At 40.8% G+C, this 70,592-nt stretch overlaps 5 protein-coding genes and 1 pseudogene across 6 annotated transcripts; all 6 read right to left on the minus strand.

Moving 5' to 3' along the window:
- Nucleotides 1-275: 275 nt before the first annotated feature.
- Nucleotides 276-30,701, minus strand: LOC311494702 (tumor necrosis factor receptor superfamily member 14-like). The gene is made up of 9 exons (XM_084553890.1): nt 30,310-30,701; nt 29,451-29,550; nt 29,042-29,167; nt 28,631-28,786; nt 27,900-27,987; nt 1,489-1,661; nt 1,324-1,355; nt 1,162-1,215; nt 276-1,051 (listed from the first exon to the last, which is right to left on the minus strand). The coding sequence occupies exons 1-9, from the start codon at nt 30,349-30,351 to the stop codon at nt 1,028-1,030; spliced, it is 795 nt and encodes a 264-aa protein (XP_084410016.1). The 5' UTR covers nt 30,352-30,701; the 3' UTR covers nt 276-1,027.
- Nucleotides 1,766-5,639, minus strand: LOC311494965 (tumor necrosis factor receptor superfamily member 14-like; the record flags this gene model as incomplete). Its single annotated transcript, XM_084554246.1, is given in 6 exon segments — nt 1,766-1,857; nt 2,867-3,022; nt 3,278-3,409; nt 3,615-3,708; nt 5,515-5,579; nt 5,582-5,639. Coding segments are annotated over 6 exon segments (597 nt in total).
- LOC311494966 (tumor necrosis factor receptor superfamily member 14-like) lies at nt 12,487-22,098 on the minus strand (annotated as a pseudogene). The gene is made up of 7 exons: nt 22,044-22,098; nt 21,762-21,775; nt 20,096-20,150; nt 19,288-19,423; nt 16,232-16,325; nt 12,943-13,068; nt 12,487-12,662 (listed from the first exon to the last, which is right to left on the minus strand). The product of its transcript is annotated as a tumor necrosis factor receptor superfamily member 14-like (transcript).
- A 2,361-nt stretch (nt 30,702-33,062) lies between the features above and the next one.
- LOC311493749 (L-rhamnose-binding lectin SML-like) lies at nt 33,063-36,160 on the minus strand (the record flags this gene model as incomplete). Its single annotated transcript, XM_084552528.1, has 8 exons — nt 33,063-33,079; nt 33,207-33,310; nt 34,351-34,483; nt 34,706-34,812; nt 35,140-35,275; nt 35,839-35,889; nt 35,976-36,008; nt 36,136-36,160. The coding sequence occupies 8 exons, from the start codon at nt 36,158-36,160 to the stop codon at nt 33,063-33,065; spliced, it is 606 nt and encodes a 201-aa protein (XP_084408654.1).
- Nucleotides 36,161-37,276: 1,116 nt separating this feature from the next.
- Nucleotides 37,277-48,139, minus strand: dnase1l1 (deoxyribonuclease I-like 1). Its single transcript, XM_084553093.1, has 9 exons — nt 48,055-48,139; nt 45,410-45,568; nt 42,819-42,907; nt 42,128-42,214; nt 41,913-42,025; nt 41,702-41,814; nt 41,451-41,608; nt 39,695-39,791; nt 37,277-39,446 (listed from the first exon to the last, which is right to left on the minus strand). The coding sequence occupies exons 2-9, from the start codon at nt 45,557-45,559 to the stop codon at nt 39,258-39,260; spliced, it is 996 nt and encodes a 331-aa protein (XP_084409219.1). The 5' UTR covers nt 45,560-45,568; nt 48,055-48,139; the 3' UTR covers nt 37,277-39,257.
- A 1,764-nt stretch (nt 48,140-49,903) lies between these two features.
- On the minus strand, nt 49,904-53,586 carry rpl10 (ribosomal protein L10). The gene is made up of 6 exons (XM_084553214.1): nt 53,488-53,586; nt 51,971-52,029; nt 51,400-51,507; nt 50,759-50,897; nt 50,453-50,615; nt 49,904-50,125 (listed from the first exon to the last, which is right to left on the minus strand). The coding sequence occupies exons 1-6, from the start codon at nt 53,508-53,510 to the stop codon at nt 49,970-49,972; spliced, it is 648 nt and encodes a 215-aa protein (XP_084409340.1). The 5' UTR covers nt 53,511-53,586; the 3' UTR covers nt 49,904-49,969.
- Between the last annotated feature and the right edge of the window lie 17,006 nt (nt 53,587-70,592).

The raw sequence follows: 70,592 nt of genomic DNA on the forward strand, positions 1-70,592 counted from the left end.
TCTTCTACTGGTTCAAGTGACTCAAGGGAACCAGATCAAACACACTAACCTGTATGCAGGTATGAACAATGGATTTTATTTTTATATTCTCCATACATACATTGAATATTTAGTAGTCATGGTAGCTCAAGTGTTTTCCTGACTGTACAGTTGTGACTGGCACCGACCTCAAGGTATTCTGTTACTGTGAAGTATCTTCAAATATTATTAAAAGTATTTATAACTAAGGTTTAAGTCTCTACACTGGTGTAAAATAACAGAGGCAGTGTCCTATATTGAATTAAATGCTTTATTGTCATTATACATCAGTACAACAAAATAGTATGCCACATCTAAAGAGTACAAAGATAAAAAAAAAAACAAAAAAAAAACAAACAAAGATATTTCATTTTCTGTAACGGCTTGTGGCAACGTGGGTGGCACACTGAAAACATGTCAACTCCACACAGAAAGGAACAGAACCTTCTTGCTGTGAGGCATCAGTGCTAACCACCACGCCACCATTTTGTTTTCTTCAAGTAAAATGAACTTCAAATGAACTTCAACTGAAGTTAGAAACAGTGCAACAACTTACATTTCTCCATGCTCAACTTTTTTGCTAAGGCACAGAAGCCCAACCAGGACAGTCTCAAACTTTGGCAAAATACAAAATAAAATGAAAAAATGAAATATCTATGATATTTTAGGAAATGTTTACTAATACTTTAAGGCTAACTAGCTTATTTTTAAACTGATATAACAAGCATATGTGGTATTTCCACATGCAAAGGCATCAATAGATTTAATTCATGTAATACAACAATCAGTCACCATTCATACATAACACAGTTTCCAAATAAAATAAACCGTCTCTATGTCACTGTCAGCAGGGTGTTCATGTGGACTGAGGCAGGGTGTTTCAAGACAGAAGTTGATCTACTGATCTGTCTTTTCTGTTCTCTGAAAAGATAATTTGACAGCATCCAAACGTATAATAACTGGATTCTGGAGGAAACGTACTCCACAGTGAATGGTTTCATCTGAGAGTTTAGACTGGTTGCACAGCTTCACCCTGAGGAGAGAAACACATTCACTTAAAGCAGAAACATTTGTAGAGACATCACACAGCCAGACGATCCTCAGTTAATAAACATTTCATTGAAGAACACACGGCTGTCTTACCTCCTCTGACAATGGCATCGATTCTTGGACTGGTTCTTGTGTACCTTGGACATTCTTTTGGGAAGAAAAAAACAACAAAAAAAAAGACTTTAATTCCTTAGATAAACCCAGTGCTGTGATCTGTAACAGTGCATATAACCAAATAGTGAGAAATAAACATACCTCTCTGGAGTTGTCTGCATTTTTGTTTCTGACTATAATTGAACAAAACCAGTGAAAAACATAATTACCAGCACTGTCATGACTCAGCAGAAAACATTATCATCCATCAAAGATGTGACAAAACATAGAAAAGAAGAACATTTTCCTGATATAAATGAAACCTACCTGCTGAATAGATTTTCTCTCTGTAGACGTAGCACAGTGCTGCTACTATTAGAATGACTAATAAAACCACCACACCAGTGATGATCCCTACAACATTTGAAGTTTGTCCTCCACATACAGAATCAGTTGACGTAGTTCCTGGTGTTATCAGCTGAAGGTTTATTGATTCACATCTGGAACAATAAAGGTACATTTTATAGAGAAATGTACAGATACAACAAATTCATGGTTATTATAAAAAAATAAATGTGTCTCCATGTGTGATGTGAAGATTTACTTACTGTGTGTGTTGGAGACAAGATGTTAATGTTCCATCTGAAAATGTTCCATCACTGCAGTCAGAGCACACAGTGTCTGAGGAGGCTGAGCCTGCACAGACACAAGTTATATGGAAGTTGAAACTAGTTCAGTCTAAAGTATGAAGAGATGAATTAATGAGTAAGTAATGTGTTGGAATGTGGTTTATTAATCTATGAAGAATCAGACTAAGGTAGAAACATGGTCTAGATGAGTGTTTTGATGTCATGTATAATTACGTTAAAATGACAAATTGTCTTGTAATGTTTACAACTTAAGAACAATGTTTTACAATCAAAGACAGGAAATCTTCAGATATCAAGACACCATTAGAGTGCAGGCTTTACATCATTGGATGAGACACACCAATGAGAAAGCACCTGAAATTACACCATTAATCATTGGAACAGTGAAGTAATGTTTTATTTATTTATTTATTTATTTTTAAGTACATAGAGCCTCGTTCATAACATGAGTCTGTAGTCTCAGACCATTAGTCATTTGAGTATCATTCATTGGGAAAAGGAAACAGGATGAAAAGATATTCCTCCAATTTCAGGTGTGAGTTCCAGGTGGATAAACACCCACAGACGTTCCTATTTAAACTCCAATATGACAGGACAACTGAGCAACGTCCACATGATGGCTTGTTAAATTTGTCTTAAATCTGTCACAGGATTAATATGACAAAGTAGTTTTGGAACCTAAAAAACACTGGAGTGCTACTCATTTACTGCACCACATCAGTAAAGGTGGATAGAAACATCTTTATTAGACTTTTGGTGCTTATTTACTTGTATCTAGTGGTCAGAAATCAACACGTGGAGCAAACTGTCAAAAAGATCAGTTTCCTTTGTTCTCATTTAAAACTACTACTTTACTGCAGCCAGCCACCAGGGGGAGCTCTAGTTGCTTTGGCTTCACTTCAGAGGAGCAGCTCTATGATAAAGACATTTATTAGACTTTTAGCTCTTTACTCCCATCTAGTGGTCAAAAATCATCATGTGCAGCTTAAATGAGCAAACTGTCACAAAGATCAGTTTCCTTAAACTCTGTTCTCATTTAAAACTAGAAAACCAACCTTTCTCCTTGATGTATTGTCCTGGATGACAGACCGTGTGTTTCTGTGCTGCTGCACATTGGTCCTTTATTGAGTCAATACAGAAGAATCCCTCAAGTGGTTCACAAACTGTATCTGATGTTGATGTACATGACCTCTTTACCTTCAGAACAGAACCTGTCAACACATATGGAAGTTACAAAACATGCAGAAACAAAACTCCTATTGTGTTTAATCTGTTTCTGATTTAAAGATACCTTCAGTGGTTAGAACAACTTTAGAAAATGTGACACAATAGTCTCTTCAGTTTATGAATTCATAGGAAACATCTGCATAAATTAACTTGTCTGATGTGGATTTGATTTAAAATTCACCAGTTGAAAAAGGAAAAACATTTCCACTGATAAATAAATAATATTAACAGAAATGTACCTGGATCACAGTTGGTGCATGGGAAGCAGTGCAAACGTCCAGTAGGTTTATCCATATAAGTTCCATTCAAGCAGGGCAGACATGACGTACTTATGGACTCTAAACTAGAGCAATCTCTTTTAACACTGGTTCCTGTTGAAAAAACAACCAGCAATTTCATTTCAAACAATCTTTTTGTTTTAATTCAACTGAAATATAATCTTCAGGGTAAGGAGCATGCTGCATGCTAAGTAAAGATTCATACACTGTTATCTGTTATACTGACGTTAGTATTACTATCATCAGATGAAGGCAAATAAAAAAAGGAGTATTAATAAACATTAATCTATTTTCTTACCAGGTAGACACGTCAGGCAGCATCTATTGTCTATCTGATACTCCTCTGGATTACATGTGAGGGTTTGACAGCACAAGACTTTCATCACAATTATCTGTGAAGAGAAGTTAAAAGAAACGACGTCATAAAAACGATCATCTCATGTTTCTTTGATCCGTCCATCTCTCCCCTCTGACTTTTCTTAACAATGAAACCTGTCTGGATCATAATAGGAAGCTTGCACAAGCAACCGATGAAGGCATTCTTTACGGGAGGACAGTCTCTTCTTAAAACACTGTAAATTTGTTAAAGTATATACATAAATATCTTGATTTTGAGGTTAAATCACTGACTTTTAAAAAATCAACTCCTAAAATTAAAGAGAAGGAACAAATATCCCGTCACTCATCTGACAACCAGTTCTACTATAATAATGAAAGTTTCTGTTACAGGTCATTTATCAAACACTGTAACATAAGAGTTGTTGGTATTTGTGTTATTTAACACTAATACAAGTTAAACTATAGAATAGATTGGTCTGTAAATGCAGAGAGGATTCATTCTGTACTGTTATGGTGGAGGAGTTTTCTATCTAAGACACAGTGTTACCGAATGTACAGACTAGAGATGCACCGATATATCGGCTGGTGACCGGAATCGGCCGATTTTCACGTGATCGGCCATGACCGGAGACCGGCCGGTCAGTCTGACATATGCCGATTTTTTGCCGGACAAATGCACTCGCATTTACATCGTGCAACATCAGCATCACACGCAGGCCAGTTGAAAGTCTTGCCTGGGCCCGGGACGAGATAATCTTAGACGATCTTCTCTCTTCTCTCAACGGTAGCCTGACTCTGTCCCTCCGCTCCGGGACAGCGGGCCCCTCCCGCATCACTCTCTCTGTCACCTGACTGCAGCCGGATCTCTCTCCTCTCTGTCTCATCCTCTCTGACGGAGCTACCAAACTCAACTGTTTCTGTCAAAGATAACGTGTTGTGTCGGGCTTTTATACAAGCTAATGGACGTTAGCATTAGAGCTAGCCTGTTAGCTTACGTTACAAGGCTGGTAAACGTTGGCTGCGCTGTTTCTAACCTACGTTCACTTTACTAGTCCCAGCTTCACCGTCACCACCTTTTTTTAAATATTTGTTAAGAAAATCTTTAAGGCCTCTATTTTCTTCTCTTTTTCTCTTTTCTTTCCTTTTCTGAGCACCGGACTAGTGCTGACCGGACATTTTGAGCGTAGCCTACTGAACTTCAAATCAAACGGCAACATCAAATTGTGATCAGTGGCCAAACCATTTTTGTGTTGGGGGTGGGGGGGGGGGGTTCTTGACCACTATTTCAAGGACAATTAGGAAGAAAACAAATAAAAAGCTTTTATGTAAATCAAATATTAAATTTTTTTTCCCCCACAAATAGGCCTATTTATTTTTTTTTTCCCCCACACCAGGAGTAATTTATATAGTTCTATTTTTATAGTGATAGCGATTATCTGTTCAAAAAACGTTCTATTAAAGAAAAGATAATATTAATATTCTATTAAAGAAGAGAAGATAAATCTTTGTGTGTGTTGTAAAGTGGTTAGAAAAAATGAAATCGGAATCGGCTAAAATCGGTATCGGCAGGTCAAACTCAATGAAAAATCGGAAATCGGAATCGGCCGGAAAAACTGTAATCGGTGCATCTCTAGTTCAGACTGGTTGAACTCTGCTCTACAGCATATCTCATCAGAGGGTAACTAGAGAACATACAGTTCACTTTGAGTTGTTGGATGCATGTGAGATGTAAACAGGACTTCAAGAACAACCCCACTGCTTCTATCCCACTAATAGAAAGAATCTCCCAGGATTAGGAGGATTAGAGGAGGAGCATTAGGATTTATTATCCTGTGATTTTCTGCAGTAAAGAATCTTACCAGAAAAACTGAAGTTCTCCAAGATGTTCTTCTTGAAGTCTTGTTATATAGCAGGTAAAACTTTTCTTGACCTGAAGACATCTCAGTGAGATTTGGGATGAGGTGAGTTTGAACATCAAAGACATCAGAACATCGTCTGTAAGAAAAATTAAAGGTTTACAAAAACTGCATTTTCCAGCAGGAATCCTGGTTATACATTGTAGTTACAGTTACATATATCAATAACAGTGTACATTCACTATACAGTTGAGTTTCAGTTTATAGATTTCACTAAAAGTTTGGACACACCTTCTCATTCAATGGTTCTTCTGTATTTTTATAATTTTCTAGATTGTAGATTAATACAGAAGACATCAAAACTATGAAGGAACACATGAGGAATTGTGTAGTGAACAAAGAAGACTTAAGAAAACCAGAATGTGTTTTATATCTTATATCACTGGCTTTGGCTTTGATGACAGTTTTGCAGACTCATGTTATTCTCTCAATCAGCTCCTCTTTTCTTTGTATTTTACCACCTTTCTAAAGCCCTTTGTACGTTGCCTGAAACTGAGTCATCTTCCTCTTCTGTAACCTACTTTCAAAAAGTAGAATGGGAGGAAGAGAGAGGTAGAGCTTTCAGCTATCAGGCTCTTCTCCTGTGGAACCAGTTCCCAGTTTGGGTTTGGGAGGCAGACACTCTCTCTATTTTTAAGGTCAGGCTTAAGACTTTCCTTTTTGATCAAGCTTATAGTTAGGGCTGGACTAAACCATCCCTTAGTTATGCTGCTATAGGCCTAGGCTGCTGGGGGACGATGCACCAAACACATGTCCTCCTTCTTTCTTCTCTCTCCTCTCTCGCATCCTCCACTTTCTTTTCTCTGGCACAGAGCTCTTGCCCTCTAATTTCCTATCTACTACTCGTCACGCAATTCTGTGCTATTACTATGTAGAATGTTTACTGTTCCCCCCCCCCCTCCCCCCTCTCCTTGTGAGTATCTCTGGCCTGGAGTTGTGCGTTTCCTGTGGAGCACTATACTACATCTGTTGTCGTGGTCTCATCAGTCTGCCCAGTCTTCATGGCCTCCTGCAGTTATCCACTCCTACCTGAATGAACAATTCTCAGACCTGCCTGTGATTCCTCTTACATTTTCAAACTTTCATGTAATATCATCAGTTTGTATCCTAAGATTCCACATGTATGCTTTGGTCAGATATGCGTATCTACTGTATGACAGATGTATGTTTATCTTGCTGTTCTCTTCTCTCTTTCTTCTGTCTGTACCCGACTGGCCTTAGGCAGATGGGTCCCTCCATATGAGCTGGGTTCTGCTCATTGACTGTAAAGTTGGGCATTTTAACATGGGGGTCTATGGGGATTTGCTCCCTTTTGGAGCCAGCCTCAAGCGGTCACTCGATGAACTGCAGTTTTTTGCACTTCCGCATTGGCTTCAATTTTCAGACCCGGAGGTTGCCGCCTTCTGCTCACGATTTGTATTGTTATTGAGGCTATATAAATAAATTTGAATTGAATTTAATTAACCGCTTGTCCAGTGATGGGACGCGGGGGGCGGTAAACTAAATAAAAAGAGCATTATGGATATGGCTTGTGCATTTTTATCGTGTATCTTTTTGATGATGTTCCTTTAGAGATTTGTGGTGGTTTTGTTACGGATAGATTCATTTTAAAATTACTTTTGTCTGAGTGCTGAACACGAGGTCTGAATAAAATGGAGGATTTAGTTTCTGACAGGTGTGTTACATCCTACAACTCTGTTCTTCACTCGTGTCGTAATTATTTGTTCGACAACTCCACCCTGGTATTATGAAGAGGGAGACGAGCCATAGTACTGGAGAACGGAGACGGTGTTTAGAGTAAACAGGTCATATATAGAAGTTGAATCCTATTAGATGAGTCATAATTATACAGATATCGACCCATGAGGAACTTACCGACGACGACCAACGTAGAAACCAAAATCCAACAAAAAACGTAGAAACCAACGAGTTAACGTTAAGAACAACATGAAAAAGAAGGGGTTACGTGATGCGTTGACTCCGCCAAAAGAAGAACAGTCAGTTTAAAGATTCTCTTCTTTTCTTCTTCGTCAGTGTCGAGCATTCAAAGCGGAAGTATCGCGACAAGATGTTTCGATACCTCGCTTCATCAGTTGAAAAATCACGTGACTCCCCAAATGAAGCTTCATTACGTCACACGCGTATTGGCCGTCATCGGCGACGTGTCACGGGATTGTCAAATTCACAATCAGTAGCGGTTTTAGGCACGGGCGAACCGGGCAGTCGCACGGGGCGGCATTTTTTCATGACACAAAGGGGGCGGCAAGAGCACTTGGAAAAAAATAAACAAATAAATCTGCGCCGCTACATAGTTTTCTATTATCTGTCATATCTGTGTGGGGATATTGTCGCCCCCTGCAGCTGCAGGCGCCCCTGCTTGCTGAGAAGGTGTGTGTGAGAAAGGGAAAGGGGGACGCGGGGGACAGTTCACCTCTGGGTCTCTCCCAAATTGAACGGACGGTAGGGGGGTCCACTGTATAAAAGGGCTAAAGTCAATCACACCTTGACTTTCTTCCATATAACGCACATTTCATTCATAATATTATAAATACAGGCCTATAATTCCTGCACATTTTTGTTTTTATGAATTGTGTGAAATGGTCAAATAAAAATAGGTAATACAAAACGATTATGTGGTCACCAAGGTGAATTGGTTTAGTCTTGACTTCTGATCTTGAGTGACAGCGCTGGGGGATGGAAATCTGTTGATTGTCGAGTGTCAAATAAACAGAGATGGACAGAAAAAGGTCAAAGCCATCAGGTAATTCAATGTAGAACCGCCACTGCTCACAATGCTTATAAATGGGCACAATCCCTCAGATGGTTGTGGGTTTTTGAGAGGAGCAGAGTTTTGCATATGTTACATAGTTTCATTCATTTAGAACGAGGGAGAGTGAAGCTTAAGGTAAGATTAGTATAACATTAGATTAACTTGCATACTCACATTGGCACATAGGCATTCACACACTATACACTGATTTACATACCTGTATACATACATACAAGAGGAACATACTAAAGCCTAACTCAGCTGAAATTATCTTGTTTTTAAATAAAAATCACGTGCAAGTTCAGAAATGCGCTGCAAAAAAACCTAAAAAGCGATGGACCTCGTTTGCTCAAACCCCGATCCTCGCGAGGAGTTAATGACTCCTTCTCGGCAGTGTTTGAGGTTTTGGTCCATTTTGATCATTTTAAATACAAATAATACCTGACTGCTTTGCTGCAACTCCTAACAGAACATCTCAGAACTTTATTCACTGAGTTAATTTTGAGGATTATTTATATGTAAAGTGTCTGTGCCCAACATAGCTAGCCTGGCAGCAGAAGTTAATTAGATAACTAGCCGGCTAATGAATTAACCTTAGGGTAGCCTTCCAGCATAGCTTCGGTGTGTTAGCGAGGCTAACGGGAGCGGGAGCTTGTCACGGTTATCAAACCGGCACCCAAGTTAAAACGTAATATTGAAGTTTTAGAATTTAGAGGGATGATACTTTTAAATACAGCGCATCTGTGTGAAGTTGGAAATTTTTATTCCACCACGTAAAGTAGGAAACGTTTATGTCATGTTGACGTTACTTTTTCCATATGATCAACGTTACTGTTGCACTGTGTAATAAGAGTTATATTAAGTATGATATACAGACAGTGTGGCAGACATGGAGGAGGCATCACAAGTGGGTATGCTGTGGGTATATTTGCTATCTACAGAGGACATTTAGGGCTTTTTAATGATACCAGATGTGAAGGGGTGAGGCTTTGGTACCTTTCTCTGTTTGCCCAGGGAGTTCACGTCCGCCATAGTGATCACCATCTACATCTCCCCATCAGCTGAGGCCGAAGTGGCTGCTGACGTCATCACCACCACCATCTCCCGTCTGCAGACGCAGCAGCCAAACGCCTTTATGGTGATAAATGGGGACTTCAGTCATGTCACCTTGGACAGAACCCTCACAGACTCCACCCAGTATGTGGATTGCCACACCCGTGACAACAAAACACTGGGACCAGCTGGGACCAGTTTGTCGTTTCCAATCCAGCTGTTGCACAACACTCTTCTACCTTCAATGTTTGTCATCTCAATGCATACAGTGCCACTCCCCCCGGCAGGTTAGGTCACAACCTTGTCCTGCTAACTCCTAAGTATGTCCCGCTTGTCCAACGGCAGCCTGTGTCCAAAAAGACTGTAAGGAGGTGGACACTAGAGGCTGAGGAGGCCCTTCAGGACTGCTTTGAGTGAACTGACTGGGAGACACTCTGCCAGCCTCATGGGGAAGACATCAGCAGCATGGCGGACTACATCACAGAATACATTAAATTCTGTGAGAATACCGTCATAACACCCCAGACGGCTCATTGTTATTCCAACAACAAGCCATCGATTACTAGCGACAAGAGGACTCTGCTGAACAACAAGAGGAGAGCCTTCAGGTCCGAAAACAAGGAGGAGCTAAGGAGGGTACAGCACCAACTGCGGGACAAGCTGAGAGAGGCCAAACTCCAGCAGAAGAACATGAGGGAGGTGTGGTCAGGAATGAAGGAAATAACGGGCTGTGGGGGGAGAAGCAGGCTTGGAGCGTGCGAACGAGCTTAACACCTTCTTCAACAGGTTTAGCTCCAAGACTTCTGTCTCCTCTACCCCTTTCCCCCACACCTCCCCACTGACGCCAACGCTCCCACATTTCATGCCCCCTGCTCCTCCCCCTGCGGTGAGACTCCAGGATCAGACCATGGGAGCTAAACTCACTACACCTCCTGCCTGGTTCCTGTGCCCAAGAAGTCGTCCCCATCTGGCTTCAGTGATTACCGTCCAGTTGCCCTTACGTCCCATGTGATGAAGGTGCTGGAGAGGTTGGTGTTGGCCCACCTAAAGCCACAGGTGAGATCTTCTTTAGACCCCCTACAGTTTGCCTACCAGCTGTGTCTGGGGGTGGATGACGCTGTCATCTATCTGCTGCACCGAGCTCACTCACACCTGGATGGTGGTGGAGGCTCAGTGAGAATCACATTCTTTGATTTCCCCAGTGCGTTCAACACCATCCAGCCTTTGTTGCTGGGTGAGAAGCTGCGGCCGATGGGTGTCTCCTGGATCACTGACTACCTGACAGACAGGCCACAGTTCGTGCGTCTGGGTCATGTCCTGTCTGATGTGGTGGTGAGTGGTGTGTGAGCCCCACAGGGCACTGTGCTTTCTCTGTTCCTATTCACCTTATACACCACTGACTTTCAGCACAACTCATGTCAGAAACAGAAATTTTCTGATGACTCTGCAGTTGTAGGGTGTATAAGCGGTGGACGGGATGATTATATTGATGCTAGCGTGTCAAATTGACCCGATCGGTAGCCGACGGGGCTGTCTCAGTTTAGCTTGGTCATGTGACCTGCCTGTTGCGCCAAGCTGTTGTGCTGTTTAATGATCCTACACTGCCTCCTACTGGTGATTTGCAGTATGACACGTCTGCCGTAATTTGTGTTATTCTGTTATTAATGCTACTGTATAGTAGGTTAATTATCATTACTATTGTTTATTATTGTTGTCCTCTGCAGACATCACAAACCACACACTCATGTACTACAGTGTCCTGTTCAGTTGGATAGAGGTCAATAAAGTCATCTAAAGGAGAGAAGCTGCTGCGTCTTCTCTGACCGGAGGATTAGGCCAGTATAGACACAGCCAGAGTATCACCACTGAAACTGTTCCGTCACAATGTTCCTGTTGAGAAGGACTTGGAAAGATGGCCGTATCTGCAGAAAGAAGTAAGGCTGCCACAGATCGACGCAATGAACGCTCCCTCTGCGATGGAGCCGTGGAAGATAATCCACAGCCAAGATGACGGGGCTTACGCGGTAAAGACCATCCTCGGTTGGGTAGTTAATGGCCCTCTCAAGAAAAGTGACGATCACCACAAGACAAGCGACTACAGTCAAAGGACTTCAGTCAACAGAATCTCAGTCAGCAGCTTGGACAGTATGCTGCTGAAACAATACAATCATGACTTTCCGGTGCAAGCCTGTGAAGAGAAGTCAGAAATGTCGTGGGAAGTCGTTCAGTTCATGAAGTCTGTGACTGAGACAATCAAGAAAATCAATGGGCACTACAGCATTGGGATGCCTCTCAGGAACAAAAATGTGGTAATGCCAAACAACAAATGTGTTGCTGAGCAACGAGCATCTAACCTGAAAAGGAAACTCCCAAGAACTCCAGCTTCCACGATGACTACAAGACCTTCATGTCAGACCTGCTGAACAAAGGCTACACATTGTAAGTTCCTGAAGACGAACCCAACCGCAACGACGGCAGAGTATGGTACATATCCCATCATGGCGTGACCCATCCACAAAAGGGAAAGCTGCGGGTTGTTTTTGATTGTGCCGTTTCGTTTCAAGGGAAGTCGCTGAACGAGGAACTGTTGCAGGGTCCAGACCTCACTAACGGTCTGGTTGGAGTCCTGACGAGGTTTTGACATGAACACATCGCACTCATCTCCGACATTGAAGCGATGTACCATCAAGTAAGAGTCCCTGATGAGGACTCAATAACTAACTCATACTAAACTTATCCCAAAAATTGACACTTGAACATGCATCAACATTATATGAACTACCTAAAATGACTGAAACCATCCTTGAAAAAAAAAAAAAAACTGACGTGTATTATAGTGTTTTAATTCGGCCCAAGTCCCGCCCACTAACACGGAGGATGTGGAGCTTATGACCTATACTGCAGCAACAGTATCAGTAGAACAGTACCAGGGGGAGCTCTACTTGCTTTGGCTTCAGTTTTGAGGAGCAGTTCCATGATAACACCTTTATTAGACATTTGATGCTCTTTACTCCCATCTAGTGGTCAGAAATCATCATGTGCAGCTTTAATGAGCAAACTGTCACAAAGATCAGTTTCCTTAAACTTTGTTCTCATTTAAAACTAGAAAACCAACCTTTTTCCTTGATGTATTGTCCTGGATGACAGACCGTGTGTTTCTGTGCTGCTTCACATTGGTCCTTTAAGTCAGTACAGAAGAATCCCTCAAGTGGTTCACAAACTGTATCTGATGTTGGTGTACATGACCTCTTTACCTTCAGACCAGAACCTATCAACACATATGGAAGTTACAAAACATACAGAAACAAAACTCCTATTGTGTTTAATCTGTTTCTGATTTAAAGATACCTTCAGTGGTTAGAACAACTTTAGAAAATGTGACACAATAGTCTTCATTCATAGTCAGTTTATGAATTCATACTAAACATCTGCGTAAATTAACTTGTCTGATGGAGATTTGATTTAAAATTCACCAGTTGATGTTATTGATGCAGAAAAAAATGAAAAACATTTCTACTGATAAATAAATAATATTAACAGAAATGTACCTGCATCACAGTTGGTGCATGGGAAGCACTGCATACGTCCATTAGCTTTATCCATATAAGTTCCATTCATGCAGGGCACACATGACGTACTTATGTATATTGTGCAATTTCTTTCATCTCTGTTTCCTGAAAGACAACAAGCTATTATATTTCACTGTTAAGCCTTCTCGAGGTGTCGTGGGCCTAACTTAAAGGAACCGTATGTAGGATTGTGGCCAAAACTGGCCAAAACTGGTACTGCAATCACTTTCAAAATACTGTAGAACGGTGTAATTGCAAATTACGCCATGTCGGCGTTCAATATCACCAATGGCTATCACAAGGTTGTTTTCAGTCCCATCAGAGAAGATTGAGAGTAACTAAATAACATTAGCAATGGTCATACAGGTCAACTTGCAGCATTTGTAGTCCACAATATACGCGAAGAACGAATGAGGAATCATTTTTACCGAGGTAACGTTAGGCTATTCAATACGTCTCAATTACGTTTCACATTGCCATAATCGACGTGCTAATGTTGTTTTCCTCGGCGTTTCAGCATAATGACAGAGAAACGGGCTCATAATGCATTGCTAATGTTAGCAATGACGACTCGCCGTTTTTATTTCCCAAACAATTCCTTACCTTTTCAATTCGATGACCCACCTCCTCTGTATGCGCTAACGTAACGTTACTTTGCACGAACATGCATAACTTTGTTCGACTGTCGTGAATATTTGAAATGTCCATTTACATTATGTACAAGTAAATTAGCCAAACATAGATGAATCTTACCTGTCCAGGAGAAAATTAGCAACGTTGGCGTCTGTTTTCAAATTCTTCTCCGTTTTCAGCCGTCTCTATCTTTCAAAGGCATCTCCTATACAAATCCTTGTTTTATTTCGGACTTTGTCACGACGTTTCGGAGGTCTTTTAGGTTTCGTAACGTTATACATGTTTTATCCGACACGTTCGTAGCTGCAGCTGCGGTAACTAGAGCAGAGCTGGCAACCCGGATGACGAAACTCTACTGACTTCGTGATTAGTAGATAGCTTGAGGGTGGCGCCTCAGGCCAAAACACAACATGACAACATCAACATCAGTTGAGGGCTGCAACTTTCACTTTTAAATGACAATATCCTGGCCGGACCACTGTTGTCAGTGATATAAGTATTTGAAATGAACATGATTTATTCATGTCTAGTGACATATCAGGGCCATTTTGTGATTAATTGAAATACATTTCTTACATACGGTTCCTTTAACGAAACATCGGTGAAGGAAGGTGCCCACTTGAACCCCAATGACATGCTGCATACTGCTGTTGTTTAGGCCAGGTTCCTGATGTCTACATATTGCTTGGTAGCTATGGTTAGCTGCTGAGCGGGCCTTACAAGCCAGCAGCGTTAGGTTAGCTTATATTTTACAAGGTTTGCATTATCCTCTGCTGCTCTGTGGGCCTACGAGCCAGCAGCATTTACTTAGTTTATTTATATTGTAGGTTAACCCTTATATTGTGTTAGGGTCAAATTTGACCCGTTTACCATTTAAAATGTGTAAAAAGTACAGTTTCCTTGTTTTGATTGGAACAAGACTTCATGATATTGTCAGGAACATCTATCTTAACACAACAAAATAGTTTTTCACCATTTTAGTAAATTCTAAAAGCCTCTAAAAAAAAAAGTGACATCTGTGGTGTTATGGGTCAAAAATGACCCGCCAAGAATACTGGTAGTTGCATGTATCCATGCATCATTTAAACAGTTTTGGGTTGTTGGATTACCAATCGGATACCGATCAAATTTGGCTCAATTTACACTCTCCCCACAACACACCACCCTACCAGACCCCCCACCACCCTTCCACACCCCCCACCATATCCCATCCCCTCCCCATTCCGCTACACCTCTCTCCCCTTGGGGCACCTCATCCCATGGCAACACAACTTTCCGAACATGTGATTTAAGCATCTTTGGGGACAAAGATGCTCAAAGTGAGGTCTTAAAATACAAAAATGATGACATTTCATCCCCCACTTCACAAATTGATGAAGACAGAAACCAAAGTGATATTGAGGAAGATGTGTCTGAGAATGAGGATGACTTTGAGTATGATCATGAAGAAGGGCCTACCAGATATGCTGTGTCACATGTTCAAGACATCAAGACAACATTTGAGCTCTTTATACCACCATATGTTGAGAACATCTTTCTTGAGATGACAAACATTGAAGGTAGAAGAGTGTTGTGCAACAGCTGGATTGGAAACGACAAACTGGTCCCAGCTGGTCCCAGTGTAAATGACAAACTTGCCATACATGTACAAACCAGGGCCTATATTTGCATTTGCAATTTTGAGCAAAATAAAGTTTGGTTTTGTGAAACAGACTTTTTTTTTTTACCTCTATCCTATAAATATGTACGGGTCAGTTTTTACCTGTAACACAACAGATGTCACTATGGTTAATAATATTAAGTATAAAAACTCCACATGTAATTTATTTTTGGTGCTATGTTCTAATATTAATCTATGATAGTCAGATGGAATATTTGTCCATTGTCTTCACTATAACAAAGTGAATTTAAATATTTTTTCAAATGAAAACGAGTGGTGTATTCTAAGATAAAAGCTCTATTTGGCCAAAAAATAACATTTAATACAATGATTACATGGATATGAATGCAAAACAAGTTAGATATGAGGTGAAAAACAAAACTGGTTGACAAACAATGTTCTTTGATGATTTTGGGCTGGATTAAGCCACGGGTCAATTTTGACCCGCTAACACCAAAGACGTGGGCAGCTTTCTACACAATATGAGGGTTAAGCTAGCCAGCAGTATTTGGTTAGCTTATTTTTCACAAGGTTTGAGTTAGCGTCTGCTGCTGAGCGGGCCATACAAGCCAGCAGCATTTACTTAGTTAATTTAGATTGTAGGTTATCACATAACTATAAGTTTATCAGGGTTTCTCAGTTGGACAGGGCCTCTAAATGTGTTTTGCCTGGGATTTTGGCACAAGGGATTGTTACATCTAATCCTGTGTATTAATGAATGCAAGCAATCTTTTTCTTTTTTTGATTGGATTAAAATGCAAAACTCATGGTAAGGAGCATGTTGTGAAGCAAAATTGTCATACACTGTTATGTCTTATACTGTCATTATTATTACTACCATCAGATGAAGGTAAATAAAAAAGAGTATAAATAAATATGAATGTATTGCTGTTGTTCAATTGCAGTTTTCACTTGTGATCATACATTAAACAGCAGGAAAGGATGAGGACACTTTAGTATTCAGTTGGATCTTACCAGGTGGACACTTTTGACAGCATTCATTCCTTATCTGATACTCTGCTGGATGACATGTGAGGGTTTGACAGCACAAGACTTTCATCACAATTATCTGTGAAGAGAAGTTAAAAGAAACAACGTCATAAAAACGATCATCTCTCATGTTTCTTTGATCCGTCCATCTCTCCCCTCTGACTTTTCTTAACAATGAAACCTGTCTGGATCATAATAGGAAGCTTACACAAGCAATCGATGGAGTCATTATTTAAAGGAAGACATTCTTTTATTAACACACTGCAAATTTATTAAAGTATATACATAAATATCTTTCTGCTGTTGGTTCTACTTCATAAACAATTTAAGTCACTGACTTCTAAAAAATCAACTCCTAAAATTAAAGAGTGGAACAAATATCCTGCCTCATCTGACAACCAGTTCTACTATAATAATGAAGGTTTCTGTTACAGGTCATTTATCAAACACTGTCACATAAGAGTTCTTGATATTTGTGTTATTCAACACTAATACAAGTTAAACTATAGAATAGACTGGTCTGTAAATGCAGAGAGGATTCATTTTGTACTGTTATGGTGGAGGAGTTTTCTATATAACTGTAGGGGAACCAGTGTCCTCTCAATTCTCCCCCTCTCTGGAATTTAAATTTACAAAGTTGTTTTGCAGAAGAACTCTTCTAACAGATCAACCTTTTACACCTTAGCCATAAATGTGCCATGTCCAGATGCTGGACAGACCCATGCTATCGGAACTCCCTAATGCTGAGGACGTCATCTGAGCCAAAAAGACAGATTTACACTTCTTGTGGAATTTCCCACTCTTGTTTCTGGACTAATTAGTCCTGAATCGAAAGAACATCAACACGATATCAGGAACTACAAAGAATGAATTAATTGACTTCGTATGGACAAAGTCTAGAAACCTTAATGTTATGTTCAATTATGTTTTAAACTTGTGATGTACTAATTTTCCTTTTTCAGAGACATACATGCAAACATGCTTATACACAGGTTTTGCCCCCTCTCCGAGAATGACAAAGAGAGTGAAACACTGATAAGCCTGTCGTAAATAACTTTCTTTCCCCAGAACCAGACCCTGATCTGCATTTCTCTTCTCTAAAAGAGCCTAAGTTTGATAATATGACTATTGAAAATGTAATAACCTGGTAAGTTATATATTATTGTTAAGGAAGTGCTTACGATCACAATGAGACGATTTTGATCCTTGTACGATAAAGCTAGCCCAAATTCACATAATTTGTCACAGTAAGGATGGATCAACATTGCCATCAAGTGGCTATCTTTAAAAGTATTTTCTCTCTTTTAATCGATTGTTGAAGTTAAAGAATGCAGAACCTTTGATATGTTCTTATACTAATAGTAGCTATTGAAATCATAACTGTTGAAATTGTTATTTTAGAAACCTCAACTTTTATTATTAGCAAAATGTCACTGTAAAGAGAACTTGAGTTTATTAATTTATTGATGCTTTTGAGTTATTTTGATGTGGTCATTCTGATACGTCATCTTGTCATGTTGTAATGTTGAGTGTTGTCGCATACGAAAAACACTGCTAAAGAGCCATGATGAGTGATGGAATGATTAAATTTAGTAATATAAAATAAATTAAGAAGATCAGGCAGTAAGACATCTCGAAACAAAGAACTAGGCGTGCTCTTCTCTTTCCGCGCGAAGATTATGGAAACCCGATCCAAACACGCCCTGAATAATTAACTCATAAAACCAGAGAGACGCTGCTCTTTCTCCGGACTTTTGCACTTTCCACTTTCCGTTCACGTTTCACTTTTATTTCACTCTTCTTCTTTACGTACTTAGTCACGTTTATACTTAGTAATTTTGTTTTAAGAACAACTTGAAAATTGACCATCCGGTCCTTTTCAAGCTCTGTTTGTTTCTTGTCGGATGTTTTTCCCGACGTACGATTTTTATAGTGACTTAAATATTTTTCTAGTTCTACGCATTTTTATACTCTACGAACCGAAGTACTAACCAATGTCGTTTATAAGTAAGCCAGCGTAGTCAGCTGGGATATCAGAGAAAGACCCACTCTCTTCGACGGATCAAGAAACCAAGAAGCTGTTGCCATAGCAACGACATCAAGAAGACGTGACGATCCGACTTCTTTCTTCAAACACAAAGACATTGCCAAGTGTCATCTGCCTTTGACTGAACACCTACAGCGCTCTCAAGCAAAGCTGGGTGTTGGAGTTGCAGATCAAGCAACAAGTCCTATCTACCGGTCCAAGAGAGACCTGCATCAGCTGTGCCGCTTCATCACCACGTCGTCACACCGACGCTCCGCCATCACCGACGCCAAGAAGACTCGACAAAAGTAGGCTTGAATCGTTCCTACCGCTTAAGACAAAGAGTTGGTGTCACTACTTTGAAACTCCCTACTAACATCTTTTAGAGAAGATTGATTAGATTAGAGATCAAATCTATTCCCTTTAGTTTAGGACTTAAAACATCTCCATCTCTCACCATCGCTCCAGAAATTAACTATTTCATACCTTATCATATTCGTTTATTTGATTACAATCCTATATTCTATTAGTCCCTCATTTATTCATAGTTGTCACTTTATTAAATAAATATTTGTTCACACTTAAGAAGTTGTTTGTGATGTTGTTTTACGGCAGAGAATGACTGGTACAAATTGTAGAAAAGGATTCACTCCTTCAGATATGCAAATTATTTAACTGAGACTGATAAATTGATTTAAACCGTGTTCTTCCTAGATAACAGGAGGTGGTGCCCTAACGAGACATTTAAAAGGTGTAGACTACCCTACATAACACACAGTGTTAGTGAATGTACAGACTGGTTGAACTCTGCTCTACAGCATATCTCATCAGAGGGTAACTAGAGAACATACAGTTCTCTTTGAGTTGTTGGATGCATGTGAGATGTAAACAGGACTTCAAGAACAACCCCACTGCTTCTATCCCACTAATAGAAAGAATCTCCCGGGATTAGGAGTATTAGAGGAGGAGCATTAGGATTTATTATCCTGTGATTTTCTGCAGTAAAGAATTTTACCAGAAAAGCTGAAGTTCTGCAAGATGTTCTTCTTGAAGTCTTGTTATATGGCAGGTACATTTTTTCTTGACCTGAAGACATCTCAGTGAGATTTGGGATGAGGTGAGTTTGAACATCCAAGACATCAAAACATCATCTGTAAGAAAAATTAAAGGTTTACAAAAACACATTTTCCAGCAGGAATCCTGGTTATACATTGTAGTTACAGTTATATATATCAATAACAGTGTACATTCACTACACAGTTGAGTTTCAGTTTATAGATTTCACTAAAAGTTTGGACACACCTTCTCATTCAGTGATTTTTCTGTATTTTTTATAATTTTATAGATTGTAGATTAATACAGAAGACATCAAAACTATGAAGGAACACATGAGCAATTGTGTAGTGAACAAAGAAGAATTAAGAAAACCAGAATGTGTTTTATATTGTATATCACTGGCTTTGGCTTTGATGACAGTTTTGCAGACTCATGTTATTCTCTCAATCAGCTCCTCTTTTCTTTGTGGTTTACCACTTCTCTAAAGCCCTTTGTACGTTGGCTGAAACTGAGTCATCTTCCTCTTCTGTAACCGCTGGAAAGTGAAGGGACGCGCGGGGGCGGGGGGGGGGTTGGATCTTTTGGATTATTCCTTTAGACATTTATTGTGATTTTGTTATGGATAGATTAAAAAATACTTTTGTCTGAGTGCTGAACACGAGGTCTGAACAAAATGGAGGATTTAGTTTCGTTTTCTGACAGTTTTCGTTTATATTTCAGTACCTTCATGTTACATCCGACAACTCTGTTCTTCACTCATGTCGTACTTCTTTGTTTGACAACTCCACCCTGGTATTGTGAAGAGGGAGACGAGCCATAGTACTGGAAAACAGAGAGACAGTGTTTAGAGTATAAACAGGTCATATATAGAAGTTGAATCCTATTAGATGGGTCATAATTATACAGATATCGACCAGTGAGGAACTTACCAACAACAGCCAACGTAGAAACCAAAATCCAACAAAAAACGTAGAAACCAACGAGTTAACAATAAGAACAACATGAAAAGAAAAGGAAGCGAAAGGAGGGGTTACGTGATACGTTGACTCCGCCAAAAGAAGAACAGTCAGTTTAAAGATTCTCTTCTTCTTCCTGAATTGACCTTTGGCTAAGCCCCGCCCTAGAATGTAGATTGACCAGTCACAGCCAAGAGAGCTCCCACAGGGGTCCGACACTTTTTCCACAGCGCTCCATTGACTTTAACGCAGGCGTCTCATATTTTCGGTCTCGGCAGGCTATACTGTCGGTATATATCCAGCATCCAGGGTATGGATAAGCCCAATGATGTGCGCGCAAAACCCTGCGGAGCTAACCAAAACATCACCGTTACAGCTTAAGTTGCATAGTTGTTGATACGCTAACACACGCTGAAGAAATACAACGTTATACGTGCGTAACGTTAGTCCGTTTGCTTCGTAATAACGATTATAGAAGTGAATAGAGACGTACCCAGCTTTGCATGAACAGTGTTGCTCCTTGATATTGATACCAGAGCCTTATAGATAACCAGAAAACCACAGCCCAGAAGAGAATGTCGGACGTAGCAACAGTAACTAAGGGGGGCGGGGCTTAGCCAAAGGTCAATTATGCTTCGTCAGTTAGAGGACTAACCATTAAAACTCAGACTGGACTTCACTCCACTCAGTGAATTGTCGAAGGAGGAGTTTAGGCTAGTTTAACTATGCACAAATCACTCGACAACTTGACCCTGTCAGTAGGTTTACTTTAGATTCACGCAGAGAACTGGTACAGAGTCAGCGATGGGGCTTCTCATCAGCCTCGTTAGGCTCGGTCTGGTAGAGGAAGCCCGGAACATAGCACGCGCGGAAGTTTTATGCTAACTCCACCCAAAGACAATGTGAGGAGCGCGGCCTTTCGTGTATCAGTAGCTTTCCACCCTGGCTCTAAATGGTTTCTACAAGGTGAAACATTAAAGTGTGGTGCATCCTATCTAAGTGAGCTAGGCTTTTTATTCAGTTTGGTTGTTTTTGTTTCGAATGATAAACCCAATCACAAACATACTAACCTGTAGGCAGGTATGAACAATAGATTTTATTTTTATATTCTCCAATGGTGACTGAAACCATAACTGGAGCTTATGACGTTTACTGCAGTTAGCCACCAGTTCATTTTCGAGGAGCAGTTCTATAATAAAGACCTTTTTATTACATCTTGGGTGCTCTTTACTCCCATCTAGTGGTCAGAAATCACCATGTGCAGCTTTAATGAGCAAACTGTCACAAAGATCAGTTTCCTTAAACTTTGTTCTCATTTAAAACTAGAAAACCAACCTTTCTCCTTGATGTATTGTCCTGGATGACAGACCGTGTGTTTCTGTGCTGCTTCACATTGGTCCTTTGTTAAGTCAATACAGAAGAATCCCTCAAGTGGTTCACAAACTGTGTCTGATGTTGGTGTACATGACCTCTTTACCTTCAGACCAGAACCTATCAACACATATGGAAGTTACAAAACATGCAGAAACAAAACTCCTATTCTGTTTAATGTTTTTCTGATTTAAAGATACCTTCAGTGGTTAGAACAACTTTAGAAAATGTGACACAATAGTCTCTTCAGTTTATGAATTCATAGGAAACATCTGCATAAATTAACTGGTCTGATGTGGATTTGATTTAAAATTCACCAGTTGATGTTATTGATGCAGAAATTTTTTTCATTTCTACTGATAAATAAATAATATTAACAGAAATGTACCTGCATCACAGTTGGTGCATGGGAAGCACTGCTTAAGTCCATTAGGTTTATCCATATAAGTTCCATTCATGCAGGGCAGACATGACGTAGCTCTGAACTCTGTGCAATCTATTTTAACTCTGTTTCCTGTTGAGAAGACAACCAGTGATTATATTTCAAGAAATCTTTTTTTAATTCAATTAAAATACAATCCGTTGCATGCTAAGTATAGTGTCATACACTGTTACCTCTTATACTGTCATTATTATTACTACCATCAGATGAAGGTAGATAAAACAAAGAGTATAAATAAATATTAATCTATTGCTGTTGTTCAATAGTAGTTTTCACTTGTGATCATACATTAAAAAGCAGGAAAGGACAAGGACCTTTTAGTATTCAGTTGGATCTTACCAGGTGTACACATGGGGCAGCATTTATTCTCTATCTGATACTCATGTGAAGGTTTGACAGCACAAGACTTTCATCACAATTATCTGTGAAGAGAAGTTAAAAAACCAACATAATTAAAACAATAAAAACAATCATCTCCCATGTTTCTTTGATCCGTCCATCTCTCTCCTCTGACTTTTCTAAACCTGTCTGGATCATAGTAGGAGGCTTGTACAATCGATGAGAAAAGTCATTCTTTATGGGAGGACAGTCTCTTCTTAACACACTGTAAATTTGTTAACGTATATACAGAAATATCTTGATTTTGCTGTTGGTTCCACTTCATGAACAGCTTAAATCACTGACTTTAAAATAATCAGGAACTCCTAAAATTAAAGAGTGGAACAAACATCTTGCCACTCACCAGTTCTACTATATATTATATGGCACTTTTCATACTTAAAAGCAATACAAAGTACCTCACAGCGGCTAAAAACAGCAAGGACAAAACCCCAACCCTCCCACCCCCGTAAAAACACAGAGAGTAACCGAGACACAGAGACATACAGACACACCCACACACACGCACGCACCCACACCCACACACAAGCTCACGCTCACTGTACACGCTAGAAAAGAGACATGGCCGGGCACCTAGACCTGGAGCAAGGAAAAAGCCACCTTTGGGGGCCGACCACACCGAGAGGGCCTCCAGCCCACCACTACAGGGAGCGCCGCCATAGAGACAGTCCTGACCCGGGCAGACAGGAGGCCCCACACCAAGGTGCAGAGCCCTCCAGCCACCTGGGCCAGAGCCGCCCACAGGACAGCACCCCCGTCAGTAGACCAGCAGCAACTCCCAGTGTGGTAGGCCCCGATGAGGAGACACTGGAGCTACTACTAACTGAGGGACTAAAACTGTAAAATAGGATAAAAATGAACAAAATAAATAAAATGCTTTTCAGCTCATAAAATTAAAACATGTAGTTAAAGCATATAATTAAAGTAGTATAGAATAGAGATTAAATATGATAAAAAGTGTGATTAAAAGGAATAAAGGAAATCAATGAAATCAGTTAAAAGCCTGATTGAAAAGCTGGGTCTTGAGCCTCTTTTTAAAAACATCAACAGTCTCTGCGGTCCTGAGGTTCTCCGGCAGGCTGTTCCACAATCGGGGGCCATATGTTACGGTTTGAGGTTTTTTGTCTTATATTCTTGGTTTGTGGCCATGTTCAGTTTTTCCCTTTTCTTTTTCTCCAGCAGTGCAGGTGGTGGCTCGGAGGCGTGGCTGACCCACTTTCTCCTTAGGATCTGCAGAGCACACCTGAGTTCCATCTCACAATCACCACCCCATAAAAGCCGGTTCACCCTCGACACCACTGTCGGATGATTCCATTTTCAACTGCTTCAGTTCCTTGCTGTCTGCCAACCTCCGGTCGCCGCCTGCCGTGCTTTGTTACATTAAGCGACTATTTTGAGTTTGTAGTTTTTGCCTTGTGTTGAAGAACTGGAAAATAAACATTTGTTAAACCTTGCCAACTGATATCTCTGCATTTTGGGTCCACCCTGCATTCCAGCCACAACACCATATTAGGCGCGTTCGACTTCATGCAGATCTGTGCAGATCTGACTTGACGTGATGCATGCTGGGTTGTCATGCTCATAGATCTCGAATATGATTGCTTAAAATGAACTTGTTCTACCCAGCATGCATCACGTCAAGTCAGATCTGCTCAGATCTGCATGAAGTCGAACGCGCCTAATAACTAAAAGCCGCCTCCCCATGTGTTTTCGATCTAATTTTTGGTATGGTTAAAAGGCCAGTGCCGGAAGACCTCAGGGTCTGCGAGGGTTGATATGGTAAAAGTAAGTCAGATAAATAAGAAGGCCCAAGACTGTTAAGACACTTAAAAACCAGTAAAAGAACCTTGAAATCAATCCTGAAGCACACGGGAAGCCAATGCAGCAATTTTAAAACCGGTGTAATGTGCTCCTGCCCTCTGGTCTTCGTCAGCACTCGTGCAGCTGAATTCTATACTAGTTGGAGATTAGAGATACTTTTTTTGGGGAGACCACAGAGCAGGGCATTACAATAATTTAAACGACAAGAGATAAAAGCATGCATCAGCACCTCTGTGCTGGCCTGAGAGAGAAATGGGCGGACTCTGGCTATATTCTTAAGATGGTAAAAAACAATCTTTGTTATGTTTTTGATATGTGGGATAAAACTAAGCTCAGAGTCAAAAATCACACCCAGGTTTTTTACAGTTTGAGATGGTTCTTGTAAAAAAAATCTTGTAATTTTGTTAAAAGTTTCTCTCTCAATATATCAATAACAGTGTACATTCAGGGCGGCACAGTGGCGAGGTGGTTAGCACTGATGCCTCACAGCGAGAAGGCTGGCCTTTCTGTGTGGAGTTTGCATGTTCTCCCTGTGTCTGCGTGGGTTCTCTCCGGGTACTCCGGCTTCCTCCCACCATCCAAAAACATGCTTATTAGGTTAATTGGTGATTCTAAATTGGCCGTAGGTGTGCATGTGAGTGTGAATGGCTGTCTGTCTCTCTGTGTTGGCCCTGCGATGGACTGGCGACCTGTCCAGGCTGTACCCCTGCCTTTCGCCCGATGACAGCTGGGATAGGCTCCAGCAGACCCCTGCGACCCTTAACAGGAATAAGCGGGTATAGAAGATGAATGAATGAAAGAATGTACATTCACTATACAGATGAGTTTCAGTTTATAGATTCCACTAAAAGTTTGGACACACCTTCTCATTCAATGGTTTTTCTGTATTTGTATTATTTTCTAGATTGTAGATTAATACAGAAGACATCAAAACTATGAAGGAACACACGAGGAATTGTAAACAAAGAAGAATTAATCAAACCAGAATGTGTTTTATATCTTATATCACTGGCTTTGGCTTTCAGAATCAGAATCAGAATCAGAATCGGAATACTTTATTAATCCTTCAAGGAAATTGTTTTGTTGCTGTTGCTCCTAGAAAGTGACAGTTGCTAAGGTAATACAAAAAATATATGACAGTTGACAGTTGATGACAGTTTTGCAGACTTATGTTATTCTCTCAATCAGCTCCTCTGCCCTTTGTACGTTGCCTGAAACTGAGTCATCTTCCTCTGTAACCGCTTGTCCTGTGAAGGGACGCGGGGGGGTCTGAACACAAAATGGAGGATGTAGTTCCGTTTTCTGACAGTTGTGGACATCAGTACCTTCATGTTACATCTGACAACTCTGTTCTTCACTCGTGTTGTACTTCTTTGTTCGATAACTCAACCTTGGTATTATGAAGAGGGAGACGAGCCATAGGACTGGAGAACAGAGACAGTGTTTAGAGTTTAAACAGGTCATATATAGAAGTTGAATCCTATTGGATGGGTCATAATTGTACAGATATCGACCCATGAGGAACTTACTGACGACGACCAATGTAGAAATCAAAATCCAACAAAAAACATAGAAACCAACGAATTAACGTTAAAAAAAAAAAGGAAGCGAAAGAAGGGGTCAGTTTAAAGATTCTTTTCTTCTTCCTGAATTATGCTTCGTCAGTTAGAGGACGAACCACAAACACTCAGACTGGACTTCACTCCACTCAGTGAATTGTCATAGGAGGAATTTTTCCCTCTCCTTCAGCCCAGGTTCTTTATACCTATTGGAAAGGCTAGTTTAACTATGCACAAATCACTCGACAACTTGACCCTGTGGATAGGTTTACTTTAGATTCACGCAGAGTATTTGGTAAATTGGTACAGAGCCAGCGCTGGGGCTTCTCATTAACCTCCTTACGCGCGGTCTGGTAGAGGAAGCCCGGAACAGAGCACACGCAGAAGTTTTATGCTAACTAGATATTTTGATATTTGATATATTTTAAGATATTTTGTTACTGTGAAGTATCTTCAAATATTATTATAATATTAAATATTATATTATTATTAAAAGTATTTATAACTAAGGTTTAAGTCTTTTAAGGTGATAGTATAAAATAGTATGCCACATCTGAACAGTACAAAGATAATAAAAAAAATAAATTAGAGAGATACCCATTCACACAGCCACCAGTATCCACAATCATACAAACATGAGAACATTCATTTATTCATTCATTTTCGGTAACCGGTTGTGGGTGGGAGGGGGTGACACAGGGAAAATATGCAAACTCCACACAGAAAGGATTGAGACCCAGAACCATCTTGCTGTGAGGCATCAGTACTTCTTTCTAACTTGAAAAATAAATAATAAATAAATAATATACATATGTATATTACATAATTATTATTATTTTTTTCTTCAAGTAAAATGAACTTCAAATGTTAAAACTGAAGTTAGGAACAATGCAACAACTTATATAAAACACAAATTAATGCTCAACCTTTTTTGTCAAGGCATACAGGTCCAACCAGAACAGTCTCAAACTTTGGCAAAATATAAAATAAAATACTTTCAGTTATGAAATATCTATGATACTTTAGGAAAAGTTTACCAATATATTAAGAGAGACACTTATTTTTAACTGATATAACTCATAAAGACACAGCAACAATTAAAACAGGCATATGTGGTATTTCCACGTGCAAAGGCATCAATAGATTTCATTTATGTAATACAACACTCAGTCACCATTCATACATAACACAGTTTCCACATAAAATAAACCGTCTCCATGTCACTGTCAGCAGGGTGTTTGACAGCATCCAAATGTATAATAACTGGATTCTGGAGCAAATGTACTCCACAGTGAATGGTTTCATCTGAGAGTTTAGACTGGCTGCACAGATTTACCCTGAGGAGAGAAACGCATTCAATTAAAGTGAAGCCAGACGATCCTCAGTTAATAAACATTTCATTGAAGAACACACGGCTGTCTTACCTCCTGTAGTGACACTGATTCTTGGACTGGTTCTAGTATACCTTTGGGTTTCTTTTTAGAACAATTAAAGAAAAAAGACATCATTTAATTCCTTAGATAAACCCAAGCCTGCATGTGATCTGTAGTGAGAAATAAACATACCTCTCTGGAGTTGTCTGCATTTCTGTTTATGACTATAATTGAACAAAATCAGTGAAAAACATAATTACCAGCACTGTCATGACTCAGCAGAAAACATTATCATCCATCAAAGATGTGACAAAACATAGAAAAGAAGAATATTTTCTTGTTATAAATTAAACCTACCTGTTGGACATATTTTCTTTCTGTTGACGTAGCACAACAGTACCACTACTACTACTATTACTTTTAGAATGGTTAAAAAAACCACCACACCAATGCTGGTCCCTCCAACATTTGAAGTTTGTTCACATACAGAATCAGATGACGTGTTTCCTGGTGTTATCAGTTGAAGGTTTACTGATTCACATCTGTAACAATAAAGGGACATTTTATAGAGAAATGTACAGATACTATAAGTTCACTGCTGTTATAAGACATCCAACGTGTCTCCATGTGTGATGTGAAGATTTACTTACTGTGTGTGTTGGAGACAAGATGTTAATGTTCCATCTGAAAATGTTCCATCACTGCAGTCAGAGCACACAGTGTCTGAGGAGGCTGAGCCTGCACAGACACAAATTATATGGAAGTTGAAACCATAGGTCTACAGATCAAAGATTAAAGTGTTATAGAGACGCAGCCTACTGCACAAATATGACAGTTGGATGACAGCAACACATTTTATAAGTAAGTAGTGTGCTAGAAGGGAACAAAAATGTAATGTTGTTTATAAAATCTATGCAGAATCAGACATAGAAACATGTTCTAGAGGAGAGTATGTTTTGTGTTTAACCTACATTAAAATGAGAAACTGTATTTTACATTTTCAATCCCTTCCTAAAAATAAACTATTATATATAAATATTGGTGGTTTGTAAAAAGGAGCGCAAACACTGGATAGACAGAGAGAAGTGAGAATTTTGAAAGAAAATTGATTAAAATGTTTTAGTGGTGGTCACTCTCAGCAGTTTTTGCTTCCTCAAAGTATCAAACCACAATTTAAAGATAATTAGTATTAAAGGACAACTGAGCAACATCCAGCTGGTGGCTAGTCATAACCCTGGTCTTAATCTAGAAAGACCATTATTACACTTTTAGCTCTTTACTCCCATCAAGTGGTCAGAAATAATCATGTGCAGCTTTAATGAGAAAACTGTCACAAAGATCAGTTTCCTTAAACTTTCTCATTTAAAACTAGAAAACCAACCTTTTTCCTTGATATATTGTCCTGGATGACAGACCGTGTGTTTCAGTGCTGCTGCACAATGGTCCTTTATTAAATTAACACAGAAGAATCCCTCAAGTGGTTCACAAACTGTATCTGATGTTGGTGTACATGACCTCTTTACCTTCAGACCAGAACCTGTCAACACATATGGAAGTTACAAAACATGCAGAAACAAAACTCCTATTCTGTTTAATCTATTTCTGATTTAAAGATACCTTCAGTGGTTAGAACAACTTTAGAAAATGTGACACAATAGTCTCTTCAGTTTATGAATTCATAGGAAACATCTGCATAAATTAACTTGTCTGATGTGGATTTGATTTAAAATTCACCAGTTGAAAAAGGAAAAACGTTTCTACTGATAAATAAATAATATTAACAGAAATGTACCTGGATCACAGTTGGTGCATGGGAAGCACTGCTTACGTCCATTAGCTTTATCCATATAAGTTCCATTCATGCAGGGCAAACATGACGTACTTCTGAACTCTGAGCAATCTATTTTAACTCTGTTTCCTGTTGAGAAGACAACCAGTGATTATATTTCAAGAACTCAATTCAGTTTTAATTCAATTAAAATACAAACCTCAGGATAAGGAGCATGTTGCATGTTAAGCAAAGTGTCATACACTCTTATCTCTTATACTGTCATTATTATTACTACCATCAGATGAAGGCAAATAAAAAAATAACAATAAATATTAATCTGTTTTATTGTTTACCAACAGTTTTCACTTGTAAACATATTTCAAACAGCAGGAAAGGTTGAGGAAACTTTTAGTATTCAGTTGGATCTTACCAGGTGGACACATCGGACAGCAGTCATTCTCTGTTTCTATCACATACTCCTCTGGACGACATGTGAGGGTTTGACAGCAGAAGACTTTCATCACAATTATCTGTGAAGAGAAGTTAAAAAAAATGTAATAAAAACAGTCATCTCTCATGTTTCTTCGATCCGTCCATCTCTCCCCTCTTACATTTCTTTACAATGAAACCTGTCTGGCTCAAATTATATGGCTTGCACAAGCAAGTTGCTTGTGCATAAAGAAACCGATATAGGCTTCTTAATGTGGGGACTAAAATTAAAGACTGGGATAAATATCACTCACCTGACAACCAGTTCTACTATAATAATGTGACACCATAATAATAAAGTTTCTGTTACAGGTCATTTATCAAACACTGTCACATAAGAGTTGTTGATATTTGTGTTATTTAACACTAATACAAGTTAAACTATAGAATAGATTGGTCTGTAAATGCAGAGAGGATTCATTCTGTACTGTTATGGTGGATGAGTTTTCTATATAACACAGTGTTACTGAATATACAGACTGGTTGAACTCTGCTCTACAGCATATCTCATCAGAGGGTAACTAGAGAACATACAGTTCACTTTGAGTTGCTGGAGGCATGTGAGATGTAAACAGGACTTCAAGAACAAATCTACACACTCTGTCGCACTAGTGGAAAGAATTTTTACATTTATTTTAAGTTTCAAATCAGCACTATTTTGACAAACAACCCTCATAACAGCTTCATGGATTCCAAAGATACTCTCTTAGTAGAGGAAGGTTAGGAGGGCTAAAGCCATACTCTTTGTGAGTTATGTCAAATACAAGCTTCCTGTGATTTGCTGCAGTAAAGAACTTTACCAGCAAAGCTGGCGTTCTCAAAGATGTTCTTCTTGGAGTCATGGTTTTTGGCAGGTGAACCGTTTTCTTAAACCAAAGACGTCAGAGATGAGCTTCAGGATGAGATGCGTTTGAACATCCAAAACAGAAACATCTGTAAGAAAAATGAAATGTTAAAAAAACTGTACAGTAGGAAAGCTGGTTACTGTGTGTACAGTCTGGGTAACAGTCAGATTTCTGCTAGATTAAATGTGATACCTTGCTGTGGGTCCTTGAGGTAGAGACATCAAGCAAACAGTCTGGAAAATTCAAGGTCCTACTGTCAACAGCAGCATTTTCAGAAGGACCAGGAACATCTCTCAGACCACTGTGTCCAGCAAGGTGAAGAGTTCGAGGTATAGCTGTCAGAGCGCTAACTCAGTATGGAAGTGTGCTGGATAGTTTGGTCTTCTTATGGTGTGGGAAGTGAACCAACAGGTGTTGGGGAATTAAACACTTCATCAAGTAAAACAAATATGAGGATGCATCATATTACCATGCGACTGCTTTCTCTCAGAAAAACAAAGTGAAACTGTTGCAGGCACAAACAAGTCAGGTTTCAGGAAAAGTGCACAACATTTCATGGCTTGTGCGGGGGGGGGGGGGGGGGGGGGGGCAATTTGGCACATCGACATCTGTATAATGATAATATGCTTGTGGATTAAACATTTCTGCATTTTGGTGTTTACGTTTACACCCAGCTGAATACTGCTGTAAGAAAATAATTCTGCTTATGGATTTGGATTTCAAGTAGTAGTAGTAGTAGGATTTCCAAGGTTTCACTTCATAAAATATGTCAAGAAAACGAAGAAAAAGTTGATGAGGATGCAACACATTGTAGAACGTGCCCTCTTTCATTGGAATCATATGACACTAGTACAGTTTCATGCAGTCATCTTGACCTCTTCACTCCCCACATTTCAACTTGTCTATCAACAGTTAAAGACTGGCTCCGTTAAGGCTCATTTAGGGTACTGCGGGACATAGACGCTGTAACCTACGTACGTAGCCTACGCGTGAGTCACTTATACTTCTGCGCTGATCAGTCTGGCTCACTCTGTAAAAACACCACCAAAATGCCAGTCGGCACTGTGTCTTTTTTACCATTCATTCATTCATTTATCTTCTGTAACCGCTTGTTCCTGTGAAGGGTCACAGGGTCTGCTGGAGCCTATCCCAGCTGTCATTGGGCGAGAGGCGGGGTACACCCTGGACAGGTCACCAGTCTATCACAGGGCTGTGTTTTTTCACCAGACGGGTTCATTTTTCTTTCTACTTCCTGCTTCTCTTTCAACAATGGCGACTGAAAGTTTCGCCAAAATTTCGCTGAAGACAAAATAGATAGGCGGCTTAGGCTTCTGTGTCGATTTGACGCCATAGCTACGGCAACAGCATAGACCCTATGCAGACCCTAACGCCGTAGCTGACGTGCACCACCCTAGAAATGTAACGACACGCCATGGTGTCACAGATCACAACAGCGGTGATTGGTCCGCTTGGTAGCAGCATGTTTCCACTTTAGTGTTTCCGGCTGCTTCTCCATCTCCTCAGTTTTTGAATTGATTGTTTTGGATCAATCAAGATGAGGAGATACAAATATTGTAGCAGGAAGTGGAAAGTGAAGCAGGAAGTAGAAACAAAAATTAACCCAACTGGCAAAGAAGACACAGCGCCAACTAGCGTTTGGGTGTTGTTGTTGTTACAGAACGAGCCAGACTGACGAGCGCACAAGTATAAATGGCTTGCACTACCGTAGGCTATGTACGTAGGCTACGATGTCTATGTCCCACAGTACCCTAAAAGAGCCTGGAGGAGGTGCACGTCAGCTACGGTGCTAGGGTCTACGTATGCTCTGCACTGTGGCCTAAACCGCCTATTAGAGACTGGCTGTGTTAATCTGGTGAATAATGTCTGGTCAGCTTTCTTCTTTCTATTTTAACTACTCTAAATGAATCAAACTTGTAGTTTTCCCCAATAGTCTCATTAGGCATTTATCAATTAAAAATAACATAATTTTCTATATTCACTGTTAGGTGAGAACACATACAGTTACGTGTTTAGTGCATCATGAGAAGGCCCCCAGCAGCCTAGACCTAGACCTAGAGTAGCATAACCTGACAAAAGCAACGTGCACCTTAAAAGCAGAGAGGGTGTCCCAACCCTAAGTTGGAGCTGGAACAGGAGAGGAGACTAATAGTGTGTTTCTTCAACAATGTCCTTGTAAACAAGATGAAGGCAAACTCAAGCTGATGACGTCTTCTGCATTTTGTAGCGCTGGTTTACTGTGTCAGAACCACAACCCCAAAAGTTCCATGTAAAGGCGGCACTAGTGACCATTCAACAGAACAGAAACCTGGTTCTAGTTTCTACAAACAGTGTATTCACCAGTATGAACTGATTGTTCCTTTTTATTCTCCATATCAATCATCTGTTTATTTATTGATTCAGGCATACTTTGACTTGTTAGATTGTGTGCAGGCGGTTTCAGTTGGGCCAATATAAACACACAAAAGAAATTAACTTGCAGTTGGACACATCTTATTGATGCCAGGTGGAGAGATGTCTTTTTATTTTAAATGCTATCTTCACATCATAATTAGATCATAATTACTTGTTGCTTGCTGGTCATTCCTCACAGCTCTCTCGTCTCGTAAATTCTTCATCACAATGAGAGACTTAATTAAATGTGTTGTATTCAGGGTTTGTTCACTGTGACTTCCGCGCATTAGCTCCTTTTAAGCAGCCAGACGATCTGCAAAAGAAATTATAAGACTTTACTCAACAAGGAACACTGAAGTGATTAAAAGCTCAAACTGTTACTGCTCTTTTAAGTGATAATGCGTGATATCCTCCTTTGCACGCTCCTTTTAGCTACGTACCCACACAGTTGTAGGCCACCTCCAGGTACTTGTAAGTGTCAGCACAGGACTCGCCCACCACCGAGCTGCTGGCTCTTACTGTACAGCTGGGTCTCCCATCACATCTGTGGATGCATAGTGACACGAAAGAATGTGAAGAAACCAATCATCGATACCAATAGAGGCTAGTATTGGCTGTAACCTTTAAATGTTTTTTTCTCAGTCGTTTGGTAAGTGCACATTTTGGAGCTGGGATATCACAAAATAGTTACTGAAAGCATCTTTGGTGAAGCTGCATGTTTACTGACCACGAACCATAGAAAATATATTAATATACAATAAATAAATTATTACATCAGTAATAAACGCTTTAGGAACAACTAAAAAAAACATGAAGAACAGCACAAGGTGGTGACCTGGCCTCAAAATTCACTAGATCCCAAAATGATCAAGTATCTGTGGGATGATCCACAGAGGCCCCTCCCCTCAACCCATAGGACCCAAAGGCCCCCCCACTAACAACATTGTGTTGTGTTGACACCACAGGACACCCTCAGAAATTCCCATGTCCATTCTCTGATGAGTCACAACTATTTTGGAGGAACAAGGGAGACCTACACAATATTAGGATCATAATGGTCATATTGTTATGTCTGATCGGTGTACTACTACATGAGTGGAAGGCTAGGTAATTCAAGGGATAATCGGGTGGTTGCAATTTGAGATCTCACCACTAGATGTCACTAAATCTTCCACATCAGACCTTTAAACTGTGGGAACAAGTAATAAATAACAAGTAATAATAAGTAACAATAATAAATAAATCTATTCTGTGTCTTGGTTAGCAGTTCAATAGCCAGCACATGGAATACATGCTGAAGTGTCCTTGAGCAAGACACTGAACCCCAAGTTGTTCCTGGCGTGTGAATATGTGTGTGTGTGTGTGTGTGTGCTTTTGTGATCGAGTGGGTTAATGTGACATTGTGACTGCAAAGCACGTTGAGAACCAGTAGGTAGACCAATGTCATTATTTTCCAAAGGTACAATGGAATAATCCAAAGATCAACTGAAGAACTGGCGATGACATGTGATAACTGGCCATTAAGGTGAATGTTTCAAAGTTAGACAACAAAGTTAAAAATGAACAAAGACCAGGTGACTGTACTTTGTTGCAACTTTGCTGGTGTGTTGATAACAGTGGACATTCTGGGTCATATGGGTCTGCCGCTGGAAAGAGCACGTGGTCCCATCGCGACGTCCAAAGTCAGCACCGAGTACAGATATAACTTTCCCATCATCTGAGAATGAAAAGGATGCATACCATGATAATTATATCGTCAAAGGCAGTAGGAACCAACAGGTCAGTAGTTGTCAGGTCGATGCCGGGTGATCTTACCGCATTGCAGGTGTGCCATAGAGTGCTCGCATGTTACAAGGCGAACTGTCAAAGTAACACAGATCAGATTATGGCCTGACCAAAGCTACGTTGTTGTGCTGTTTCAAGTAGACATGTTACCAACTTGCTGGGACGCAGGTGTAGTTGGTCTCCATGTATTTAAAGGTGCCTCTACAGGGATCTTCTGCAAAGATGCTTGGGCATGCTTCACACTCCCTCTTGCCGTCACACCTGCCAGCAGAACACAGCAAGCACAATTTTAGCACCAAATCACAAAGCTGAATTTGTTTTAGATCTGCTGTTGGTCTAAGCCAGTGTCTAGCTTCATCCAACTTTTACTTTCTAAAGAAACATCTGCCTGTTTCACTGTTAAATCCACCCATGTGTTCACCCACTAGCCTCTAACTGTGTCTGTCAGGTAAGGTTACTGGAACACCAAGACAATGGGCTAAAGCACTAGCCATGTTAATCCTTGTTACACAACAGCACATTCATATGCTGAAAGAATGAATGGAGAAGTCATTCGTACAAAAAAAAAAGCCAGTTCAAGATGCGCACCTTGTCTTCATGATGCCTTCTGCACTGTCCAGAGAGCACGCAGTGTTGGCCACCTCCTCAGCAGTTTTTCCTCCGCCGCAGGTTTGCCTGTCTGCACGTCCATAGAATACTGAGGTCACGCTGATCACTCCGCTGTCTGTTACACACCACAAGGGGAAAATGTAAGTAGCAAATCAGATGCTGAACTCTTCTGTTGTAGAGTTGAGGGTCAAAGTTCTGTTTTTCTAACTTGCTTACATTTGTTATGTCAGTCAAGGTTGTATTAATCCACAAACCCCACAGCTGATAAGTAACTAGCATATATCTATATATATATATATATATACACAAGGTGGTAGTAGGAGCACTCGGAGCAGTGACCCCCAAACTAGGGGAGTGGCTCCAACAGATCCCAGGAACAACATCAGAAGCCTCAGTCCATAAGAGTGCAGTCCTAGGAACAGCTAAGATATTGCGCAGAATATATATATATATGCACATCGATTAGGCATAACATTATGACCACCTTCCTAATATTGTGTAATGTGTGCCTTGTGCCTCCCAAACAGTTGTGACTCATCAGAGAATGGACATGGGCCTTCTGAGGGTGTCCTGTGATGTCTGGTAAGATTATGTTGTTAGTGGGGGCCTTTGGACAATACCAGTATAAAAAAAATAAAAAATAAAAAAAAAAGAAAGCTGTAACTTTAGGAGTCATACCACAGCTCAGACGGTGGACATGGTCTCCACAGGAGGTAGTTCTCTCTGCACCTATAAAACACATGGAAATATTAGTTTCTCTACTATATTTCAAGACATGCATGTGGAGTATAAAGGTACATTTAAAGTACATTTACCTGTTCTTATAAGCAGACAGGTTGCTGCCAGCACTGAAAAAGCAGCAACACTTTCATGTTATGTCGTAGCCACACATAAATAAATGAACATTACACCCTCAAACCACAATGTGATGCAACAATGACACCCCGCTTCTTCCCCGTCTAGCAGAATACTCACAAAGTGTGGTGCTGAAGTGAAGCATGGTTGTCAAGGACCCGGTGAGACTGACGGTGGGTGGCACAGACGCACACGGTATTTATGCATGTGGCTACAGGACAGTGTGTCGTCACAGAAAAGCAAAACTGGTCGGTGCAGCTGGCTCCGGTTTGGCTGGCGATATTTCTGAACATGTGGCCAGATGCTATTGACCCTGTCAAGCTGGCATCAGTCTGGAATTAGGCAATTAATCAGGTCTGTTTGGGAAATTATTCACTGGAGTCTCGTTCTGAAGTTTTACTTGCAGCAAGGAGTCAATACATGCACTATAGCAAGTACAGAATCGACTGACAATAGTAAGGTTACATTCACTTTTATACATTAGGTCCTGCCCTAGACACAGTTACAGAGAGACAGCCTTGTTAGATATCAGCTTATCATAACAAAGCAGCTGTAGAATGGGTGCATCTGTGCCTCATCTTTCCCTTACTATTTAGACTTAGACTTAGACTTAGACAGGCTTTATTAGTCATTTAGATTTCCATCAAAAAAATTCGAAATTGAAATTTCGGTGCAATGGCTCAGAGTACAGCAGGAATATTGAACAGAAACAGCATATACAATTTACAGGAACGGTATATACAAAATAGAATAAATATACATATAAAAAACTTAAAAATGTAGATAAATATTATTGCACATTTTAATTGCAGGGTAATGGGAGTGGGTGGGTGAGGAGGGGGGTACTATTTATAATGCGTTAAGCAGTCTTATGGCATATGGGATGAAACTGTTTTTGAACCTGGCTGTTCTGCTCTGTAGGCTGCGAAACCTCCTTCCAGAGGCCAGCAGCGAGAACAATCCATGTTGGGGGTGTGAGGGGTCTGAGGTGATGTTTTTGGCCCTTGTCAGACAGCGTCTCTTAGCAATGTCCTGGATGGGAGGAAGTGAAGTCCCGATGATTTTCTCCGCTATCCTCACCACCCTCTGTAGGGATCTCAGTCAGAGGCACTACAAGCCCCTGACCAGACAGAGATGCAGCTGGCCACTATGCTCTCTATAGTACCTCTGTAGAAGGTGGTGAGAATAGGAGGGGGTAGGTTGACTCTCCTCATCCGATGCAGAAAGTGCATGCGCTGCTGAGCCCTCTTTACAAGGGTTCCAGTGTGTTCGGACCAGCTCAGAGAGTTCGTCATCTGCACCCCCAGGAACCTGGTGCTGCTGACAATCTCCACTGCTGAGTTCTTGCCCAATTTAAAGCAAGATGAGAGTGAATATCTTTTTCAGAACAGTTTAATCTTGTATTTTTCCAACAAGGTCATTTCCGAGAAACATCCTTCTTATGCAATTTATTTATCCAACTTGTCAGATTTTCATGCTTACTCTTTGGACAACCTTGAGGCTAAGTTTCTGCTTTTCCGCATTAACCATGCACACTTTCAATTTCTGACCAATCACAGAATAGTTGTCGGACACCACACAAGTGAATGTTCAAAGTCAACATATTAAACTTTAAAGCTGCCTTTATTCTATTTTGTTGGTGCAAAGATGACATTTCGAACATCCAGCAGATAGAGAGCTTCCTGTGTGGTGGGCAGGGATTAAAAACATCCGTAAGACATGATCTACATTTAGTCTGCTTCACTCCAATAGATCCTTGTGTTTCTAAAAAAAAAACATTAAAGTCAGGTTTAAGAGTCCATAGAAAGCTCACTTCCTAAATTCACTTCCCTCATCTTCCCTTTTACCGAAATCCCCAAAACGCTTTAGGAACAACTCAAAAAGAAAACATGAAAAACAGCACAAGGTGTTGACCTGGCGTCCAAAATCACTAAATCCCAAACAGATCAAGTATCTGTGGGATGATCCCCTCAACCCACAGGACCCAAAGGCCCCCCACTTATTCTCTTACATTCACTGATGAGTCACAGCTGTTTTGGAAGCACAAGGTAGACCTACACAATATTAAGAAGGTGGTCATAATGCTACGCCTGATCGGTGCATGACTGTCTCCAAAGTAGATACAAGAATTATCATGAGAACAAGCTCATTAACATAAATTAATTGATTTAAATGTGTTGAGCTAGATAGATTTAAAGGAATGAAGTCATTATTATGAGACCTGGGTGTGAGAAAGAGACAATACAATCCACCAGTCACTAATATATTAGTCATAGTTTGTGTGACAGCACTTGAGGACACTTTCAAAGTTCCTGAAATTGTCATACCATAATCATTAACCATAATCATTAGTTGACACGTGCAACTAATTCATTAACTAGACAAGAAATTCCACCGGTTAACTTTTAACCAGGCTCCCTCGTTAACTGAGAACCACTCCATGTGAAGCTGCTTACGATGTATCAAAAAAATATCAGCCACTTGTGTGATGTGGTCAGTCGAGAAGGTGACAGAAGAAGAGGCGCCCTTCACAGGCTATGAACATCAATGGGGAGATCTGCATTTGCAAAACGGACTAAAAATATCTGCAAGGAAGCTGAAAAAGACTGTTAGCTGGCTGTAACTTGTAAGTAGCCCAAAATACTAATGCATGCCCCATTTACTTTTTCATGCTGCTGCAGGCCCAACACATTATCACACACTCTAAAAAGCAAAAAAAGTAATACCCAAATCAAAGCTCAGGTAAAAGTTTTGTCTTTTATTAGCTGTATTCCAAATTCATAATCGATCAAGTATTTACAACAGATAAGCTTCTTGGAGTAGTGGTGTGCACGCGTACTGCATATTTTACATGATATGAATCTGTCATAAAGACACAGATAATCTGTCAGACATATTACAAACACATACAATACATGTCCAGTACTGCTTCAGTATTCTAGATACTGTCTTTGTACTCGACTTTAATAAAATTACTAAAAGGGTCGACCATTCCTAAACTGAAGGAACAGCAACAAACCATCATTTGCACCCTGCCACACTGATTATTGCACAATATGTTGAATAACATAAAGGTAAAAGTTCTGTAAATATATCTTCTCTAACCTTGAACCCAAACATAGAGTGTTGTTTTGACAAATATTATCTGTAGCATTTGAGAAATCATGAGGTTCGCGAGGCCAGCTGTCCTGAGGTTGTCCTCAAACTGAAAGGTTAAAATCCATCCAAGGTGCTTAACTCAACTACCACATTAACACTTGGAAGACAAGGTGGCAGAAGAAAAACAAAGTAAAGAACACTGAGTGAAATGTTTTCTGATTTCCAGGTCTGGCCGTGCCACTTAACGTGACGGACATGCCGCGATTGAAGGCATTTGACTCGACGGTCCTCAGTAGGACCTCCACTGGGTAATGGTCACTGACATCCAGTGCCTGCACAAAAACCACAAAAAGAGCAGTTCAACATCAACACTTCCATATATTACTTGAGTTTTTATTTTATTTTTGCACATGTTTAAGTTCAGTTTGTCGCAAAATACATAAATTCTATTTACATTCCAAAAAAATCCAGTCTGAACTGCATTTCCTTCAACACATGTTTGCTTTGGCAGCTTAGTTGTACAGAAATACAATTTCTAGGAGACTGGATTGTGCACACAAACACAATGTTGGACTGTTACCTGCTCCTCTGACAGTTGGTATTCCATTTGGAAGTTAAATGGTTTGGCTGAAGACGGCACAATTGCCCTGTTGAACTTCTCCCCATTCACAACGATCCTGTTGGGACATAAAGAATGGACATGAACAAAAAACACAACGTTGTATGAATGTTTCTCTTTCTTTTGTTTCATTTCAAGTATGAAGACATGTTAAAAAGATGCTTGACGCAAATGTTTTGATGCGAAGTCAGTCCAGGTTTGGGAGTCTCACTCACAATCAACTAATATGGTGAAAACTAATATGGTAATTTAAGCTACTGACATTAATGACTAAAGCTTGTTACATACTTCACAAGAACCGGGAAATTTATTCCCTCTCACAAGGCTACCAGAAGAGAATGACGTCATTTTGTTCTCGCAGCCCTGACACTTGTGTGGTGTCCGACAACTATTCTGTGATTGGTCAGAAACTGAAAGTGGGCACGGTTAATGCGGAAAAGCAGAAACGTAGCCCCAAGGTTGTCCACAGAGAAGATGATTGTTCTTGTTCTTGCCACCTTGAGAAAACAACAAATTTTGCGGTTTTTGCAGAGTATGTAACAAGCTGGAGGAGTGGTTTAGAGACAGTTATGAAGCAGGGAGCAAAAAATAAATAAAAAGATTTTTAAACAAATCATGTGATTTGCAGCCACAATCACTGTGCCCTGCAGACCCACCACCTGAAGTAGAGTGGCATCTGCTTTCAGCCTACCTTTATTTATCAATGACCACGTGACCATGCAAGTGTGCCAAACTGATAAATTGTACAACTAAATCAACCAAAAGTCTGAACAGTCAGGAAGAGAGCTTTAGAAGAAATAAAAACGCAATTTAGTCGATCAAATTTCACACGATAAACCCAGTTGTTGCTTGTTTTAGAACTCGCTGGATATGGAAGGTGTGCTGGACGCTGTAGACAAACTCTTAAAAATCTCATCCGTTCAAATATAATTAACTGAAACTTTTATGGTGCTGTGGTGAAGGTCTGCTTTAGAAACAACACTGACTTTGGGCACAACCTGATCTATGACTCGTGACTGTTGAACTTGAACATAAACCATATGTAGTTTTGGGACGTTTTCTAAAATGACTGATGCTGTCTCACACAACTACTAAAGGTTTCTCAACAATGTAAATGTAGAATGACAATGAAATGTGGCTTTAAGGCCTATAATGTGTTTGAGACTTTTTGAGAAACTTTCACCAGGGCAACAAGGGTCTACATGACACCAAATAAAGTGGGCAGCAGTACTTTCTGAAGGTTGGAGTGCTTTCTGGGTGTGTTTGTTTTCAGTTCTGCTTTGCCCTGAATTTTACAACTGCCATTTTCCATTAGATACTGTAGTTGCAGTAGAGACAGAGAGGAGACACGAGAAAGGAAGATAGTGGCTTTACATGCAGCAAGAGTCTGACTCACAGGAATCAAATACTCAGATTCCGACATTTTTCGGTATGTAGCCCTAACCACTTGCACATCGGGTTGGACCCACAACTACCACGTCTAGAAACCTGGAACAAGTTTATTCAGTTTTTGTTCATTGTGGTCTGATATAACAACATGCAGCTATAAGAGAAATACTGAGATCAGTCTTTGCTTCTTGAAACATCTGTATTTGCCTAATCTATGTGCTATGCATACACAGGGCTGAAGGAACCTTTTAATTCCTTAGAAATTTTCCAAAGTTTCCAGTTCTGTTGTCTTTGGGGTGGGACCAAACTTTGAGGAATGTGAGTTCACCTGTCGTAGGAGCAGGACGTGGTCATTCGCACGGTGGTATCGGTGTCCTCTGGTATGAGCCAATGAAGGTTCTGGTCTGTAATCAGGCGAACAAACTTCCTGTTCTTCTTAGCAAGGTAACCACAGTCAGCGTTGAAGTCGCCAAGAAGCATCACGTCCTGCACACAATGACAACACTCACGGTTAGACTACAACATGTTAATTAAATGAATTTCAAACCTTAGTTACTTTTAAGAAAATATAGGCCATACCTCAGTTTTCCACATCTTTTTCACACGCTGCAAGACATCATACAGTGCATCAAGCTCCTTAGTGGTGTTGGTTGGAGTGGTGTGTTGAGGTATGAGGACAAAATCCTTAATAGCTGAGAGGGTCGAAAGGATGAAGATGCAGGGACAAGTGTTTATACCTCTAAATATCATTATTTTAATTATCTTACATATGAATCTTCAGACAACTGACCTGTCTTGTGAGCTCTGAAGCGTACAACAAAAGGCTCTCTAGCAAAAGCATCTACGTCCCCTTTTAGATCATCTGGGTACTGATACTCCCCAGTGAGTATTGTGGTATCAGCCCTGCACACATCCAGTTAGCAGTTAAAAATAACACATCTTTTTAACTGCTGCAAAGTGGAATCTTAACCAAGCCCTACAGGTGTGTAGAGTGGATTAACTCACCTGTACACAAACACATACTGCTCCTGGTAGTCCGACCTTCCCAGTCTCTCACTGGCCACAGCTTTATACTCATGTACAGGGTCATGCCTGAATATTGTGGGGGGTAAGGACAGAATACAGGATGCAATAGTTAATGTTGCTATATCTCTGTGAGTAAGGAGTGGTAATGAATGACAGCACTGATTCGACTTTTTCCCATGTGTATGTGTGTACTTTTATTACCTATGATGAAGGTAATAAAACCTTTTACATAGTGTAATGTTAAGGACTCACCCTCCTTTAACATTGAAGGTGAAAGCTTATGGTAAGACTATGGGTAAGGTAAGGGTAAAGTCAACGTGATGTCCTCCAAGATGATGGCAACATGACTGAGTGTGCATGTGTGCGCATGTGCTCTTGTGCAGCTATCTTTCTGAGGACTGGATTAATACCCATCGAAGTGGGGACATTTCTGAAAATAGAGGTAATTTGGGCCATTCCCCACTTCATTACAAGGCTGTTTGAGGGTTAAGATTTGGTTTTAGGGTAAAGGGTCCAGTTAGGTTATGGTTAGGATAAGGGGTAGGGTTGGGCACTTTGTTGAAATGGTTAGGGTAAGGGGCTAGGGAATGCATTATATCAATGAAAGTCCTTACAAGGATAGCCATACAAACATGAGTATGTGTGTGTACGAAAGTGAGTAATTAATCACCTTTTGATGAGGTCAAGCAGCCTTGGTAAAGCTTTTCCTTTACTGTCTCTCACTTCCTGAAGCAAACACACGTCACAGCGAGTAATGATCTGGAACAGATATGAAACACAGCCATGAAAAAGTGATTCCATTTGTAGAGGAACACTGAGATAAGGACCTCACAGTAATTATTTTATTTGTTTAGTTCTATTAAAAAGGTAAAAGTGGGCTTTGGGATTCTTCTCTGTAAGAAAGCCTAGGAGTGATGATACCTGCGATCTACCAAGACGAACTAGCCCCAGAACTAGCCCTATCAAATCCAAGAAGAAGGGCTTGGTTTTGGCAAAATTATATGGGCTAGATATGGGCTAGTTGTTGTGTATTGACTGCATAAGTTTGTCCCTTATGGGCTACAGGACGCACCCCTGTGCTACACGTTGTAAGTCACGTGTTAAGAATCTTCTTCCGGAGTTGAGAAGCAATACATGCACACATGCAATCGTCCTTGGTCTCCCATTTCTTTATTATTAGTTGTAGTACAAAACAGTATAGTACACAACACTACTAATGACCTATGTAACATGGAGAAGACTCAAGAAGTCACGCTTATCTTTTCCTCACACATGCAACCACATGGCTGAGATTTAAATTTCCTTATTAAATGTATTTTATAACTGTATTCCACACTGCCATCTACTAACCCTTTGATAATTGGGCCTTGGTACTAATCAATTTACTATGGTAAGTGATGTTTTGTCCTTTATCATGTATTGTAATATTGCAAAGCATATTGACAAATAAGTAGTTACACACATTTCAATACAATTCATTTTTATTTAACCCAAGTTGTACCAATATCTAAAATCATCAAGCCAAATTTCATTCATGTTTTTGATACCTCACTAATTCTCACAGTAATTGTAGTTTATGTTGGTCCTCTAGGCTAAAGATTGTGGTCATGTCTCAGCCAACGAGATTCAGCAGGTTTAGTCAAGTGATGTGAGTTTAGTAAAGTTATTCAAGTTCAAACATAACAGAACCAAAGACACCTGAGGTCGCCTCTCACACCTGCATGCTTCCAAAGCACAAATTTAAAGGAGTGCCTGAATCACAGTTGATACACTGCTAAGGAATGTCACTTGGCTCTGCCCTCTACTTGTGCAACAACGATAAACTCAGAGGAAGAATACTTACAGTTTTAACTAATGAAAATGGTCACCCAGACACAAAAAAAAACAGATACTCTGCTCTGGCTCCCCAAGGGATATAATATATAATATTCAGTATCGTACGATCCAAGTCCAGACTCAATCTGAAATAAACAGAAATTCACTCCTAAACAGAAATTCATACCCTGGAGAGGAAGACTTTTCTTATCGTCCTCGTATTCTCCTAGATCACGTGCTGATTAAACTGTTTCTGGATGTTCTAAGATGTTGTTATCTAGGGGACCCTCATGTATATTTCCCACCTCAAATGGGAAATAAATGTTTCTAAATGAAACAAGCGCAGCTTAAAAATATTGCTTGTGTATTTGCATAGTTAGCTCTTCCGGACATCACTGCTCTCTATTTGAAAAGAAAATACCATCACCAACACCATTTCCACTCATCCCCAACTCTTGAACCCCAACTCTCCTCCAGAGTTGTGGTTTTTAGTCATTTGAAGTTACCTCCATTGTGATTAGTTCAATTTGGTACCAGGATGGTCACCCAAAGTTTTGTTATTACTTGTCATTGCTATAACTTGCTAGCCTAGAATCTAGACGCGCCCCTAGCGGCAGCAAATTACATTTGCTTCCAGGGGCAGTCTAGTTACTCTCCGTTGACTTGAGATGTCGAAAAATCCAAAATGGACCGGGCCAATCATGAGTCGGTGGGCGGGCTTAACATGATGACGACTGACCTGCGACCATAAGTTCCGTAAATTACGCGTGAATTCCCCATCCTGCTAGAACTACCAGAGCGATGGCTGCTGCTAGCGAACAACTTTCTTTCGAATCGGCTTTGGCCGCCACTCTGAAAGACTTGAAGTTAAGCTTTTCTCTGAGAAAGGAACTTTCTTTTCCGTCGCTCTGACTACGTCACCTTCTTCGTTGCTCTGATTGGTTGTAGCGCTATCCTATTGCGTGGAGAGGGAGTTTGAAAGACAACCGTTTATCCCACCCCTCCGGTTGAGCCCTGTCTATGGAGAGTGCCCAGACCCTACATTTAATGTGGGTCTGGCTTGTCAGGCTAATAACTTGCTGCATTTCATTAAAATTCCCCAGTCTTTTGTTCCCACATATCTCTTCCTGTGTGTACAACCCTTTCCACATTTTTCCTAGTATCTAGATACAACATTACTGCAGCCTGTAATTATAGGATAGGTGCTCAGTAATTAAATTATGTCTACAGTCTTCAACAAAAAGTGTTTGCCCCTTATTCCTAACCATACTGTTCTCTTATAGTATCTTATAATGTACTGATACACATATTCAGTTTTGATAAGATATTTTAAGCACCAAATCAAATCATAACAAAGCATTTTGTGGGCTACATTCAAAAAAGTAAAGGAAACACGTGCCCTGTGGTGTTTAAGAAAGAGATCTCATACATCCGTCTTTGTCTTACCTTGACAAGAGTCTGCATCACATCACTCTTCTTGGACTTGGACTCTCCATAGTGATGGAGGTTGAAGGCACAGACTCTGAAGTCTGAACCCCCTTGAACATCAATGACACCCACGAAGATGGAGAGCAGCAGGAGGTAAAGGGGCCCCATGGCCCAGAGCTGGAAGTAGCAACGCAGTAATCATGAGTGAGAAAACAAAAATCTCAAAAAGACAGATGTGATGAAACACAGTTTGATCCTCATTTCACCCGGGTTTTAGATAGACGTGCCGTGACTGGCCTATAAATGGTTATATCAAGGGTAAGATAAAAGGGTGACATGATTACATTTAGGCTAAGTTAAGTTGTATGCAGTATGCAGTTTTGATCATTGGTTCTCATTGTTTCCAGCTGTTATGCATTTCCCTTCATCATGAGTAAGTATCTGGTCGTTAGCGGACACTAGTCAAGCAAGTTTCTGATGGGTTACACCCACAGATTCCTTTAGGACTGAAGAAGCAACTTGGATGAGTGGTGAAACGTCTTCAAGAAACTCTGCAACTTCAGTTGGCTTTCTTTAACGTTTTTGGATACTTTCATTGTGAGGAATCCCAGGGCGTTCCCAGGCAATCCAGCAAATTCCTTGGTCTTAGCTGGATCTTCTTCCAGCTGGTTGATCCTGGTACACCTTCAAAGGGAGTCCTATGATCATGAATGAATACGGTTGCAATTTTCCTCCATATATGCACCCCCCTTCCCAAAGAAGTGAATAGTACAATTAACTCTGTTTGAGTTTAGCTTAGCTTTGAACCATTAAAACCCTCATGGCCTCATATATTCTAGGTGGTACAACCCAGAGTTAACAATTCAAAAGAAGGTGAATTTGTCGTGTGTGAACTACCAATAAACCAAGCCACTGCATGTTCATTCTGGTTTCTGTATGTTCCTGTTTTTTTTTTTTTTCTGTTTTTTTTTACTGACATACCACCCACAGTGGAGCTTCCTCTTTGTTTCCGTAATGATTAAGAAGATGTGTTTATTCTGTATTGTGGCTCTAGTTCTCTGAAATTTCGTAGCTAAGACAGTTGTCAGGACACAGAACTAATACTGGATGGTTTTTGTAAAGCGTAATAGGAAAGTAAAATACTTCACTGGTAATTTGTTAACTGGGACACTCAAAAATGTAAAGCCAGATGTCCCGGTAGGAACCCTACGGCCCTTGAGTGGAGTTCTCGCACCAGCTTGATGCTGGAAAACTGAAGGAACATGACAGGATTGACATATACAGTATTTACTTGAGAAAGTGCATTTGGGTAATTAATAACTAGTTTAATTTAAGCAAATAATTAAAATCTGTTGGTTTTGTTTTGTGCAGCTATTTTTACATTAAAGTCGAGTGTTGTATGTTTTTTCCCTAAAAGGGGTGGGAGACGTGTTTTAAGCAGAACTGCTCCAGTTCAATCTAAATTTCCCAAAATGTCACATTATTTATTCACAATTAATGTAAGTGCCAGCAACATTAATCAACAGAAATGTAAAAATCACAAGTGGTTCATCAAAGAGACCAAAATTAGTGAAGTGGAGACTATTGAAGAAGGCCGGCTCTGTTCTGGGCTGCCCTCTTGAGCCTGAGGAGGTGGTGGGTGGTTACCCCTCTTTCCTAATATTGTGTAGGTCTCCCTTGTTGCCTCAAAAACAGTTGTGACTCATCATAGAATGGACATGGGCCTTCTGAGGTTGTCCTGTGGTGTCTGGTAACAGAATGTTGTTAGTGGGGCGGGCCTTTGGGTCCTATGGGTTGAGGGGAGGGACCCCTGTGGATCATCCCGCAGGTACTTAATCGGTTTGGGATCTAGTGAATTTGGAGGCCAGGTCAACACCTTGTGCTGTTCTTCATGTTTTTTTTTTAGTTGTTCCTAAAGTGTTTTTGTGTGTGTACCTGTGTCAGGCTGCATCCTGCTGGGGATGGCTGCTGACATCAAGGAGTGTCATTGCTATGGGGTGGGGATACCTGGTCTGGTCTAGGTGGGTGCTACATGTCTAAGTAACATCTACACCAATGAATGCCAGGTCCAAAAGTTTCCCAACAAACATTGAATTGTCACAAGACGGTCAATGTTATTCACTTCTCCTGTCAGTGGTTTTAATGTTCTGGCTCATTGTACAGACATGAGACATGTGTGTTGTGACCTTTCTTTCATCAGCAATAAAGTCAATGGGTTTCCTCCCTGAAATGTCACATCACTATATAACATTAAACTAAATAAATAAACATGTTGTCATTTGTTTGTTTTTAGCCTTTGAGCAGCAACGTGATACAGTAGTGGTCGTTCCCTTCTCTTAAAAATAGACGTCAAAGTCACGTGATTAATTTGACGGGTTTTTTTTTCCACCAGTTGTTGTCAAGTTGTTTAATTAATTAATTGATTAATTTAACACGTTTAAATTCCACGCTGTTGACAGGAAAACTGTCATCTTATATTGTTTCGTCTTGTGAAATGAGGAAATACGACTGCTTTTTTTTTTTGAGACACTTTCGCAGCAGAGCGTTACTTAACTTGAACCAGTGAGTAGTTCTTTCTGAACTCAAATAAACAAACTATATATATAAAATACCTGAATCAGAGAAGAACTAAGGTAAATCAAACAAACGCGACAACAACTTACCTTCAGTCACTTGTCTGACTCGCAGGGTGCGTTTGTTTCTTGCCGCCGCCTCCTCCTCGCTGGTGAAACTCAGCCCTGGCGGGGTCAGTGTGTTTCCTGTGGGCGGGACTACGGATCTAATCTATGAAGATTCACAGGAAAAATACATTCCTTCAAGAATATATGTTTTGTTTGAACAACTAAATTAGATCAAACTACACGTCTTCTATTTTTCTATTAAACTCCTACCAGTCAAACGAAATAAACCTTCAAGACGCCCTGACATGGAATGAGTAGACTGAAGAATAAAATGTTATCAATTAGATAACGGTTCATTAGTGAGCAAATGTTTAACTCCTTGTTTAACCCTTTCTATACGTACATGTGCTTATTTGATCAGATTCATTCACATATTCACTCATTTCTTTTGTAGATTTTACTATTACACAGCCAAAATACAGGGAAAACACAGAATAGAATAGAATAGAATGTCTTTATTGTCATTGTACAGGTACTTCTGACTGGTGTTCATTTCGTTCCCAATTCTATTATTTATTTTTTTATGTGGCCTTGTTCCTGTGATAAATTAACAAGTTCACCATGTAAAGGTATGGTAAGGTAAAAAGGTAAGGCATTGTTTCTAAAGCGTCAAATAACTAACTCACACTAAACTTATCCCAAAATTTTACACTTAAACGTGCATGAACGTTATATTAACTACCTAAAATGACAGAAAGAGTATTTTAGTCCCACCCACTGACAAGGAGGAGGTGGAGCTTATGACCTATACTGCAGCCAGCCACCAGGGGGAGCTCTACTTGCTTTGGCTTAACCTTTGGGGAGCAGTTCTGCCGTCCATCTTTATTTACAGTCTTTGTTTATAACCAGGTATTTGCTGTAACCACTCACACTGAACGTCTGAGATTGTGAAAGCATGCTAGGTAGCAGGAGAATAAAAAAATATTTGCATTCTTTTTCAGTTACACACAGTTGATAGTCCGCACATGTCAAAGTGTCCTTGGGCAAGACACTGAATCCAAGTTGATACTGATGGCAGGCTTTACACAGGAGCGCTCTATTGGTGTTTCAATTGTTAGTCTATCAACTATGTTTCATTCAAACACAAGTGAAGGACATAATGCAATGTGTGGTCCCGGAGGTACAAACTGAATCAGGAAAGACGGCTTTTAGGTTTTCTGCTCCTGCTGCATGCAACGACCTACAGTCTAACCTCAAACTTCAGAATGTAGCATCCCTGAACGAGTTTAAAAAGATGGTATAATCTATTGAGCCCAGTTTGTCTGTGTGCAAATGTTTTAATTGAGCTTTTCTTTGTTATACGACTCTGTGATTTTATGTCATTTCCTGTTAAAACTGTGCTGCTGCTGCTGCCACAGCTAATTTGTATTATTTAGACTCTATTTAACCATGTTTGTCCCACTGGGGTCAAAGGTCTATTTTACAATGCTCCAAATGTAGTACATTCATCTTTACATCCCTACAGAATGTAACACGCATATCATTGATACAATATAGATGGGATGTGCACTTTAAAACTGATTAGAGAGATTTATATTTGCATTTTACATCTTACATTCTTACAGTTTAAAGCTACACCAGCAATATTTTGGAGATTTGGCAGTAATTTATTTTTGCATGATACTTTAACCTTCTTCCACTGACCAATCAGCACCATTTAAAACAAGATCTTATTATCCTCGTTCAAGTTTGAGATTCAGAAACATTTTGAATTTGGACAAGAGCTCCCTCTACTGTACCATCAGAGGTATCAAGCAGAAGATGTCAAACTGCTCCCACTACTACAAGTTGCCTAAATAATATATTGTGAAAAATCAGAGCCATCGCCACATTTTTATTTTTATAATCAAACCCACTTTTATTGGTTTTCTGTGGTCTCATAAAGTCTGCAGTAGCTCTAGTTGGCATGCAGGGCCTTCCAGCGGGTCAGAGGGCCTCTGCTGGGGATGTACTTCACTCCGCAGCCGTCGGAAATCAGACGCTTCTCGGCCATCATGTCGTCAAAGTCGCAGGCGTTGAACTTTGTGAAGCCGTACTTCTTGGAGATATGGATCTGAAGGTTGAAGCAATGGCGGACGTTAATACAGGTTCACAATTAACATAATTACAGTAAAAGCCCCTTGATAAGGTTTTTGTCTCAGTGGTCCCTTAAAGCACTCAGCACCTCCCAGCTGAGGACATACACAACCAAAGAGTCACTGTCTGCAACCATTGCACACCAGAACCGCACTGCAGCGAGACTGGTCGGCTTAATAAGCTGCAGAGCTGTGTCATCACAGAGATCCATGTCAACTCAGCTGATATTTTCCTGCTTCCGTTTCTTTAACACTGACCAAATCAGAATTTCTGAATTCAAAGTTTGAGTGTCGGGCTCGTTTACCTTCTGACGACCAGGGAACTTGAACTTGGCTCTGCGCAGAGCCTCGACCACGTGCTCCTTGTTCTGGGCCTTGGTACGCACAGACATGATCACCTGACCGATGTGCACGCGGGCCACGGTGCCCTGGGGTTTACCAAAAGCACCGCGCATACCAGTCTGGAGCCTGAGAACAACAAGATGGACACGAGAGCAAAAGATTACTTAAGGATAAATATTCCTCTCGACCAATGTCAGCTAGGATTGGCTCCAGCCCTCGACCTTCAAAGGATAAGAGATTACACATCTACACAAGCAACGGATTCTTACCTATCAGCTCCAGCGCAGGATAACATTTTGTTGATGCGGATGACATGGAAGGGGTGCAGACGCATGCGGATGTGGAAGCCGTCCTTACCGCAGGTCTTCACCATGTACTTGTTAGCACAGATACGGGCAGCCTCCAGAGCTGCAGGGGAGGTGGAGTGGAGCAGAGTTTGAGTCACATTTGTACAACTTCACCCTTCACTAAAAGCATTTCAGGGAGGTGTTACTGGAGAACACTTCCACTTTTCTCAGTCTCAATTTCTTTAAAATGCACCAAATCCAATCAAATTACTAAAATATAAATACAGATATCAGTAACTGGTGTTTCCACACAACTTCATGCATAGATTACTTTCTATACAGCTGCACACATGCTTTACATGTTGGCATGTCTCTTTTTAGACACAAAACCCATTGAGGAACACTACATATGTAAATACAGGTATTCAGATGAGCAGGTCTACATTTACACAAGATCTTAAAGAGAGAAAAGGCTTTTAAAAGACATTTCCCAAAGTTCAAGCCCAGTAGAAGCAACAGGACTTGGACCAAAGGGTCTCCACATATTTTGCATTTCCAGGCAGAGAAAACCAACAGGTGTTTGATCCTGCGTACATCCAAGTTTTTCCAGCATGACTGCTCACCTTCTGAGGACAGCTGCTCGTACTCATCAGAGACCATGTGGCCGCACAGGGGGAACTCATCTACCTTGGCCTTCTTCCTGCCCAAGTCGAAAATCCTGATCTTGGGATCTACACAGGTTAGGGAAAAGGAAAGTGGAGACAGATGAGAACATTGAGGAAAACTGACAGGATTATGTAGAAGCTCAGAAATCCAATCGGTCACATCAAAGATGGCAGCAACGGATAATCAATTGTTAACATATCCCAGGACAACAGTACTATTTTGTCTCAGTGGTCCCTTAAAGCACTCAGCACCTCCCAGCTGAGGACATACACAACCAAAGAGTCACTGTCTGCAACCATTGCACACCAGAACCGCACTGCAGCGAGACTAGTCGGCTTAATAAGCTGCAGGGCAATCAACAACTAAAATACTTTGGCTCTGACCCGTTAAGAGCGGCAAAGAAATTTAAAGCCTCAAAAAACTATGTAGCAGTTTAGTTTACTGCTTTTGTTGCTTTAATTGCCAGTGATCGAGCTGCCTTTGTGTATTTTGAGGGCAATGCTGATGAAGAGTTAACAGGAAACTTACCAGGCACACCCCTGCAGAAGCGGGACTTGGGGTATGGCTTGTTCTTGCAGTACCGGTAGCTGTGGAAGACAAACGTGAGAAAAGAATTTACTCATACAAGCCTGTGAGTTTACTCCTTTTTAAATGAATCTTTGAATTGGACTGAAGTGCAACTGTGGCCCAAACCCCACCTATCCCAATGCAATATGCACACAGGTAACAAATGTAGGAGCTGTTTAGACCTGGTACTGACTGTCATCATAATTGACAGGTGTCACCAAGACACATTAGAGTTCCAATCACTCAGATTATATGTAGAGCTGTTCATTACCAGCATTAGAAGAGTCTTTTAAATATTCTGTCCCTGTTAAAAATCAAAACAACTGATGTTTATCGTATTTAAATGGCAGCAAAGACCCAAAGAAAGCCACAGCTGTTACAATATTATACTTCACCCCAGATTATGATGTGTTTATTAGCATACAGAGTTAAAAAAAACTCCAGATCTCAGGTGATGGCATGAGATACATGTGGAGACACATTTTAATACCAGGTGTCAACACAGCTACTTGAAGCTACATGGCTGCAATCAGATCATTCAGAAAAACATCAGATCTGAACGTCAACCTCCCTCAATGTGAAATAAATACAATGCATATCCTGTAGTGATTGGTATCTTAAGTTTTACTTGTATTCGATTGTTTATATCATTATATATAGGTCCTATTCTTCCTTAAAATTATATATATAATTCTGACTGAAGTTTATTGGAGTAGCCGTGACCAACCCAATTCCTCCTCAGGGATTAATAAAGTATTTTTATTTCTGAATTTCCTACAGTTATGTGAATCTGAGAATAAGCTACAGTGAGCGTTGATAAATAAAGGAACATGTCACTCAGTTAATGTGACACATTCATGTCCTTATTAACAACAACCTGAACACAGATTCAATAAGCTTAAATAAAGATGTGGATAGTATATACACATTTCCTGGCTTACACTGAAATACTTCAACTACATTAGTTAGAACTAGGTTTAAACTCAGCAGCTAGCTTTACCCATCCAGTGTCAATAGGAGAGAAGCTGTCACATTGGTCTCAGGGACTAATGGACTTCTAAGAGCCCCATGACAACACAGCTAATCCAAATTGATAACAGCCTTTAAGGTCAATTCATATTTACAAGGTAGCATGAATCAGCAAATTAAGATATGGCGTTAAAGAGCTTTAGGAGTCGAACAGTGGTCAGGTTTGCAGCTATGTGCTAGCTTAATGCTAGCTACCGTTAGCTCAATAAACTAGTGCTCACCGTGAGTGAAACGACTTTATGACATTTTCGGTGAAGCCGAGCGTTTATTACAGCCACTATTAGTAATTATCAGGAGACATGAGCGCTATAATTCAACATTTAAATCACAGTCTGTGCGGAGGCCTGCCGGCATGTCCACATGGCGCCGACAAGGAGCCGCTGCCATTTTCCTCCGCCCGAGACCAACTCGGCCCTGCTCTTAAAAACCACGTCAAGAAGAGGACTTACCAGCGGGCTGGTCGGCGGCCCATGGTTGCAATCTGTGAATTAACACATAAAAATATGTTATTTTCTCAAATCTGGGCCAAGGCTCGCGAAAAACAACTTTAAATGTGGCTATTTGTGGGAGAGCATCAGAAAACGCACTCGCTCCACGCACTCACCTAATGGAGGAAAGGAAGCTGTAACGACTTCCGCTTCGTCATGAGGACAACGGTTGTCTGGAGAGAATATATTTTAAATTATTTAACGCTTTATTTTTGCTCCAGCGCATCTGCTTTCATATATACATTCTTCTAACATAATTTATAAATATATAAGATGTATTTAAAAACGTGTAAAAACGAATTTAATTACTGTCGACTCGTTTCAAGGGAATGCTGGGAGTTGTAGTTTTACGTGACATTCCAAATCACGTTTTAACCACCTTAACGTAAACTTTTTCCACCGTAAAGATTTGAAATATTACTATATGTCTCTCCATGCATTGACAGATTAAGGGAACCAACTGGACTGTATATTTTTAGACAGCATATATGATTATATAACTTTCAAATAATAATCTTTCATATCTGTTCTATGTGATGAAGCTACTGGCCACTGAATTTCCCTCAGGATAAATAAGGTATCTATCTATCTATCTATCTATCTATCTATCTATCTATCTATAAATATCTCGACCCATAAATATCTTTGGCTGTGGCTAGACAACAAGCTGGACTGGATGAGCAATACGGGGCAGCTGTGCAAGAAGGCCCAGAGCAGGATGTACTTCCTGAGGAGGTTAAGATCCTTTAACATCTGCAAGAAAGCGTTCTGTCCTGCGCTGTGGTGTGCTGGGGTTGGAGAACCTCAGAAGCAGACCTCTACGGGTTGGAGAAGCTGATCACGCAGGCTGGCTCGTTGGTTGGCACGAGGCTGGACCCTCCGGCGACCGTAGCAGAGAGAAGGACACTGAAAAAACCTAATGGGTATCCTGGACAATGCCAGCCACCCACTGCACACGACCATCAGCAGCCAGAGAAGCACCTTCAGCGAGAGGCTGCTCCTCCCAAGGTGCAGGACCAATAGACTGAGGAACTCCTTTGTCCGGTGTGATTATCAAACTGTTTAACCATCCCTCACTTTGGGGGGAGGAGGACAAAAAGGAAAGGGACTGAAAGACAGGGGAGGCAGCCAGTTTTCTGACTCTCTCTGACCTTTCTGAATAATCTGCAGTAATAGGGTGCAATAATAATGTGCAGTCTGTATTTTCTCTCTAAGAATGTGCAATAACAAACCATGTACAATCACGATATTTATTATTCTTTTCTGGGTGTTGGAGTATTTGGGGTATATTCGTTGTTTTTCTATCCAGTTCTTGTACATGTATGTCCGACAGGTTTATTTGTCATGTGCAGGATTAACGCAGGGTTAACATGTGTCAGTGTGTTAATGTGCAAAGAAACGACGAGAGAACCTGGTCAGCTCAGTCATGAATAGCCACGAAATAATAAGTGCAGGCACATGCACAGCAATCCAAGTGTACTACGACTATATTTATACTATATTTTACTATGCTGTACTAGAACATGGCTCACACTTTTCTGTCTCACTTTTCTGTGCAGGAACATGGACGTGAGAGACAGACAACCATTCACACTCACATGCAGTGGACGGTGGGAGAAAGCTGGAGTACCCAGAGAGGGCCCAGTTGGCCAACGAATTCAAACCCAGAACCTTCTTGCTGTGAAGCATCTGTCCTAACCACCACACCACTGTGCCGCCCACTTGCAATCAAAATTCATAATGTGTATATGGAAAGATGTAATCTGATCCAGGCCTTATATTTCAATTATGATCAAATACTGTATGTAGTAATCCTAATGTACTACTATGCAATAGTATACTATACTAGTATTCACTCATGTTTTATAGTTCTGTGTCTTGTTCTCACCATTTGTACATATTTGCATTCTTCTCCTTCTCCACATTTATCTTCTAACTTCTGCAATGTTCCCACTGAATCCTTCCAGCTCCGAGACCCAGCTGTTCATGTTATCGTTTGCACTTGAACGCCAGCTGTGAACCTCCTCTGAGCACAAATACCGATAGATCCGTGCAGCAGGCTCCTATTGCATTCTACAAAGTGACCATGAAGAGGCACTATTGTACCATAAAAAACACAAGTCCCGGTTGCTCTGCGCCATACTTTGCTAATTCTTAAAAAGGAACAATGAGCTCACATCTACAGTCGTGTTAATGCAGAACAAATGTTTTTTTTCTGTAACCGGGGGAATTTGAGGCATCTTAACATTGTTCTGACTTTGCTCAGCCAGAGAGTTATTCTGACATTACTCAGCCTCACAAGATGTGTTAAAAACCGAAGGACCATCTGGAGGATTGTGTCGGCTTAGCAGTGCCTGTCTCGTCATGTTTGGTGTCCTCACAAAGCTTTGAATTTGGCTCGGGTGAAAAGTTTGATCGCTTTTCAACCGTAGGTAACAAATTGACAAATCATATCCTTTTTGCAAACAGAGCCCGATAAAGAGCAGTACACTGCCACTCCTCGGCGAGTGACTCAAACACACGGAGTGGATATCATTCAGGAAAGGCTCTGAAATCTGACAGGAATCACTGCATAACCTCATGTGAAGGTCAGCCGTCAGCTCCCTATCTTGCCGGGTCCTTCTGTTTTGTCTGAAACCCTCTTCAGGGCTTTTTTCCTCTGTCTGCGTTGAAGGCCAGCGATGACGGTGCGACGGTGGAAAATGAGCAAGGACCAAAAATGGTCCTAGAGAACGTGCCTGTTCTGGTGACCAATGACAGACACACAACCATGGATACTAACACACACACAAACTCGCGTTTCTGTCGTTGAAAGGACGTTCCATCGACATAACCGAATTGTAACCTTTTTTCCCTAAAGCCAAGTCTAAACATGTTTCAACCCTCAAAAAGTTGCGGGGCGTGCAACAACAAAATGGCTCCGTGATGTTTGTGTTCAATGAAAACAAGCAATGACCACACTAATTACAATAATGACTGCCTGCTCTAACCTTAAACCAAGTCTTCATAGTAAAATGTTATGACATCAAGGCTGCAACTACACAGTGAGATGTGTCACTGATGCAGGAGGGTGTGGTGGATAACACCCTGTTTGCAGGCTACTCTAGGAGCGGAAGTGTGGCTGGGAGGTGCGTATAGTCTGGTGCGAGCTTGTGGCGAGATGGGCAAGGTCATCTCAATATGATAGTGGCTGTATCATCATTTATCCATTACGCTCATTGCAAAGAATGTTGATGATTTCGGAGCAGAGTCACTGCGGGGCTGCAGGAACGTGCACAGAGATGTTGCATTATAGTCACACATTTCACACATGTGTCAAGTTAGCTGTCAGCCACTGGACTTTTTAAAAATGTATTTATCCAACAATCTTGTCACTCGTTCACCCGACTGCCCCGATAAATGGTTTTAAAGGCCATGGAGATTGATTAATCAGAGAGACAAGACTTCACATACAGAGCATTGTTATTAATATTTATATCCACACACTGTACACAGTAGCTAATTCACAGATAGCAATCAATAATATAATATATGCATCATATAAGCTGAGGAAAATAAAACAATAAGGGGGAGGGGGGTCTCTCTACTCAGAGAGGAAAAAACAAAAAGCAAAAGTGAACTGTTCTCTGCATGGAATTGTGCAACAGGCTCTCGCCAGGTTTAGTCCTTGTTTACATTTCAGTCATAGCCCTCTCTGAACAGTCAAGCTTCTTAGTTACATACACACAACACACCTCACACAGGACCACGGCAACGTGTGTGTGTGTGTGCGTCTTACACAGTCACATTGTGGGGACCCACATAAACTCTGGGACAAAATAAAAACAAGTCTCCATATGTTTGTGTTTTTCAGCAAGAGGGATTAGTTTAAGGTTAATTTAATGAGGGATTTAGACGAACTTGAGTCCAAGATTTAGAGAAGCCCATATCCGATTAATGGATATTGCTGTTATCCTTGCTACTATTACCAGTGGTCACTTGTGGTATTGCTCCAAACCAAAACACAAAAACCTGAAGCATTAAAAGTAATATTACCACAGACCACAACTGTTGTTGCTCTGCCTACGATGGAAGATTTCTCGAGTTGGCAACTTAAACTAACAGAGTTTTGTCTGCTGTAGTGTGTCTTTGACACTAACAAGATATTTTTCGCTTGGTTATACCATGAAAATGACTATCAGTGAAAACATTATTCCAAACAACATTTGATCCAGTGTATGAATGTTCATTGCAGTTAACTATAAACAGATGCACCTCCCCCCAAGCCATACTCTTAGTCCACTACTGAAAATAGTCCACAATAAATCAACTGATTCCTCTTGTCTGAGCATTTTTTTTATTTCTTTTTTTTTTTTTTGTAGAATGACGTTGGTAGCTGTTTTAAGAAGTTACTGAACTGCCCCTCCCCCACCCCCACAAAATGCAGCTACATATTTGTAAGCTGTTGTTAACGGTTCTAGAAACATAGAAAAATGACCAACACAACATGGATTTGGAGATATTTGTGATACTTTAAGGTGATATTTCAGATAGAGGACTTGTACATGTGATTCTGTTTTCTGATGGTGTGATTTGCACGATGCAGACATGGCTCTGACAATGAACCAGTGTGAACAGCGGCAAGCTGACGTCCTGGCCACACATCACTCTCTATCAGAACTATGGTATATTGTGCAACACAAGGGAAATTTTGCTGAGTGTGTGTATATCGGTGCCCATATTGTTGACTGGGAAGTGAAAATGAAGTGTTGCCACAGAGACCGAGATCGAGTAAAACATAAACAAGTGAATTTGACTCATTCCTCCTCACCATCCTCCTTATCATTTCTTCTGTTTGTTTTTTTTTCTCCTTCTATCCTCTGAGATTCCTGCTCTCCACAGCCATAGAGCAGGATAACATCAGGCCATGGTACATGTAAAATCACCACTTTTTTTTCCTCACGCATTTACGCAGTGTTTCCATGTAAAACTGTGGACCTGAAGCTTGTATCAGTTCCCCGAAAAAAATGTCTTCCACGCTTCTGTTGAGACGTGTTCGCTTTGTTTTACTGCCACGACAAGTACATTCATTTGCTGCCAAAGTCAAAGCAGGACTAGAACCAGAACGTAACAAGACATAAAACAGAATCCAGAGGGAGCAGGCAAAACTAAGTCTGTAAAATTATACATAATGATGTGTTGTAAAACAATCAATATGGTATAAAACTTCTCTCTCTCTCTCTCTCTCTCTCTCATGTCGTGTCTCTGCAGGTATGTGTGTCAGGCTCAGCTGCTTCAGTAATGAGATCATATGATGTCATGCAGTTCACGCAGAAGCAGTCTTCCCATCAGTCTGGCTTAAGTGTGTGTGCTTGAGAAAGAGAGAAGAGCAATTGTTCATGCTGTAAACTAAACTTTCACAATAACAATGTCATTATTTGTTAAGTTTTCACCTAGGCTATTTCTGACCATGTCTTGTAGCCAGAAGAATTACTCCATTACAGAGTCATTACCCGAACCACATCCCCTAGTCTAAAGCTGCCCAGCATCCCACTCATTCATTCGTCTTCTGTAACCGCTGTGAAGGGCTGGAGCCTATGCCAGCTGACTTCGGGCGAGAGGCGGGGTACATCCTGGACTGTCTTCAGGCGAGAGGCGGGGTACACCCTGGACTGTCTTCAGGCGAGAGGCGGGGTACACCTTGGACTGTCTTCAGGCGAGAGGCGGGGTACACCCTGGACAGGTCTCCAGTCTATCTCAGGGCTAACACAGAGAGACAGACAACCATTCACACTCACACCTACCGCCAATTTAGAATCACCAATGAACCTAACCAGCATGTCTTTGGACGGTGGGAGGAAGCCGGAGTACCTGGAGAGAACCCACGCAGACACAGGGAGAACATGCAAAATCCGTACAGAAAGGCCCAGTCTGCCTAGATTCGAATGTTCTTGCTGTGATGCTTCAGTGCCCCGCCCAACATCCCAGTTCAAATTATTAACTAATGGCAAAGTACAGCTGAGGCTGACGAGAGAGATGTTGCTTTGGCAGGTTCATGTCTTTGGTCATAAAAGTGTATGCTGAATAAACTGCAATTCACCAAAGTTATGGAGTGGATTGTTAATCTTCATGTTTCATCATCTTCCTTGATAATCCATACTCTCCCATTGCACCTCCACTCCCCACTGGCCAGAGTTCACATTAATGTTTAATGCACTTATGGAATCATCCAACGCAGCACCTGTACACACAGCAAAAATGTTGCAAGTATAAGTCGTAAATATTTCATAAATGTGTCAACCTGCCCAGTCTTCATGGCCTGCAGCTATCCTCTCCTACCTGAATGCACCATTCTCCAACCTGCCTATGATACCTCTTATATTCAGTCATTATAGCAGCTAACTCAACTGTGACAGAACCACTATTGACACTGTGACAGTTATATGCTCCTATGCTCTTGTTTATATTCATTGTCAATCTCTCATGTAATGTGCATTGGCTATATCTTGTACTCTGTATCATGATAAGATGTTTATCTCGTTCCTCCTGCTGCTCCCTTCTCCTCCTCTCCTCTTTCTTTTTCCGCCTCTACCTGGCTGGCCTCAAGCATATGTGCCCCTTCCCCCACCATGAGCTGGGTTCTGCTTAAGGTTTCTTCCTGTTAACAGGGAGTTTTTTTCTTGCCACCGTTGCCTTGCTCTGGCTCAGTCTCAGTCCAGGTTTTGTAAATCATCTTGAGACAATGTGTATTGTTATTGATGCTTTGTAAATAAAATTGAATTGATTTGAAATGAAAGCCTTGGTCAAACGAAAGCAGATGCATGAATGATGTCCTCAAACACTGAGAAACAAACATAACATAAACATAAAGACAATGCAGCGTATGCAGCACTAATAAACTGAGGGAATGGATGAATAAGGCTTTAGCATAGCCGGGTAAAGCACCAGATTTACTGGAATTAGCTCATGTGGATAAAAACTGCACATAATCTGATGTGATCTATCTCCTTACTTTACTGGTGTTGTTGCTGACAGTCTGAGATTGTGCGAACCTTACAGCTGCAGTAAATGAAAAGTTGCGGGATTGCTAGCTTTAAATTTAAGCTAGCAAAAGTTAAAATTGTGTTTACAAATACGCACACAAACTAGTTCATATGGAGAGATTACAAAAAGACATGCCGGGTATGGCTGTTGCACCTTCCATACGGTTTCACTGTTGAAAGGATTAAAGGACAGAGCTAATGTTAGCATGCTAATATATGACCTCGCCACACTGCTGACATATCTGTCTAGTGTTTTGATTAAAATACCATATAACCATGGACATAAAAAAGTATTTTATTGGGTTTTACAAATGCACATCATACTTTAAATTCCCCAAATATTGTGCAACGCAGATTGAATGCTGCCTGCTCGCTCAGTTTCATGTTTCCACTTAATACATAATCTTGTTAAAGCCAAAAATCTGTATGAACCGACTGATAAAGTGAGCAGATTAATAAAGCATAGTGTAGACTATTAGACAAATGTCTGATGAAAACTTGATCGTGGTGCAGAGTGTAGATTACCGTCTCCGTTTGGGCGACATCCAGTGAGGCTAAGTCTTCAGGAGGCTGAGGGTCCAGCCACAGTTTTCTGTTTTCAGTTTCTATATGACTATATCTAATATTCTCGTTGGCATGGATTTATCTGACAACTGACCCAGAGGACCATAAACGTCCAACCGACAGTCCAACAGAGTCAAGCTTTCAGAATGGCAAATAACAGAGGCTAGAAAACAGGAGAGGTGTAGAGGATCAACTACAAAACAAACCCCTGAAACACACTTTTTTTTCTTTATCTGTAACCCAAGTAGACAGTCGCACACACGAGGAATTCATTCACATGGGGTGACATCATTAGTTGTTTCCCCCTAACATCTGTTTCCACTGTATCCTGTCCAGATGCAGGTGAGGAGGATGGCCCGCCACCTTATATTTCATCACATGCTCATGCAGCAAGACTGAACGGATCACTCTTTTTTGCACAATTACACTCGGGCAGGGGAGGAGGAGCTCAGGCTTGACGCGTACCTGGGTTATTCTGTGATGTAATGCACATACTTTACACATTGTCAGCCGTGTGAAGCAGAGGGGGGAGCCTTAAACACACACAGAGTCGTTCTTGTGTAACTGACAAGTCAGTGAGTCAGTGTAGGGTCACGGTGATGTCACAGTGATCAAACGGCCTCTGAGTCACATCTGAGCCTGAACCCGTCGGCGTTCGTGGAAGCATCTGTGACGCGACGCATGTGTAGACGCATGCTGTGGAAAGGCATCTTTGGCGTGCACGCGTGAAAGCAACGACAGATTTAACGCATGAGAGGAAAAAAAAAAAGACTGATAAAGGGAGGGAGTAGGGTGAGAGGGAGATCAGTCATTCATAACTGCTCTCGCCTCACATTCCTCCCCCCCCTTATATGGACAAAACTACTGGAGCCCATCTCTGTTCGGCACATATCCACATGCACTTACACACAAGCCACCAAACTACAAACAGTCAGGGGGTTCTTTACTTTTTCTTTTTTTTTTTTTTTGTGACCCAGCCCACAATTCTGTTTTGCACTCTGACTGGAGACACAATAAACTGTGGCTCCATCTTTCTCTTTCTGTTTGCGTTGCCCTTTCCTCGGTGGGTCTGCTCGGCCTGGTTGCTGCCGCTCTCAAGAATCCTCTCTGTTTAGACGAGTTCAAGAGAGTAGAACACCCAAGAGAGGCGAGCTGGTCACGAGGGAATTCAACAGTGCTCCTTTGCTTGCTTGCTTGGGGAAAGAGCCAGAGATATAGAAAAAAAAAAAAGGGAGTAGAAACACGATGGGGAGGGGTGCATGGTGGTTGTGGTGGGGGTTGTAGAGGTTTAGGGGGGGGGGGTGACCAGGCTAAAGGAGATAGTTAGGGAGAAAAGGCGAAGACGGAACGGACAAGAGAGAAAGGAAGGGAGAGCTTACCTTAAAAGGCTGCGTTTGAGGAGGGAAAAGGGCGTCAGTGTGTATAAATGAACTTGTGTATGTGCCCTCCCAGGTTGTTAAATGTCCCCAACCTATATTAACAGATGGGTGGAAAGGGGATTAAGAGGCTTTATAGAGCGGAACATAGACATCGTTTCAAAGTGGTTACTGATAGACCGGCTTCTTACCAGCAGCCATCCTGCTTTTACCGAAACTCAATCACAAAAATGTGAACATGAACCCGCGGACACACACTCATCCTGCCTCAGCCCCATGCACTCATTACCCAACAGGAACTGAAGATCTGGGAATAGTTCCAGGTCTCTCTCTCTTTCTCTCTCTCTGTCTCCCTCTCCCTTCGCCTTGTTCTCCTCCCTAGTCTGAGTGATTTTCTTAATATGGCCACAGAGGGAGTGAAAAGAGGCCGAGAGTGCCGGACGCTGGAAAGTAGCTAAAATGTCCTGCAGTCCATCTGCCTCCACTCCTCCTTTCCCTGGCCCGAACTGGATGTAGTTCAAATGTGTCTTATGATGAATGGGGTTTGCCACTTTGGCCTCGGACGCAAAGATCGACGTAGGATAGTAACAATCAAAAGTCGGACGGTTTTACGTCCAGCTATTTATATTTATTCAGACAAGTTCTAAGCCTCCTGAGTGCAGGTCGGCGGTTCATCACAGCATTTCTGTTTATGTGGCTGCACTTGAATAAACTTCCTAGAAAATGTTTTAAACTGACCTTCATGTCTTCTTGTAAAGATGAACAACTTGTTTCTCTTTGGCAAACAATACTTCGTCTGGGTTTTTAATATTTAGAAAGTAAAAGGACACAAACCAAACCCAAATATATTTCATTTTGATATATTTTGATGATGACACAGTTGGTGATATCTTAACCAGCAAGATGATTATTTAAATGTGTTCTCATACATTTAAACATTCAGTCATGTTGTGTTGTGGTAGTGTTGGTATTCTCTACTTTGTAATACTTTACTCTAAGAGACTATAAGTGCAGAAAATTAGAAAGATTTCTTCAAGCACTGTCACAAAACCGCTCAAAAGTTTTTGATGAAACAGTAGCTCGCACATTACTGCATCCCAAAGGTCAAGTAGCAGACGCATCAAACTCCACTGTTTGGAGAATACTGTAGGAAGAGGAGAACATCTTGGACTTAGGAAATTAAACACTGAGCAGAAGAACACCATCCCATCTGGTTTGTGCTTCAGCTGGGACCCAATGACCCCAAAAAGAAAAACATCTCCAGGCTCTGTAAGTGCTGTTTGACCAACAACTCGGTTTACACGGTGAAGGCAACACAACCAACATGTGCAACTTCAAGATTATTGGAAAAGGCCGACCTCGGGAATCTGGTTGATAATTGTGCAAATTCTGGAGCAAGCATGCAAAGCCAAGACTGTACAATTATATATACACTGATAAGCAACAACATTAAAACCAGGAGAAGTTGTCAATAACATTGACCATCTTGTGACAGGTCAATGTTTTGCTGGGAAAATTTTGGACCTGGCATTCATTCATGTTGATGTTACTTAGACATGTAGCACCCACCTAGACCAGACCAGGCACCCCCCACCCCATAGCAATGACACTCCTTGATGGCACACACCCGAAAACGAAAAGGAACAACTCAAAAAAAACAGCACAAGATGTTGACCTGGCCTCCAAATTCACTGGATCCCAAACTGGTCAAATATCTGTGGGATGATCCACAGAGGCCCCTCCCCTCAAAGGACCCCCACTAACAATATTCTCCTGCCAGACACCACAGGACTACCCCAGAAGGCCCATGTCCGTTCCTTAATGAGTCACAACTGTTTTGGAGGCACAAGGGAGACCTACACAATGTTAGGAAGGTGGTCATAATGTTATGCCTGATTGGTGTATGATTATATATTGTAAATCGTACTTTCATTATCATATCATGCATACAACATAATGAGCTTGATAGTAAGTGTGGCATCACAGCTTTAACAACCATTGTCTAGGTAACTTGCAAACATACTGCAACTACTACTGCAGTTCTGACGTCCTGGTTGTGTGTGACTCAGTCTGCGGCAGACACCAGAGTCTGCTGCTCAGTGACTCACCGTGATTCCTCTGATTCTGTTTTATGACTTCAGCAGATTTTACTGTCTCTGTGGCAAAAGCCACATATACCACATAAAATGTGTCAAAGCAGTGTATGTCCAGGTTTGAAGTGTAGGCTAAGCGCTAACATGACAAAAAAATGCTTGGACTGTGCTGCTGCATCGTTGCTTCTGCATATTCTTTTCATTTTATAGTAATTTATACCATTTTGTGTGCCATTTAATTGAATTTTTATTCGTCTAAGCCAAAATTTTCACAATGAACAATGTTGGGTGAGGATTCCTAGAGAGCCCTGACGGCTTGCTAACATTTAAGGATGTTCTGTAACTGTAATTCTGACCTAACATACCCAATGATTGTCTTTGAGTCACACAGCAGACTTGCTAAAGCGGCTACTCCAGTGGCCCTGATGGGCTGTTTCATCTCAGTGTCTCAGGGCCTCACAGTATAACCAGCCATCAACAGTGGGTAGGCTACAGCTAGCTCAACACATACTGTATATCCACTGGTCAGCAACCCCACTTGAATCTGGAAACTTTGTCACCCGTGATTCATACCCCTTGGCATGGCTTTCCAAAGAAAAAACACAAAATGGTTGCTATGGGAAGCTCATGTTTGTTTTGCCTTTTGGACAAATGTCAATCAGTTTAAGTCAGTGCTATGCATCATATCTGCACTGCACTGAAAAATAATTTGTCCTCGTCCTTAGCCGCCGGAAATCTCACTGCTCTCATTGTTTTCTGACTCTGTGTTTAAGGACACTCTTGAGTGGTTTGCCAACCTCTAAACACTGATCAGTCTCTAACCCTAACCCTAACCCTAGCTGCTTATGCTGGGATTTTGGAGCCTCTTTTGAAAATGCAATATATATACATTTTTTACAGAGACATCACATCGGGCTGGTCTTTCCTGCCCAACCCCAGCGTGGCATTCAGTAGGTCATTGTAGCTACGGTGACATAGCTAGAGCAATGTGTAATAGCAGTCATAAGGTGACTGTCTCAAATAAAAGCATCTAGCATTGATCAAGCCGTCTGCAGGTGATAATGAGGGGAAAGGTTTATCACAAACAGTAGAAATTAACAGATTTACTTTGTGTTGCCAGTCGCCCGCTGAAGCCGTGTGATTCATATTAGATCATAGCAGACTGTACACATCAACAGCTGCTGGTGCTTGAGGCCACTGGCAAACCTGGAACTCCTTTCGCGAGTTTACATAAAATGTTTGACGTGTTTCTAGCTGCCACGAGAACTTCAGCAAGTACAAAAGCTTCAGTGGTAGGTTTCTACTCTGCAACGTCCATTAATACGTCGACCCTACATTCCTGTATGTAAAGAAATACACCGATCATAATATTGTGTAGACCTCCCTTGTGCCTCCAAAACAGTTGTGACTCATCAGAGAATGGACATGGGCCTTCTGAGGGTGTCCTGTGGTGTCTGGTAACAGGATGTTGTTAGTGGGGGGCCTTTGAGGGGAGGGGCCCCTGTGAATCATCCCACAGATACTTAATCAGTTTGGGATCTAGTGAATTTGGAGGCCAGGTCAACACCTTGTGCTGTTCTTTGTTTTTTTGAGTTGTTCCTAAACGGTTTTTGTGTATGTACCCGTGTCAGGCTGCATCCTGCTGGGGATGGCTGCTGCCATCAAGGAGTGTCATGGCTATGGGGTGGGGGTGCCTGGTCTGGGCTAGGTGGGTGCTACATGTCTAAGTAACATCCACATGAATGAATGCAAAGTCCAGAAGTTTCTCAGCAGAACACAAAACTGATGATCACCAGATGGTCAATGTTATTTACTTCTCCTGTCAGTGGTTTTATTATTGTGGCTGATTGGTGTACACTCAGTCATTTGTTGGCCACCCACAACCCTGAGCCTCAAGATATCATTCTCACTCAAAACATCCTAAATCTGTTGTCAATCTCAAGCATGACATAGAAGGGAAAGGGAAAATGTTTCATGATAATCAAACCTGCCAAACCAGTGTGTGTTTCCTCTGCAGGGCAGGCCTTCATCAGTACCATCTGAATGGAAAGTATCAGCAGAGCTCACACTGACAATACGTTCAGTCTCTGTTTTGCAGCTATTTTATTTTCCAATGCTCGTAAACGACCAAAATACCCTCCCTCCTGTGTGACGTGTATTCCTACAGTAAATCAGGAGAGTAATGAGGAGGCTTTTATTATATTGTAGGTAACTAAGTTACGTTGTGGATGAAAAACCCTGGGATGGCCCAATGCTTTCTTCAGCTGAGTCACAATATACTGTAACTGAGATCCAGGTCTGCACTCCTCAACCACAATCAATCAGCCATTTAGAATTAGCTGTCAGTCTCTTTTTTTTTTTTTTTTACTCTTAAATATGTTAAAATAATTCATTTGAAAGATCTGATGACCAGGCTTATTTAGTTTACTTTCAGAATAAGTCAGACTGCCTCAGCTTGGCTGCAGACTGTTCATGTGTATGTATTCAAATGTATACCATGGCTCTGTCCATTTACATTTGATCAATTGCTATCAGCAGCAACCTCTATGAACTAAATATCCCACATTTAGTCTTTTTTAAATATATATTCAGAGCCGTACAGCAGTACATCGCAATAGTGGCATAATTTCAATTTAGAGGTAAAAATGGAAAACAAAAGTGGCCCAGAACAAGTTCTTTGAGGAACTCCACTACTTAGTACACGCACCCCAGACTAACAATCATCACAATATGCAATATATATCCTATTGCGTCCTATTTTATTTTTTTTTATCAAAGAAAAGCCTTTTTATGGATTTTCGTTTTGAAACGAGAACTGAATCCAATGTTGTCTTCCCATTTCTAAATCCATTTAGGATAATCAGCAATAAACCTTCTCCATTACATCCGTCTCTAACTCTTTCTAAGTCAGGAAGTGAAATCTGATATCCTGCATCTTAGCATCTTAGCATCATCTCTGCAGTCCAATGTCTGTCACCGGGATTCTCACTGTGTGTGTTGAATGAAACAAAGACATAGAGGCCCTGATTGTCAGTGACACGAGAAGTCGAACAGCAGCAGCACACTTTATCGAACTCCGCTCGAAATAGATTCCACATACAAAGAATAATCCCTTCTTTGCATGTTTCGTTAATCTTTCTATCCAAAAACATACTTTTTTTCAGGGATTGACCTTAAAAACAAGGTCAAATTTTTCAGTCCCAAATCTCTGCAGACTTATTTTTAGTAAGTGTAGATAACAAGCTGACAAAAAAACTAAGTTAGGGCCACTTAATTAATCTGAGTAAGTACCATGTTAGAATTTACAGCGTACACATTCTGTATATGCACTTTTCAAATGTAGGCGAGGCCGAACGTGTGTGTGGCAGAATACCGGGTAATTCATTATTCCTTATTTTGTCGTATTTTAATGTACCACAAAGCTAAACTTCCTAATATCTGCTTGACCCTCATCAAGTTCCTGAATTTTAAGAAAAAAATACATAACTTCCTAATTCACAGTATATGCTATATGCAATGGTTGCATGAATTTAGCAGGTTCAGGCTCGTCAAAACGCTCTGATTGCCCATGAAAGCCATTTCTACCTATGCACTCTGTTCCATTTAATAAACAATGTTTTCCATATTTACTCAAATGGGAGCCTCTTTTGTGGGCATGCAAGCTCCTTTTGTGAGGGCAAGTCAGATGGGGGAGGACGGGGGAGCAAGGAATGCAAGTAAAGAGACATACTGGTTTAATTACCTGCAAGTGGGTTTTTAATGCCCTGTTTATGGGTCTAATATAAGTGCTCAGGTCTCTAGTCCGCGTGCAGCTGTGACTCCATGTGTACAGTTTGTCAGTGCTGGCATGGCGTGTTTAAAGTTAGCTCATGTCATGCGTGTGTGTGCAGGAACACATGAGGTGGATAGTAAATCAACAAAAGCCATCTCGGACGGTCTCCTTCATCATTTTCAGTCAAACAATTTACCACTTTAGCTCCTTAACTGGATAACAGAGGGAGGCTTTGTTATGAGGCTGTCAGCCGGGCAGCTGACTCCCTGACATTTAATTATGTTCTCTCAAAGTCCTCCTCCGTTATTTGTGACTATTTCGCCATTAGTCGGGTTTTCTTTCACTCTGTCTCAGCCTTGAACCGACTCCATCATAAATACATCTATCAGCAGCCAGTGGTGGTCTGGTTGTCAGTGGGTGTGGATGGATTTGTTTTTAATTACTTGTATCTGTCAGTAATAATCCTGTAAATATAAAGTGTCCTGAAACGACTTATGTTATGATTTGTTGCGAATGACTGAAAATTAGATTAAATTGAATTGAATCTTGTTTTTAGTGTTGTGAATTCTGTCTTTTTTATTTAGGTCTTACGTACTTTAGGTTACCTTGTTATCACATCAGCTGTTTTTACCTATGGTCTGGCCTCTGTCTCTGTCTTCGGTCAGAAATTATTACAACTATGTCACATTGCATTGCACATTGAACAAAACATACATGAAACTATCATAAACTAGAAATCTAATCTCAGTTTGAACAGAACCCTGCTCACCTAGCATTAGCACCACAACTTCAGCTACCCAATCTCTCACTGAAAAGCAGCGACTCCTTAGACTCCTTAATAGGTTTTGTTTCAGTTTTCTTGTGGAGAGATAGTTTATCAGTGGCAAATCGGGGTTCGATCAGTCTGTCCATTCTTCCATTTGCAGGTCAAGGTTACCTTTCTCCTCACCACTCTTCACAGCATGTAGTTCTGCATCTCATCTGCATAACAATGGTAGCGAATATCGCACGACTGCTATAGAGCACAGTGCAGTGCATGGATATGCTGAAGCTGTATCTGTACTGATCTGTGAACACCTTTCAAACATTCTCCAACTATGCACTGGGGGTTTCATGGGTTCAGATTTTTTTTAAAGTTGACTGTCATGTTGTGAAAGTCAATTCGACACCGACTAGTCTCTAATGATGTCACTAATAGAAACACAGTAGAAAGTAAAGCTTTGCAACAATGAAATCTAATACATTCCAGACCTGAATACATATGCTGAGAACAGACATGTGCTACATACTGAGCTACAGATATGTATAGCCTGTATAAAAACAGGCAGCACCTCAGCACCATTAATAGCATTTAATAGTACTCCACAGTGAGTTGTTAGATTAGACAGTGTAGCTGGTATTTCTCCGTGTACTGCAGCTAAATGTCTAATAACTTTATGACATTGTTGATGTGCAGCCTCCTTCTCTCTGTTACCACAGGATGTTTGGGCGTACACAGGATTTGGACTGTTCCTCTGCTAGCGTTAGCGTTAGCCTTTTCAGATGAGTGTGCATTGCAGTAGTACTTTTGTTGTATTTCAGGACTGACATGTCACGGTAGTATGGGCTTCATCTTTAGTGAAGTATTTCCACACACTTGATGAACCGCTGCTAATTTGCTACAACGACCCACTAGGCTCGTTGATCAGTTAGCCAGTTTTTTTATTTACCCATCAAATTTCCCAGTTTGGGATTAATAAAGAATCTATCTATCTATCTATCTATCTATCTATCTATCTATCTATCTATCTATCTATCTATCTATCTATCTATCTATCTATCTATCAAGTGGGTCACTTTAGCCATCATTGCAACAATGGCCGTCACTTGAAAGATTTACCAGAATTCTGTGGTCAGTTTAAGTGCAGAAAACAATCACAGAGTCAAGTTTAGAAGTTTGACACCTTTGTATGTTAAAGCTAAAATGAAGCTTTTTGGGCCATCAGATTAGACGCTACATTTGACAGACTCCACAGTGTGTGGGTGCTTATCAACACCCACACACTGTGAGGCATGGTGGTGGCAGCATCATGCTGTGGGTATGCTTTTTTGGCAACAGACCCCCGATGGCCTGTAAAGATAAATACAGCAAAACACAGGGAAATCCACGAGGACGAGGTTTCGGTTCAGTCTACAAAACAACTACAACTTGGGAGAAGATTTACTTTTCAACGACCCGAAGAATAAAGCGAAGAATAAA

This window comes from Chelon labrosus (assembly GCF_963514085.1).
Source record: "Chelon labrosus genome assembly, chromosome: 10".
In the NCBI taxonomy this organism is placed as follows: domain Eukaryota; kingdom Metazoa; phylum Chordata; class Actinopteri; order Mugiliformes; family Mugilidae; genus Chelon; species Chelon labrosus.

Excerpts from the sequence above, each read along its gene's own strand:
- LOC311494702 (XM_084553890.1), bottom strand. The coding sequence starts at position 30,351 with ATGACTCCAAGAAGAACATCTTTGAGAACGCCAGCTTTGCTG. Across the intron at positions 29,551-30,309 it reads TGAGAACGCCAGCTTTGCTG|ATAATTGTGATGAAAGTCTT; the intron begins GTAAAGTTCTTT and ends TTCTCTTCACAG. Across the intron at positions 28,787-29,041 it reads ATGCACCAACTGTGATCCAG|GTTCTGGTCTGAAGGTAAAG; the intron begins GTACATTTCTGT and ends ATGTGTTGACAG.
- dnase1l1 (XM_084553093.1), bottom strand. The coding sequence starts at position 45,559 with ATGGGGCCCCTTTACCTCCTGCTGCTCTCCATCTTCGTGGGTGTCATT. Across the intron at positions 42,908-45,409 it reads TGATGCAGACTCTTGTCAAG|ATCATTACTCGCTGTGACGT; the intron begins GTAAGACAAAGA and ends TATCTGTTCCAG. Across the intron at positions 42,026-42,127 it reads CAGTATGTGTTTGTGTACAG|GGCTGATACCACAATACTCA; the intron begins GTGAGTTAATCC and ends GGATGTGTGCAG.
- rpl10 (XM_084553214.1), bottom strand. The coding sequence starts at position 53,510 with ATGGGCCGCCGACCAGCCCGCTG. Across the intron at positions 52,030-53,487 it reads GGCCGCCGACCAGCCCGCTG|CTACCGGTACTGCAAGAACA; the intron begins GTAAGTCCTCTT and ends TGTCTTCCACAG. Across the intron at positions 50,616-50,758 it reads TCCTGCGCTGGAGCTGATAG|GCTCCAGACTGGTATGCGCG; the intron begins GTAAGAATCCGT and ends TGTTGTTCTCAG.